The 72,089-nt window shown below is 45.8% G+C and overlaps 1 long non-coding RNA gene across 1 annotated transcript; it reads left to right on the plus strand.

Moving 5' to 3' along the window:
- The first annotated feature begins 6,430 nt into the window (after window positions 1-6,430).
- On the plus strand, window positions 6,431-31,112 carry LOC146861782 (uncharacterized). The gene is made up of 4 exons (XR_014978047.1): window positions 6,431-6,625; window positions 12,951-12,985; window positions 22,428-22,573; window positions 30,506-31,112. It is a non-coding gene; the product is annotated as an uncharacterized LOC146861782 (long non-coding RNA).
- The last annotated feature ends 40,977 nt before the right edge of the window (window positions 31,113-72,089 follow it).

Below are 72,089 nucleotides of genomic sequence, written 5' to 3' on the forward strand. Positions count from 1 at the left end.
TGTTATGCTTTGAAATCAATATAATATACATCAAAATGAGAACTGCATGTATTGTAATGAATATGACCTATGCTGAAATAGATACGACGCATGTAAAAATTATTATGACAGGTGTTAAGGTGATTATGACATCTATTGAAATGAATATGACATTCATTGAAAGGAATATGGTGCATGTTTAGATAAATATGAACCACTTTGAAATGAATATGACACCTGTTGAAATTAATATAGCCACATCAAAATTAATATGATATTCATTAAAATGAATATGGCACTTTTTTAAATGAATATGAAACTATGTGAGAAAAATGTAGCATGCTTTGAAATGAATAAAGCACATATCGAAATGAACACAAGCCATGTTTTAAATGAATATGACCCCTGTTTAAATTAATATTGCTTGCATCGAACATATGTTGATTTGCTTTAAAATTAATATTACATATTGAAATGAATATTACATATTCTGAAAGGATATGATATGGACTAAAATCAATTAACTAAAATAATATAACACACATTTAACAGAATATAAAACAAGGAACCAGGCTTTACCACGCATCCATTTGCAATGCAGGTAAGAATTTCTACATTTGTCACACAGTACTTTATCAAACAGGAAATAATTTTTGTAAATAAGATAATTGTTTATGTGCACGTAGAGATACAGGGAGGTAAGGATGATTTTAGTGTTTAAAGGTGGGTTGAGGTAAGAATTATTTTTGATTAGAGGTGGGTAGAGGTAAAGAGAGGTAAGGGTGATTTCAGGGTTTAGGAAGTGGGTAGAGGTAAAGGGAGGTAAGGAATAAAGAAAGGGTGTTCTCAATTACAAAATAAAAACTCACAAACATATATTTATATGTATATATATATATGTGTGTGTATGTAAGCACGTATGTATATATATATATTTATCGTTTCAGGATTAGAGTGTCATCTAAATTATGCGAAGAAGAAAGCAAGGAACTCTGGGTAGTTCCCAAGTTTACGTGGAGAGCAGCTCCCTTCTATGGAGCACTCTACAACACCACCAAATCTGCTCACCTTAAATGTCCATTTTTCTAGCAAAGTTTTTAAGCATAGGATTTGTACAGTTCCATCCACTCCAAGCTAGAGAGTGACTAAGGATCCGTTACGAATTTGGCATTTTGTAGTGGACCGCCATGCCAGTGCCCCCGTCCAAGATTGCCAAACCCGTAGTCTGGCCACCTGCCGTATTCCGATTGGAATACAGGTTGGGCGGTCCTGCGGCGGCTGGCCCACAGCAGTGCTTTTCAAAGGCTCTTAGAAAACCAGCGCTGTGGGACCGCCACAGCGTGTTCCAGCATGGCATGTACTGTGAAGTCCATGCGGTGCTGGAACAGGGGATGCATACAGACAGTGGAGGCACACTATGTGCCCCCCTGCATGTATCACCTGGCCCAGAGGCAACATGGGGCACTGTAGATCCTCCTCAATTTCCTCACCACCACACTTTTCACAGTGGGCTAGCTGCCATCAAAACTGTAGTGGTGAGGAAACTCGTAATATGCTTGGCGGTGCCTCAGTGGCACCAGCATATTGCAGGCCTCCTACTGCTGCAGGACCACCAGGGATCACGGACTCCTGGCAGTAGCAGCGGTCCTATGGTGATCCTATGCCAATATTGTAATACGGCAGTCGGACCGCCGGTAGCTGCACCGCCACCGCAGGTTTGGTGGTACATCCACTAGCCAAACTCATAATCAGGCCCTTAGTCTTTTGCCATTTTTACAGCAAAGTCTTTAGATATAGGATTAGCTAGTGCCATTTATGCAGTGCTAAAAAATAACAGAAGCGTTTTACCACTCCAGGCACTGCATCACAGCTTTGAATTGAGTAAAAGCAACCCTTGACACATATTTAGCTGTTATTAGAGCTCTCCAGAGAGGCATAACTGTCCAGACACAAGGAAGCACCCAGTACAGGTCTCTCTCACACTCTCTCTCTCACACACAAACTCACACACACACACATATATGCAAATATAAATAAATATATACATATATGAGTGTGTGCACACATATGTATATATCTTTATGTTTATATATATATATATATATATATATATATATATATATATATATATATATATATATACATACATACATACATACACACACACAGATATACATGCCACAAAAATGTGTGGTTGGGGCCATTATGTAATACCATGCCCTGCTTGTAAAGATCAGCACGTTGTATTATATTTGTGATAAAGACATGTGTTCTATTTGCATGGATTGTAATGTCTAACAACCATCAAATAAATGTTAGAAGGAATACAACACTCAATAATTCATCACTGTACCTATATGCACAGTGCGGGGATGAAATGTTAGGGAAGAGTAGTAAAAGATATATCAGTGAGGATAGAGATAAGAAATGAAGGGGTGAAGGATGGGGATAAGGACATGAACATAAGGCATGAAGAGTAAGTAGTTAGAGATGAGGAGTGTTTCATGAGGTATGAGGAGCAAGAGATGAGTAGTGAAAGATGGGAAGTGAGGGATGACTGATTAAGAGTGAAGGCTGAGAAATTAAGAATGAGGAGTAAACATGCAAAAGCAAGGAAGAAGGGTGAGGGAAGAGGAATGAGGAGTAAGGGGCGAGGGTTAAAGAGTAACAAATGGTGAGTGAGAGATTAAGACAGAGGTTTGAAAGGTTATTGAGGGACAAGGGGTAATGAGTGAGGATTAAAGAATGAAGAGTAAGACAGGAGAACTGTAGGACAAGCAGTGAGAGAAGAGGGGTAAAGAATGAGGTGGGAGGGTTGAGAGGTGAGGGATGATTACCAAGGGTTGAGGCCTGAGCAGTGAAAAATGTGAAGAGTGAGGGACAAGAAATCTGGCTCGAGAAGTAAGCAGTGAGGCTTGTACGATGAGGTATTAGGAAGGAAAGAAGTGAGCTGAAGGCTGCGGGATGAAGAATGAGAAGTTAAAAATGAGAAATGAGGGGTTAGGGACAGGAAGCAAGGAATGAAGAACAATGAGGGCAGAATGAGAAATGAGGAACGGGAAATGATGATTGAGGCGATGGGAAATCTGAACTAAGAGATAAACAATAATGAGGTGAAATGGAAAAGAATGTGGAGTGAGAGATGAGGAATGAGAGATAAAGAGTGAGGTATGAGGTGTGAAAGTAGAAGAGCGTGGGATAAATTATTAGGAGTGAGGAATTAGAATTGATAAATAAGAATTGAAGAGTGATAAGTGGAGAATAAGGGTTAAAGAGGGAGGTTTGATGAGTGAGGGGTGATCACTGAGTCACGAAGACAAAGTAAATTGGAGATTGGGATGAGTGATAAGGAATGAGGAATAAAAACGGAGGCATGAGGCCTGAGGTATTAGACTGCCCTAAAATGGACAGAGTGATGAATATTTTAGGACATAATCGTTTGTTAACTTCACTTTATCACGCAAAGCGTAAAGAAAATGTGAAATCCAAGGGATACAGAACAAGCGTTTAGGAGTAAAAGGTGAAGAAGAATGAATGGAGCGTGAGGGAAGAAGGATTAGGCTCCAGGGTTCCAGAGCTTTAGCAACCTTGGATTGTTGTTATGGGAACTTTGAGCCCCAAAGGGACATTCTCGAAAAAGATTCAGAAGTTTGAGAGCATTTGGAGCATTTTTGTAAAAAATGTCCATAACTTGACTGACCTTTAGTTGAGAGCCAACCCGGTGACGTCAAACCGCCACTTGCCCTTGTCATCGTTGTGTGCCCTACCACCTTGGATAGTTCCCCTGCCCTTCTCTAATGGAGAGCACAACCTGGGAGAACCTTTCCTGTCAGGGGATAGTCACTCCACCCCATTTAGGGCATCAAAATGATTCGAGTTGGGAACTGTAAAACCAACAGGCCTCCTCACATGCTCAATGGGAGTCCTTACAGGGCCAATGCGAAGACATGAGCTTTTTTTTTCAAAATGATCACATTCCCTAAAACAAGACGGTCTATATAAATACCCCAGTGGAAATAACTCAACCTTAGACTCTCTCCTTGGTTGGGGAAGTGGGCCAAATAATAACCTTTGCACTACCTGGGCGATCTGAAGTTTATAATTATACGATCACCACAACGATCCTTGGGCCTGACCCCAGTCATCCCACTCTCGGTGTGAACAAAATCTCATTAGTCATATAATTAGGGAACTTCCTCTGTTGGACCAGCTAATTTAAACATTTATTAGTCAGCTCGTCCTGGCCCTCCTTTTGATTCACATTCAACTCAGGGATTGCTACTAAAACAAGCATGTAGGGGCAAGATACTGGGGGGAGATCGATCGTTGGTTGCCTTTGTTTATTTAGCATAGGCCGAGGTGTCCCCGCAGATCCAGTGTTAAAGGACAATGAGGCCTCAAGAACTCCTAATGCTTTTGATGTGTGCAAAATACCCACAACCTCTGTCCCTTCACCATGGCTAATTACAGCATCTCTAGGTAGAGTGGTTGTTATACTATGTTGCAGGGAGCTAGAGTCCTTAACCAGTTTGTGTTGGCAGTTGAGGTCATAACCTGGGCACTATCCTCTGCTACCAGTATTGAACATACAACTTGCTTTTGCTGGGGATATAACGCAATCGAGACCCCTTTGGACGGCCTCCAACCCCAATGTCAATGAGGACAGTTCTTTATGCAGATAGTCTTTAATTTTTCCAAAATAGGACTCCATGAGGTCCACAGCCCAATGAGGTGTATGCATGGTCCCCGCAAGGCTGGAATTATAAGGGTAAGAAATGTTTGAGTCAGCACATAAGCTAGCAGGGGCTAGAGGGGACTGAGACGAGAGCCGCTGTTTATGCTGTTTGGCGGTGGAGAAGGTCAAGATGTAACTTTCAGGTGTGTCCCCATTAGATTAGGGACCAAATTTGCCTTCTCATCACTGGCTTGGTTGTTAGCCAGCCCCAAATGGTCCACTGCACTGTTTGTACCAGTTGGGCTGTATGATAAGGAGCCATCCAAGCCTGAATCATTTGGGACTCCCAGAAATAATCTCCTCTCAGTCAGGGCTATTTCTGTGGAAATTATCCACATAGCCCTCTGCAACATTTTGTCGATGCTGGTAGTCTTAGGGCGAGAAGGTCGTCTTGTTGAACCTCCTGGGGATTTGTGTTTGCCAATTGTAATTTGGCAGATTAGAAACCTTAAGATCACGAGAGTCAGTATCCACAGAATAGCAACCACAGAGTTATACCCAAACACGTTAACCCAGCCACGATATTATTCAGCTCTCCAGTACAAAAATAGAGAGCACTTACCCCAGGATCACGATGTCAGAGGGTGGGCCCAGGTTAAGTTTCCTCCGGGCTCTGACCGGTGGAGGACATGCCCAGCCACGGCCCACACATGTCCCGCTTTGCGGTAGTTGGAGGAATGCTTTAAGCACTAGCTAGGCTCCTTCCCCTGTCGTAGATGCAGGTGTGCACCTCCTGGCACGATGCCAGCTGGATGTGGAGTCCCCAGAAAGTGTCATAAGTTCAAAGAGTAACCTGCGCTGCCGGAGTTCAGGGAGCGCTTTAAGCGCTAAAAGGCTCCTCTCCCTGGCCGTAGATGCAGGTGCGTGCCTCCTGGCGCGATGGCATCTGGGACGTGGCGTCCCCAAACAGTAGTGTAAGTCCAAAGAATAGAATTAGGGGAAGGATGGAGGCTTGATGGGAATGTATATACACACTGATTCCTGTACAAACGGTCCAAATTTATTAGTACCCGAAGAGTCCTCTTGGCCCCATTTCAGCTTTGATGAATGCCACTATGCTTTGGAGGTTCCATACTGATGTGTGAAACAACAATTCTGAGAAAATAGGGATACTGCAGGACTGTTAATGTATTAAAAAATATGCTGCCTCGTGTGTTAAGGTGCTGTCATTTACTGCAGGTAACTATACTGTTTTGGATAGAGTTAATATAATACAAACGTTAATTTAAAAATTAATTAAAATAATGGCATTACAGAATCGTTTAAATATGAGAACCCTTGAAATTGATATAAATAAGTGAGGCAGATAACACTGTTCTTGAAATGAATATGGACATCACTGAAATTGGATATGAATCACATTGCGTTGCAAAGAATACTGAATGAACTGTATAACAATGTGAATGAATTGGATATGGTGAATTGTGTGTATAACATACTGAAAAGCACATGACATTGACAGCCAATCACAGTGGAGTTCAATGCAAGTTGCAGAGCTCACTTTGGACACTGAACAGGGCAGCTAAGGAAAAGGAGGGGTTGTGGAGAGGAGCACTTGTAAAACGTGCAGAAACAGGCAGCACAGAGTCCGATCACACCCCTCTCTGCTGTTCAGTTTGGTTTACAGGGCCGTCAATCTGGTAGAGCGCAAACGTCTACCAATGACAGCCCTGTAATTTGGCCTGCCCCCGCGGTCACGGGCACCACGTGCTTGCCTGCTGAAGTGCATCAAGCCATAAGGATTCGCTAATACCGGTGGGCAGTGGCTCTGGCATGGATTGACTGTCTGCCAGTGCCAAACAGCCACTTCAGTCAGCAAGCTGAGGTACAGCCTGACTCCTGATCCCTGCAGCGCCGTCTGACGCTGGGCTGGAACTACGGCGGAGAAAATTCCTGTCGGAACAGTGATAAGTAAGCCTGATACGGCGTGACTAAGATTCCGGTGTTCCGTCGTTTTCCACTCCCTGTCTGTATGCGCTCCCCCTTGCATGCCAACTATGGAATTTGTCATAGAATAGATATTTTAAGCTTCCCTTGTGTGCTGCCGATCTAGTGCGCATGCGTGTACTCAGCGTACTATGCAATTTGTCATTCATTTTGAAGCTCTCCGAGGCAACAGTACTTGCAGTACTTTTTCGACCTTTCCTTGGGGTCCTGGGAGAGCGTTAGTTAGGCGATCGAGTACTAGGAGTGTGCCACCGTAGGTCTCAGAAGGGCGAGACAAAGGCCGGCTTTAGGTCGGTGCGACCGGTGCCACCGCACCGGGTGCTGGCTTCCTGGGGGCGTCGTGTTTGAAAGTTAATTATGCTTTTGAAGCACCTGCTGCAGCGTTTCTTTCCCCAGCAATTACCAGGCCTCACATAAATGTCAAGATAACTCGTGTGACTAATGATCTTCCTGGCGAGAGATCAGCATTTTGTATAGTTGAGGTTTTGACTTCGGTGAAGTTAGTGCAGAGGGTTAATATGCCTGCTGCAAAGAACGTGTACCAAGTAGATTACAGAATGCGTATGATGTAAAAAGATCAGCAGGTTACTGCTTTCAAAGAGGCATCCTTTTTTTATTTTACTTGCAATTTATAATTTAAAGTCCTAATATAGAATAGTGAGCTATTACGTTTCATCTTGAGCTGCATACACTCTGCAAAGTATACATTATTAGAACATTGATTAATGTTGCAAAAAGGGTTAATTTGGCTAGAAATCAATTCTTATCATTAAAGAAAACTCCCAACTATGCTGTTTCTTTTTCGACTCTGAGTTTGTGCTTCTCCACACCAAGCACTCTTAAACTATACTGCCTACCAGTATAGATGACGTGACTCCTACACTTTTAGTCCTTTGGCTTATGTAACATTTCCTATACACTGATTTACACAGGTATGATTGATTGTCTCTGTGTAATATGTGTGTGATGCAAAGTGCTCGGACACCCTACACTGGTATGTGTGGCGCTATATAACTTATTCAATGCATCTGAGAGAGTGTGGTTATGGAGACTTGGTCACTGTTAAAGGGTGCTAGTGAGAGAATACGTGGTGGAGGTGGTCATTGGGGGGGGCGCCAACAAACATTGTTGCACAGGGCGCCACCAGCACTAAGGCCGGCCCTGGGCTAGAAGCTAGAGTACGGGTGAGGCTGGTGCAGGTACCGCCTGCGTGCATGAGTTTGCAAGACACCCTGTATCTGCCTTCACTAGCAGTCGCATAGCTGCCAAGGTTTCAGATAGCTGTGTGTGACATTTTTTATATTTGCTGTGTAATTATTTGAGACCTGGAAGTGGCCACATTACGGACAAATGACATGCCTTTAAAAGATCAACAACGGAGGCAACTATAAGGCGGAATTTATAGATGCTCCATGTAAGTAGCGGGCGAGTGGGGTCTCCTTCTTTTTGCATACATCCTGTACCCAGTAGTAACCCCTTTTTGTTCCCTGCAACACACTATTGGAACGTTCACTATCCTCCTCTGCTGACAAAGTAGTCGCCAGTGTTGACTGGAGAAGCAGTCTCTGCCTGCCCCAATAGTTATCATCAACATATCCAGCACCCGCCACCACCTACTGCAATTAACACGATTTACCTCTGCAACAGTGCACTTAGTCCTTGCTGCAGCAACTGCTGCCACTCCTTGCTCAATCAGTCCCAGCCCCACAGGCCTGCATTATTCAATGCCATCCCCTAGGGCGGTCGCTCCGTGCAGTAGCCCTGATCACCATCACCTTCCCGAGGCCCCCGCCTATGAAAGTGCTCCAGCGGCAGCAACCTTCCCTCTGCTCCAGCAGCTGTCGTGCCCACCATCTCTCATAAGTTATTGATAACAGCCCATTAGCCCCCTTAATAGGGTCAAAGCTCTTTCTAAATGTGCAATTATAGGAAAAAAAATATTTTGAATGATTTTTATGATAAATATGGTAATTGATGAATTATTGGTATTGCACTTGAAACAATATTGATTAGAAATTTAGAAGTGTGCTTATTAATGAAGTTTAGGTCTGCCACATTTTAGCAGATACATTATTTTATTAATATGGATGCTGTTTTGGTGTTCTGTTCATCTTGCTCCTGCACGTTATCTCTCCCAATCAATGCCCCCTCATGTCTTCTCTCCACACACGGCCTCTGACCTCCTAGACAGAGACCTGCTCTCTCCCCCAGCAGCTCCGCTGTTGTGCCACTTACCCCGCTTACCTCTGAGCTGGTAGGTGTTCGAGGCCCTCCTCCACGCGCAGGCTCCTGCCTGCACCTCATCCCTCGTGGTCCAGTGGGAGAGCCTTGCTTCTTTGCTGGTTCCGCTGCTGTCTGTGTTGTTGTGTGCCTGTTTTTCTGTCCTTTGTTATTGTGCCCGTTTTTTCTATCTTGCTGTCATTGTGCCTCTGTATTTTTACTTGTGATCTGTTATTTGTTCTTTTGTCATTCTCTGTTTTGTTTTGTTTGTTTCTGCCCTTTTCCCTTCCCGCCGCTGCTGCCCCAGTGACCCCTCACCCCTGCTGGTTCCCTCTCCCAACTTCCAGCTGCGCTTTCCTACACCCTTCCCTATTTAATGGTGGCTGAGCGCAGCGTGCGCACCAAAGGCAAGCCCATTTGCGAGCTGACCGTGACCAGCGCCAGGAACCCTGGATCCCCGACCACCCAACGCTACCACTCAGCTGCCCTCCTCTCACTCCACCCCGGAAGGAACAACAAAGTCCAACTGTCCACGCCGAATACCACCCACGGACAGTTTTCCAGCCGTCACTGCCGCCAAACCTTCACCACCCTCTGCACCACGCTGGACGCCAACACCACCGAAGCCCTGAGGTGCATCCTCCTCAACGTTCGATCCCTGCACAGGCACGCTGTAGAGATCTGGGACCACCTTGACACCCACTCGCCAGATGTCGCCTTCTTCACAAAAACTTGGACCAACTCCACCTCAGCCCCCGACATCACCACCGCCATCCCCGACGGATACAAGATCCAGAGGAAGGACCGCCCAAGAGGAGGGCTATCAATCGCACAAAAACGCTCCCTCCGACTCACGACCTCAGGCGATAGCCCGCCCGCCACCGGACACCTCCATTTCCAGATCCAGACCAGCCCCAGAATGACCCTAAGAGGCACCCTTGCCTACAGATCTCCCGGACCTGGAACTGTGTTCACCACTACATTCGCCGTCCTCATTGCGCCCCATGCCATAGCATCCATAGACTACATGCTCATCGGAGATCTCAACTTCCATATGGACAACCTCAGCAACCCCAACTCTGCCACCCTCCTGGACAACCTTGTCAACCTCGGACTGAAACAACTAGTCACCACCACCACCCAAAAGCCAGGACACACCCTCGACCCCCATCTTTGTGGGAAGTAACAACATGCACTTCAGCCAGACCACCCAACCCCCATGGACAGACCACTGCGTACACTTCCACATCAACAAACCCACGCCGCCCAAACCTGCACCCCGCCCTCATGGAAGAAACTGGAGCAAGGTCACTGAGGAGCAGCTCAACTCCACCCTCAACCGCGATGCCCCCACGACCTCGACTGACGCCAAACTCGCAGCTAAAGAACTCCAAATATGGATCACCAACTGCGCAGAGGAGCTTGCACCCCTGCGTAACCCCGACAGACAGCGCCTAAGAAATGCCACCTGGTTCACCACTGACCTCCAAGAAGCCAGATGCACCTGCAGACGTCTTGAGAAGAACTGGAGAAACAGCAAATCCTTAGAAGACCGCACCACCTACCGGAACGCCATGATGGAATACCACCAACACATCAGATCCACAAAAATGACCTTCATCCACAACAAGATCCTCACCAACTCCAAGGAACTTTTCAGCGTCCTCCAGGAATTCACCAAAACCCCCAGCGAAACCGCGGACATCACACCCTTCCAGGACCTCTGCAACAAGCTCAGCTCCTACTTCCATCTTAAAATCAAGGGCCTCTACAACAATTTAAACGACTAGACACCGGACTCCGAAACCCAGCAACGCCAGCCAGCCCAGCATCTCCTCCTGGACCCCAGTCCCCACCGAAGACACCGCATCGACCATGAAAGGTATTTACTCAGGAGCCCACACGGACCCCTGTCCCCTGCACATCTTCCACAGAGCTGCTGCCATCACTCAGGAACTACAACTCACCAGCAACACCACCTTCAAAACTGGCATCTTTCCCGATGACTTGAAACGTGCAGAAGTTAGACCCCTACTAAAGAAGCCCACAGCAGATCCCACCGACCTCAAGAACTACCAACTCATCTCCCTCCACCCCTTCCCGTCCAAAGTCACTGAGAAGATCTTCAACTTCCAACTAACAAAATTCATCGAAGAAAACGCCATCCTCGACCCCTTCCAATATGGATTCCGCAGCAACCACAGCACCGACACCATTCTACTTGCTGTCACACACGACATCCGCACGCACCCTCCTCGACCAAGGACACAACGCAGCCCTGATCCTACTCGACCTCTCTGCAGCCTTCGACACCGTCTCCCACCGAGCACTCACCGCCAGACTCCACAACGCCGGCATACAGGGAGGCGTCCTCGACTGTCTCCGCTCCTTCCTCACCGGCAGAACCGAAAAAATCAGACTGCCATCCTTCCTCTCCGAACCCAAAGAATCAGACTGCCATCCTTCCTCTCCGAACACACGGAAATCAACTGCGGAGTACCCCAAGGGTCGTCGCTCAGCCCAGCACTCTTCAACATCTATATGGCCTCCCTCACCACCATTGGCAGACAGCACAGACTCAGCATAGTATCCTATACCGACGGCAGCCAGCTCATCCTCTCCCTCACCAAGGACCCCCCATCACCACCAGACTCCACTTCCAGGAAGGAATGAAGGACGTCACATCCTGGATGAGCAGCAGCTGCCTGAAGCTCAACTCGGAGAAGACAGAGGTCCTCGTCCTCGGACCCTCGTCCTTTGCATGGGACAACACCTGGTGGCTCACCGCCCTCAGCAGCCCTCCCACCCCCACGGACCAAGCCAGAAATCTCAGAATGGTACTCGACTCCTCCATCTGCATGACTCGACAGGTCCACGCTGTTGCCTCCACCTGCTTCAACACCCTCCGGATGTTCCAAAAGACCTTCAAATGCACGCTCCCACCCTGAATCAAGGAAGACCGCCACCCATGCACTCATAACCAGCAGATTGGACTACGGAAACCCCCTCTACACCGGGATCAACAAGTCTGCATACTCCGGACCATACTGAACACCACAGCCAGATTCGTACTTGGCATCCCTCGACACGAACACATCACCCAACACCTGCGCAACTACCACTATCTCGCCATTGAGAAGAGAGTACATTTCAAGATACTCACCCATGCCTACAAATGCCTCCACAATAGCTCAACAATAGAATCTCCTTCCACATACCCAAGAGGAACCTCCGATCGGCCACCGTCGCTGAACCCCTGCGCATCTGCAGAGCAAGAACAGGTGGCAGAACCTTCTCCTACATTGCTGCCAAAACCTCCTGATCGACATCAGATGCACCCCCGCCCTGCACATCTTCAGGAAGACCCTGAAGACCTAGCTCGCCGACGGACCGGAGTTGCCCCCCCTACTGCTAGCGACTTGAGACCCTCATGGGTGAGTAGCACGCTTAAAGAATCCCTCATCGATTGATTATAGCGCCGCTCAGGGAGAAACGCAAGGCTGCACCATATCCTTGTAAATATGGTGCAGCCTTGCGTATCTGAAGTGGCGGAGTGAGGCGTTAAGCCATGATGGCTAACACCTCACTCCGCCACTTCTTTGTACATATGACCCCAGGTTTTCCCTCCTCCTCGTGTGGGTTTGTGTGGCAGGCAGAAGCCACAGTGAAGACGGTGAAATCTCTTCAAAATTTACATAACTGAATTTCTTTCACATGCATAATGTTTTCATTTTAGTACATTTTATTTTCTGTCGCCTGTTTTACATTGAGGGTTTCTACTTTGTGAAGCTTGAGTGTGTCTGGCAGAAGCCTCGTGAAGCAGATTGAAATGTCTTCAAAATTCACACAACCGTATTTCTTAAACATGCGTATTATTATGTATTTTGTTCATCAGATTTTTCTTCTCCTGTTTTATATTAAAGGTTGCTGCTTTGTGTCCACGTGGAGTTTGGCAAATAATTTAGTGTTTTTGATATTTCTCTCTGCATTTCTTTAACTTGTGATAGATTTTCACCTTATTACTTATGATTTCCCCCACCCATTATACATGGGGTTGCTCCTTTTTTAGGGTTGAGCATGACTGGCAGAATCCACATGAAACAGGTGAAGTATCTCTTCGCACAACTTCATTTTTTTAAACATGCGTATTTTCAACTTTGTACATTAGATTTTCTCTTGCCCATTATACAAGAGTTGATGATTTGTGTCTTGCCTGTTTTACTTTGTGTTGCTGCTTTGTAGTTCTTAGTGTATGAGATCTGAGCGTGACAAGCAGAAGCAGATGGTGGAGTGGCACCGTGCACCATGAGTAATATTGTATCAAATACTGTCTTCTGCTACCCAACCAGTGCATGGTGACCTATTTCTATTGCTTGCCTCAAGGCTTATGTTATTGCTTCATCCATGACCACCCCCCCGATATATATGACTCCGAATTCCATTTATTCCAAATAATGTCCACTCTTAAATCACTATCCCATTGTCGTCCTTCTCACCATTTTTTTTCTCTTGTGTGTCAAATCTGTTTAACTTTGGTTATTAGTGTTAGGATCCAAGGACGGTTGGGGGAGACACAGGTGATGTTTTATCTATGTAGGTGCAAAAACAGAATTTCAGAGTATGTTTTAAATGCCAGGTACCACGCAGTGAAATGGGTTTGCCTAGAAGGGTCTGGGCTGTTATCTGTTCAACATTTTGTGACTGACTCTTCGCCAGACTTGCGTCCTTTTTTTTTGAGCAGCATAATTATTGATGACAAAGCAATATAGTTTCCTGTTAAGCCTGACATGGACAGGGAAGAGACGAATACAAGATAGCTGCCGCCTTCCCACCAGTGACCGAAGCAGCGGCATAATGTCCGCTTCACCCTTTGATTCCCCTGGCGCTGCGTGAGGATAGACCCATGCCGGGAGTGACCTTGAGATTGAGGTGAGATACTGATTGGGGCACCTAGTTAAGCATCTGTTGTTTGGCATCTCCGTCACCGAGACCTGCTATGCGGGACCGCATGCATGGCTGTCGTGACCCGGGTAGAGTGGATGCCACATTTTTTTACACTTGGGGCGATCTGCCTGTGTGACGGTCTCCCAGCGCGGTGTCCTGTGTGGTGCAGGCGCCGGCACAGGCCTTGTGGTGTGATCAGCCCCCCCCCCCCCCCCCCCCCCCCCTTCATGCCCATTTTGAAGGGAGGCTGTCTGGCGGCCAGAGACCTCCTGCCTCCAATCGTCCATCACCAATAGCACTCTCCTTTGGGGATGGTTTTGGTGCCCCCCCCCCCCACTGCTGTTATTAGTGTGCCGCATTCTCTCGTGCCTGATTATTAGATCTCCTAGTGTGCCATGTTCTTCCTACTGCCCCTACAATAATACTGTTGTCGGCCCATTCATTCCGCCATGGTCCCTCCACTGCTTATTGTTAGACTGTGATTGTAAAAAATGTGGTACATCGTGTTCCCTCACTATTGCTTGTTCTCTCTCGCTCCCTCTTTCCTGTTTTGCCCTCTCATTTTCTTCCCGCCAATGCCCCTGTTTTTTCCTCTTCCCATCCAGCTCCCTTGTCAGGACCTACTCAAAGGAGGCTGCAGAGCGGCCCGCTACCGAAGGCAAGCCTGAACATCAGCCTCAACCAACTTGTCACCGACCCTACCCGCATCGCAGGACACTCGCTCTACCCCATTTTCACATCCACAGACCTAGTCCAGTATAACCACGTCTCACAGCTCACCTGGCCCAACCACTACAGCATCCACTTCACCATCTCAAGTCTTACCAACACTGGCACCATGCCACCAACACCATGTGCAGAAACTGGTAAAAGATATAAGAAGAACAGTAAAACAATGCTCTCAACTCTCACCTCTCAGACACAGAACAGACTATGAAGAACTTCTCCAAGTGGAGCATAGAATGCGCCGACACATTTGCCCCAGCCAAACCCGCCAAATCCAGATGACTTGCCAGAAGAGCCAGCTGGTTCATCACGGAGCTGAAATCCACCAAATGCAACTGCCTGCAAGTAGAAAGGAAGTCGCGCACCAGCAAAGAGACAGGCACCCATACCACCTTTAAGACAGCACAAACCAGTACCACTCCCTCCTGAAAGAAAGAAAGAAGAATGCTCTAGCAGATGGCATAGAAGCCAGCACAAACCACAGCAAGAAGCTCTTCGCCATTGTGGAGTCCCCCAACCCTGCAGCCACCGAGAACGACACCACCCCTTCCCTAGAACTGTGACACACCCTGACTATCTTTTTCTACGACAAGATCTGTCAACTACGAAAACTTCAAAACCCTAACCCCCTGCCACTTACAGCATCAGCCTGCTCACACCCACAAACGCAAACCCCCAACAGCTGCTCACCAATTGGGAGCCTCTCACAATTCAATCCACAATCTCCATTATGAACTCTGTGCACTCTGGTTCACCCATAGACCACTGTCCCCACCCCTTCTTCAATCTCGGGAGCAAGACGATTGGCTACGAGCTCAAGAAAGTCCTGAACACCATCATCTCGGCATACTTCCCTGAAAACTGGAAACATGGTGAAGTGGGGCCCCTACTGAAAAAACATCCGCTGACCCAGCAGAGCAGAACTGAAGATCTACCTGCCCATCTCCCTGCTCCCCTTTCCAGCAAAGATTCACGAGAAGGCATTCAGCCAGCAACTCGCCAGACACCTAGAACACAACAATCTCCTGGACTCCTATCAATCTGGTTGCCTAATCAACCACAGCACCGACACAGCCCTCATCGAAACCGCCGAAATCAGGACCCTCCCGGACCTTTGCAAAACGGCAGCCCTCATCCTTATGGACCTATCAGCCGCCTTCAACACAGTCTCCCATTACATATTGATCAACAGACTCCTCCACACCCGAATTCAGTGAGAGGATAGCAACCACCTTTAGAGTAAGATCAAACTTGTTCAGCTGTCACCGCTTAATCTCCATGCATGGACATGGATTTTGCAAATGCCTGGGCGGAGAGCCCAGCCCTTCTATTGTAATAGCATGTACTCACGAGGGCGTAGCTACTCAAGCCCAGGAAATCTGGATACCATACTCTCTGTGCCCAATCTTGATCCTCTTGGATAACTTTGCCCCAGTTGGTCCTAATATTCTTGAGAAAATGAGGCAGGAGTGGTATCGACAGGAAGACCTAGAGGATTCCCATATTCCACTTAAGGTGGACCGCGTTCCTGAGTGAGAGATGCCTTGGAAACACCAGTCTGCAGAAGTGCTTACATTGCTCCTTTTTGGTGGTGGCAAACAGATCGAGCCACGGATCTCCCTATTCGTGTAGGAGAAACTGCCCTGCCTCCAGGTATAATTGCCACTCGTGATCTGCTAGGCGCTGACTGCTGAGTTCATCCACCAAGCGGATGGCCCTCCACTCCAGAAGGTTGATGTGGGGTTGGGACTCCCCCTAGAGGTCACTGATCTCTGCCCCTCACAGATGGCCAACTCAGACACTACACATTTGTCACTGTCAGCTCAGGGAAGGTAAGAAGGCTCTGCCATGAATCATCCGTATTGAGACCCCCCTCAAATGGATCACCTCACACAGAAGAACTCAGATCCCTTCTCCCACCATTCACCTCCGAATCCGAGAAGATCTGCAGCATTCCACATGGATTGTCCCTCAGCCCCTCCCTCTTCAAGATGCACATAACCCCCTGGCCAACACCGTCTGATCGCATGGACTCAAAATCATCTCCTATGCCAACGAGACCCAGATCACCCTCTCGCTGTTAGAAGACCCCTCCATTACCAGAGCCAACTTCCACAGATGTATGATGAACTGGATGAAGGACAACTGACCCAAGCTCGGCATGGACAGGATAGAAGTCCTCATCTTTGGGAACAACACCTCACCATGGAACGACGCATGGTGGCCTGCTTAACTTGGCCCATCCCCGCCCTGACAGACCGACCACTCCCGCAACCTCTGCGTCATCTTGAACAGCAAATAATCTACGAAGAATCAGGTAAACACAGTCTCATTCGCTTGCTTCAATAACATACACATGCTCCGCAAGATCTTCACTTGGCTCCCAGTCAACACTAGAAGGATCGTCATGCAGGCCCTCGTCACCGGCAGGCTGGACGATGGGAGCACATTCTACATAGAAGTCACTGCACATCTGAAGAAACTACAGACAATACCAAACTCGGTGGCAAGGTACATCCTCGATCTCCCCAGACGGAACAACATCACACTCCACCTCAGGAAGCTGTATTGGCTCCTGATCCAGAAGAGATTCCAGTTCAAGATGCTGACCCACTCATACAAAGCCCTGCACAACGAAGGACCAGCATATATCAACAAAAGTATACCCTTCCACCAACTGTCAAAACACCTGTGATTTGCTTCCCCCATCCTCGCAGAACCCCCCCCCCCCCCCACCGCCCCCAGATCAGCTGAGTTGACGGCAGGGGATACTCCTTCTCAAACCTGGTGGCCAAAGCTTGGAACGACCTTCCTCTGCACCTCCCGACTGCCCCATTGCTCGGGCAATTCAAGAAAGGACTCAAGTCCTGGCTGGTTGAATGTACAGAGCACCATGAAGCAGTTAAGCAACTCCAGTGCCTTTAGACCCTCACAGGTGATATACTGCACTTGATATATCCTTAATTGATTAAGAGGTCGTAGACCGCCCCACTCAATTGCTCTGTGGCTCTGTGGTATCTGGATGAGTGTGGGGAACTGCGGAAGCCTGAATCTTGCACTTTACCTACTTGAGGCCTTGCGCCCCGGCAACAATTCTCTGTGATCCCTGGAGCAAGCGGACCTGTTGGAGTGTGCCTATACCCCCCCAAGGCGAATGTGGCTCGGTAGTTGGAGATGGGGCGTGACAAGCCCCCACAGCCAAAGCTGGCCCAAACCAAAATGGACCAGTACACCAAACCTACTGTAGATATCCAGTGGACCGCAGAGCAGCTCCCCCATCGATCACAATAAACAGACATGCCTATCATCCTCAAAGCAATTCAAAGAGCATTAGAGACAAAAGTGGATGAGGTCCGGGTGGATGTCTCCCTCCTGCGCCAAGATATTCGCAAAGTAGCAGACAGGGAGACTGAGGCTGAGGCCAGGGTCTCCACAGTTGAAGATGAAGTGACAACCCTTACACTCCAGGTCTCCCAAGTTGCTCTCCACAATGGCTACCCTGAAAGAATGAGCAGAGGGTGCTGTAAACAGTTTCCTGGGATACAATCTGTGCCCAGAGGGGGTTGAGGCCTCCGGGTTAGACTTCTTTCTGGAGGAATTGTCCCATTCTTTTGTCCCATCCGATAAGCTGTCTCAAGGGAGCAAGAACCCTGACCCTCTGGTCAGGCTATTGCTCTCCCGGCGTGCAGCTCCACCTCTGCCAACTGCATCCTCTACTGATCTAGCCTGCTTCTTCTGGCTTCTCTGCTGCCTTTTTTGCCCTCTCCGTTCCTGCCTGTTTTCCTTTTTACTTCCTTCATTTTTGACCTCCTCTATTTCCTTTTCCTTTTTTATCCCTTGCCTCCTTCCCACTGCTGCGGCCCCTCCCGAGAGTTCCCACTCCCGCCTCTTAGCTGACCCACCCTCCCCCGACACCTACTTAATGGAGGCCCCTGTGCGGCTGTGCAGCGGGCACGTCTCTTGCACGTCAAAGCCAAGCCTGACCGCAACCAGCGTCAGGAACCCTAGTCTTCCGACCCGCCAGTGCTACAGCTCCTTGGCTCTCTACGCACTCAACATCGCCAAGGACAACTACTGTAACTCTATTCACCTCTCGACACCCACGGACATTTCACCTGCCGCCACTGCTTCACCTTCGCCGAGACCCAGGACCCTGGACACTCCTCCACCCTCCAGCAACAATGCCATCACACCCCAAACCCTGCAATGCATCCTGCTCAACATCCGCTCCCTCCACAGACACGCAACGGAAATCTGGGACCTCCTCGACAGAACCACCACTGGCGTCGCCTTCCTCACCGAAACCTGGACGAACGGCGCCTTGGGACCGGGCATCGTGATCGCCATCCCCGAAGGCTACAAGATCACGTGGAAGGACCCCCCCGGTGGAGGCATCGCCATCACCCACAAGTCTAATCTTCGTCTGAGCACCTACACCGACGGGCCCACAGACCTGATGGAACACCTCCATTTCAAGGTACAGCCCAACCTGTCCACCACTCTCCGAGACACCCTCCTCTACAGACCCCCCCCCGGTCCCCGCACACCTCTCTCCGACTCAATCACCAACATCATCACCCCGCAAGCCATCACCTCCACAGACTACACCCTGCTGGGAGACCTAACTTCCACCTCAAGAACCTCCAAGACCCCAACTCCGCCTCCCTCCTGGACAACTTCCACAACAACACACTCGGATCATACCAGATGCATCGTATCCAGCAGGACACACCCTCAACCCCATCTTCACAGCAGGAAACTCCATCACCTTCACCCACACCTCAGAACTTCCATGGACAGGCCATTGCTGTGTCCAGTTCACCATCAAGACTAACATCACCCGCAAACGTCCTCTCCAGTGCAGCACCTGGAACAAGATCTCCGACAACCACCTCACCGCCTCCCTCAGCAGCTCCACTCCCACCACTACAGACGACGACCCTACCACTGCAGCTTGTGCTCTACACAAATGGATCACCGACTGCACCAACACTATCGCCCCCTCAAGAAAACTTCCAACCCTCATGCCAAGAAGGTCAGATTGTTCTCCACCAAACTGTGAGAATCTGAACAAACCTGCAGACGCCTCGAAAAGCTATGGAGGAACTCCAAAACTACAGCAGACTTTGACAGCTTCAAAACAGCTACAAACTCATCAGATACTCAATGAAGAAAAAACTCCAGGACAGAATCACCACCCATGCACACAACAGCAGGGAACTATTCAGCATCATGAAAGAGTTTGCCCCACCCAACAGTGAGACTACTGACATTCCAACCTCCCAGGACCTCTGCGACAGACTCTGCGCCTTCTTCTATCTCAAAATCAGGCCATCTATGACCACTTAGACAACAACCTCCACGCGGAACCCACACTCGCCATCCCCTACAACACGCAGCCGACACTTGACAGCTGGACCGGCCGCAGCATTGAAGACATCCTGAAGACTGTGAAGTCAACTCACTCCGGGGCCCGCCACGGACCCCCACCACATATACCACAGGGCTGCAGACATCATCGCCCCCGAGCTTCGAATCCTCAACCGCTCCCTCGAGACCTTGTTCCCCAATGACTGGAAACACGCCGAGATCAACCCTCTCCTGGCAAATCCCTTGGCGGACACCACTGACCTCACGAACTATAGAACCATCTCCTTACTCTCTTACCTGGCAAAAGTCATGGACAAAGCCGTCCACAGTCAACTTGCCTCCTTCATAGAAGAAAACAGCAGCCTCGACTCCTCCCAATCAAGCTTCAGAAAGAATCACAGCACTGAAACCACCCTTATAGCTGCGACAGACAACATCCGCTCCGTCTTCGACAGAGGAGAGACTGTGGCCCTCATTCTCATGGACCTCTCCACTGCTTTCGCCAGTCTCACACCACACCCTAGCCCGCAGACTCCAAGACGCAGGTATCTGGAACAAGGCTCTCGACTGGATTCACTCATTCCTCTCTGGCAGAACACAGCTGGTCAGACTCCCTCCTTTCCCCTTAGAACCCACAGCAACCACCTGCGGAGTCCCGCAAGGATCCTCCATCTGCCCTACCCTGTTCAACGTCTACATAGTCCAGCTCGCATTAATTGTCGGATCATATGGACTCAACATCATATCATACGCTGACGACAACCAACTCATCCTCTCCCTATCCAACGAACCCAACATCTCCAAACACAACTTTCAAGAAGGAATGGAAGCAGTTGCCAAGTGGATGAAGAACAGCTGCCTACAACTAAACACAGACAAAACCGAAGTACTCCTCATGTGCGCGCACCTTGACCTCTGGAACAACACCTGGTGGCCCCCCCCCCCCGCCCTCAGGAACCCACCAACGGACCACGCTTGCAACCACAGAATCATCCTGGGCTCCAAACTCAAAATGGACCACCAGATCAATGCTGCCACCTCTTCCTGCTACCACTCCCTCCACCTCCTCCGAAAGACCTCACCTACAAACTCCAGAACGCAGCCACCATACTAGTCCTCAACCTACTGTGCCACTGCCACATCAGCCAACACCTACGGACACTACACCGGCTCCCTGGCGAGAAGATAATCACCTTCAAGCTCCTCACCCACGGCCACAAAGCCCTTCAACACCGGACCAGCCTACATGAACTAGCGCCTCTCGTTCCACGCACCCCAAAGATCCCTCAGCTCAGCTTTCTCTTACAAAGGAACCCCACATCAAGAAGACCAGAACAGAAGGAAGATCCTTCTCTTTCCTTGCGCCCAAGCCATGGAACACCCTCCCTCTCCACCTCCGACAGACACCTTCCCTCGCCAAGTTCATGATGGTATTCAGGGCCTGGCTCTTCGACGAAGCACCGTAACATCCTGGAGCCGAGCATCCCCCCCCCTCCTCCCCCCCCCCCCCCCCACCCCAGCGCCTTGGGACCCTTTCTGTAGTTGTGCTTTACAAACCCTTGATTGATTGATCTGGTTTTCGTGCAGGAGAGGGTGCATCGGGCCCTTGCTAATTGACCACCCCCAGGGGTTTTCTCGCCTCATGATAGGCTGCATCTTCAACCACCAGGATAGGGATGTCATCTTCCAGGAGGCTCGTATCAGCAATATCTGCACTTCAACACCAAGCTCATGATCTTCTCAGACTACACCCGGGCGATCCAGCAGCGCAGATGCTTGTTTGAGGATGTTAAACAGAAAATCCGGGCCCTTCCGATCCAATATATGCTCCTTTTCAACTGCTCCACCTATTTCTTTGATGCTCCACAACAAGCATGGGTGTGGGCAATGGCGCAACAGGCACTCTGGCCCACCAGAGTTGGGGAGGCAGCAAACATGAGGCCCGTTAGCCCCCCTCTCAGGTACGCCGGAGAAAGAGAACCCCCTAAAGGATGGACTGACCAAACCAGCATAGGAGATAAGGGTTATTGAGCCCATCTTGTGCTAGGAGTGCACTGGGAGCTCTGGACCCAGATACATCGCTCTCTGGCACCCCCACTCTCTTCCAGACTCAAGACGGTGATCCTGAGCCACTCACTTGAACCCTGGTTGGCAGTGAGGTGCAGAATGACTCGGTCATGAATAGCCAACCATTGCTGCAGATGCTGTGAACTTCTCTATTGCTGTATTGCATATAATCTTTTTGGCTGTGGAGTGGGGTGAAGGGAGTGTTTTCCGGTATTATGTTCTTCGGTTTTATTTTGATAATCAGAAATTGCTGTCAGCTAGCGTCAACTTTTCATTGGGCAACCGGGAGCCTCAGACGGCTCCTGAGACAACCTTCTAGTTTCTTTATGTTTGAATGTTGGGCGAGAGATTCTTCAGGGTTGGAAGTATGGGGTGGGGGCTGTTGGGTGGTATGGGTTACTGTTTTGTTTTGCTTTATTGTTCTGACATTCTTTTGCAGGCACCTACAACAAACTTCATCCACTGCGTGCACTCACAAACATCATGCTCTACGGCTCCACTGAGTCTATCCCCTGTGGACCAGGAGGCTTCTCGTGGGGAGAGGATCCAGCCCACCATTTAACACTCCCGCTCCAACTGATTAAGGTAATTTCCTTGATTGTAAACTATCTCCTCAACCGATAAGAAATCGGTGGTACTTCTCTATATAAAGCGGTTTCGCCTGGATGTGGTCATGCTTCAAGAAACGCATCTTTTAGGCTCCCACTGTCCCTTCCTCGTCGGGTTTGGCTATGACACAGTTTTTCATGCTGGCTTCTTCAGAGGTTCACACGGAGCCGCTGTACTGCTGCTCAATGCCTTCCCAATGTCGGTGTCCTCCTCATACATTGACCCACAGGGGAGGTACATAGGGATGGAGGGCCCTCTAGAGACTAGACACCAGAACTTCATATTGGCCTATGTTCCCCAACCGATGTTGCACTCGACACTGCAGGTACTCCAGGACCTTGTGGTGACCCCCCACCCTCCCCAGGGACTACCTGATGGGGGGTGATTTTAACGCGGTCCCAGACCCCAGTCTGGATATTTCTAGTAGACAAAGACTGCATTGACGTTATAGAGGAGGAACCCCAGATCTTATTTAAGCTCAACTGTAATGCTGTATCCTCTGCTGGAACCCCTATGGGCGTCCAGTAAACACACCCTGAGGGGTCTGATCAAAGGATATGTAAGGGGAAAGGAAACACGCCAACTGGTACAGGTAATGGATTTAGAAGCCCAGAACCTCTCCCTGGAGTGGTGGAACTGTGGCTGGGCCTCTGCGACATTGAGAGCCAGCCACAGGCCCATCACTCCAGGAAGAGGATCTGGATTGCTGTGGCTAGTGAGGCCCACCCTGAAACCGATCTCCCTAGAGGATGCTAGACAGTGCTGGAGAGCATTGACCCAGCTGGTCTATGAACATAGAGACAAATCTTGCAAGCTCTTATATTGGTTGGCAGCTCATGCCACTGCGACTAGGACAGTACCGGCCATTCGCGATTCTCATGGAACCCTTCGTGAAAGTATGCCCGAGGTTGCTCAGGTCTTTGCGGCTTATCAAAACTTCTATGTGGCAACTCCCTGTACCCCTACAGGAGCGTGCATTCCCACTGCTAAAGGAGATTTCCCCTGCACTCGATCCCTGCCTTCTGTGGCCCGAGGACTTGACTAACCGATCACCACTGAGGAGATAAACTTGCCCATTTCAGATCTCAATTCAGGCAAGACCCCTGGCACAGATGGGTTCCCCATTGAATTCCTTAAAAGCTACCTGACCCATTTGCTCCCTCACCTACTGGCCTTCTACACTGAGCTGGCAGAGCGTGGATCGTCATCCCCGTCCTCCCCCCCAGACCTAGACACTGCCACTATTGTGTTTTCCAAGGCCCACAAGCCTGCAGAACATTGCGCCTCTTATATGCCTATGCCTCTCATAAACTTGTTTGCGAAGGTCCTAGTGAATACATTAAGTCACACACTGAGTTAACTAATCCATCCAGACCAAATGTTGGTTCATGCCTGTGAGGAGCAATTCACCCTGTCCCAGCAGTGCCAGTTGAGCGTCTCCCTGGCCTTACTTCCAATTGACTTTGAAAAGGCCTTTGACACTGTCGCATGAACCTTCTTGGAAGCTGTGCTGAAGCATGCAGGTTTTGGGACTTCCGCAGACCCATCAGCCTGCCATACAATGCCCTGCATCCCATGTCCAGGTAAACGGAGTCCTATGCCTGCCCTTCCCAGTTTTTAGAGGCTGGCACCAGGGCTGTCCCCTGTCCCCATTATTTGCCCTAGTGATCGAACTCTTGGCAAGTCTTATCAGATGTAAAGCCCAAATTCGGGGATGGCTTTAAGAGGAGGATCCTGAAGATCACATATCACTGTATGTGAATGACATCCTATTATTTCTGGATGACCCGCAGCATTCCGGCCCCAGATGCCTCTAAATACTACCCCTGTATGAAGAAGCCTCTGGTCTGCAGATAAACAAGTCGCTGTTGGTACCTGTTGAGGAAAATACTGGAGTACATTCTTGGTGCCCTACGATCCCGATATGCTGCCGCTCCTTCAGATATTTAGAAAGCTATATTCTCTACCTCCCAGATCTGGCCTGGACTCTTAATTTTCAGCCCATTATGAACACCTTGACTAGGGACCTCTGGAAAAGGGGCCCCCTGCCTCCTAAGCGCTATGGGGTGGGTAGCCTTAATTAATATGATGTGCCTCCTGCACTTGCATGTTATTGTAAACTTGCATCACTCAATCCCCTGAGGACAGCCCTGTTGTGCCTCTTGGAGGAGGTTGGGGGACTGAGACTGGAGAGAATATTTATCAGCATGGCCACATTGTTGGCCAACAAGATATCGTCCGTAACTGGAAGTCACTGGAATCGCCCCTCATTGGAGGGGTGGAGGAGGGGGTGGACTGGTGTTCCCGCTATGAGAATCTGATCTATGGGGCCCAGTCATGCCACCAAAAGAATGATAAGATATGGAGGGGATGGTGGATGCATCATGGGTCGAATGTGTAATGATATTGAAGATGATGTATTTACTATGGTTATATCTCCAATGCATTTTTATGGAGTCTTGTAGCATTGTTTGTGGGAAATGCCGAAATCTGAGAACTTGGGTATCAAAAAAGAATTTGATGCTTTAAAGTCCCACAGTTACCTGGATAAGGACAATGTTTCCTAGTGCCCATAGTGCTAATGTTAAAGCAGCTGTCACCCATGGGATGTGCACCACAAAGTTTGATCTTACCCACACCATGGGAAACCTAGCGGCAGCCCCAGAAACATTTGGTAGTTTGGCTTACAAATCTGCAGCGACTGATGGTGGCAAGGAATAGCTGCCTATTTGCAACCATCTCAGGAATTGGATCTTCACGCTGCTCCTCAGAGTTGACGGTAAGTTCCTTTGGGTTCTAATGCAGATTTTGGGTGCGTCAGTTTTTATAAAGTTGATGTAGCAGTTGCACTTACCGTGTGAGTCTGTATCCACGCTGGTGTTCAGGGCCTCCTCTTGCAAATCTGAGGTCGCTTTCACACACTCGATACGAGGTCCGAATTCTGGTCAGATTACTGCCTAGGGTGACAAACCTGTCTTCTCCAGCAACAGTGTACAAAGGCGATGGCCCTTGAATCCCCAGGGGCCTTTCCTGGTATACAGGGGTTGTTACTCGCCTAAGGAGACAACCCGCTTGGGGGGGTCTCAGTTACGGCCCTATTATTTCCACATTGTTGCACCAGCATGACTGTTCTTAAGTTCCTGTTGCTCAATATTGTTATGCAGTCGTTGCCTCTCTCATTTAAGGCAGCCCTATAGTCTCTGAAGCTTTGTTATAACGCGAAGGCCCTTACATTTCAGTGCCCCCCTTTTCTAATACAGGGGTCATATCTCTCACACGGACAGGTAGTACGATCGGTGCAGCGGTCCCGATGCACCCTAATCTTATACTCTGCCTCTCAGACTCTTGCATCTGGACTTCTAGACCTTGCTATCTCCTAGATCTCTTCTGAACGTCACAGAGTTCACTGGTCTTGGGTTAGGTAGAAGGCTGTGTTCCAGGTGAGAAGTCTTGATCCTCTTGGGTGATGTTTCCTCAGCAAGCATGGGAGACTGGGCGACCCTCTGGGTCACAATCCAAATTGCAACAGGCTGAACTCTTGTTGAGTTCTTACATGCTGACGATCAGCTTCATTTGACAAAATGTTTGTCTCAAGCCTCCTCTTTCATAAACATTTTCCAAACAAAGTGTTGGATTTTGTGTCTCTGCTTTTGATTCATGTAATGGGGGGCCTACTTGGAAATGCCCACATCTTATTACACTTACTGTAGTTGATAATCTATCACTGAAGGACAGTCTCCAAATTTGAGAGCCCCCAACACAGGCCACCTTGATGTTCTCATCAGTGACGTGTGGTTTAAATGGTTACCCGTGACATTGATCTTCTCAGTCCCATAGGGTTCCACAGATGTGCTCAAGCCTCCTTTGACCAGTGATTCCTTCCGAATAAAAGAGCTACCTTTTGAAATGAAGGACAGACCCTTACTCTCCCTTCACCCAGTGTTTTTCCTTCCAGTTTGAGAAAATGCAATTTACATTTATGTTTTTTGAAGATTTATTGATTGAAAACTGAACTTGGTGTTATTTATTGTTGATTATTAATACACATTTGTTTGACTGTAGTCTCAGTCACATGACCTCTTCCGACTTCATGGCAGAAGAAAAGTGCAGGAGTTGCTCTTCTTCTAGCGAGAAGCAGGGTGCCTTGATTTACTGCTGTACAGGGGCGCGGTCTCTGTGCCAGTTTGTCCGGCAAGGCATGTGTCAGGTGAGGTAGCCGCCGCAGTATTGGCGTGCTCTCCACCCCAAGGCAGAGCCAGTGAACATTATGAAGCCCAGGTAGGCAGCTGGGGCCACTTGTGGGTTCAGCGAGGGGCCCTGAAATCGGGGAGATGTCAGAGTGAGGTCAAGATGAGGCAGGATAAGCAGCATAACTGTCAATACATGTGTAGCGCAAAACACTTCCCCACTTGGACTTGCGGCCTGCAGGGGAACAGAGATAGCTAGCATAATGAAGAGCACGTGGGGGTGGGGCAAAATACATGGTGAGAAGGCCCAGGCGCCGAGGCTTCCTGCCCAAGGTAGTGAACAAAGAAAGACAGACAGAGTGGTGTGGCCGCAGAATAAAGCAGGCTGAGGTAATTCACCGGCAATACAGCACAAAACAAGGGTACAGTTTCTAATAGGCAGTGGGGGTTGATAAGGCTGTCAGACGGAACAGGCGGGTGTACCAGAAGGATTTGGGGGGATCCAAGTGATCGGATCTGAATGCCTTCACACACCCAGAAGGGTGTCATGCTTCATCATTGGGCTGCTCCTCATCGGGCCGATGCTGCAATGCGCGACTGGTCCCTCAGTGGGGGGCTCTATAGCGGAGATCTTTTGATCTTAGCCGTATTGATGAATGCAAGTGAGGGGGTGTAAGTGTAGGGTGGTGTCTAGGTGATCGAAAATAGCCTAAGTAGTACCGAGGAGACTTTTTATTAAAGTGGTCCCCATGACAATGTAAAAACAAGGGAGCTGTCACAGGTAATGCTATACCAAGATAGCTTCAAAAAGGGTTACGTGGGGGTCATCTGATGTAGGCCATAGCCCACAATATCTAGCTTGGGCTCTTTGAGATGTCTCTCCGAGCCTTCACTAGACCAAGTGGTCCCCTCAAAGGATGACCAAACAGAAGCTCAAAGGGACTAAATCCCATTAATTTCTGTGGCACTTCTCTGTAGGTGAAAATCAGGCATGGCAAAAGGACAACCCGTCTTCTGAGTTCTTCAGGGAGTCTCATGATCATACCTTTCATGGTTTTGTTGAATCGCTCAACTAGACCATTGGTTTGTGGGTGATATGGGGTGGTAAACTCAGCCAACATGGCTTTTAGTTAGCCAGGTGATGAAGTTACTATCTCTGTATGACACCACCTCATTAGGAAATTCCACTCCAGTAAAGATAATGATTGGGGCCCTGACACCAGCAGGAGGAGTAACAGCGCTAAGATGAATTGCTTCAGGATAGCTAGTGGTATTATCCACTACCAACAGTATACATTTGTTTCCTGATGTTTCACATTTTCATAGGGAACCCCCACCACTGGAAGTGGAATTAAGGGGGCTTTTGGTGGTGAGCTGTTTTGCCACTGACTTGATAGGTAACAGAGGAGTTGCAAACTCCTTCACTTTTTGGGACTTGCTTGGGCAGTAGAAGTAGGCAACTAGCCAAGTAGCCAAGTTCTTACCCTGGTACCCACCCTTGGATTGTGAAGTGCCTCTGGCCCCACCCTCCTGAACAGGTTTCTGTGGGATTTTAGAAGACTCTTTAACTTTTTTCCTTAGACTTTTCCAAATCTTTCCAGTGGGGGAGAATAGCAAACCCTTTCTTTTGCGCACCCCCACACTGAGATAATTGGGTCACCCTACTCTTGATCAAATGGTTAGCCTTTTCCCCCAAACTACGCAGGAGAGGCTAAACCTATGTCTACCAAGTATTGATGCCATTTTTCAGACGTACAGTCACCTACACCACCCTACACTTGTACCCCCCCAAACTTGCATTCATTAATATGCCTAAGATGAACAGATCTCTGCTAAAAAGCACTCACTGAAGAGCCTCATCGGGCATTGCAGCGCCCGCCCAACGAGGGGCAGCCCAATGATGAAGCATGACACCCTTCTGAGTGTGTGAGAGCATTCAGATCTGATCACTTGGGCCCCCAACTCCCCCCAAATACCTCTGTTCTACCAGCCAGTTCCTTCTGACATCCTTATCATCCATCCCCATGAGGAACTGCACTTTCCTTTTGTGCTGGATTGTCCATTTAGGAGCTTAGGTGCTGGACCTATTATATCTGCTCCCTTTTCCCCCTTTGATTTATAGTGATTCAGAAGCAAGCAGCAGTAGGGGAACTGGTGATCCTTGTTTTAGGCACCGGTTGTAGCGATGTCAGATGAGAGATGTGAGGTAGTGGAATGGCCTTCCGAAGAGTATTGGGATAACTGAAAAGGGAAAGTAGGAGGTGAAGAGCAGGGGTTGGAGGTTACATCTCTGAGGATGCAAGAATGGCTGGAAAGAGTGCTACAAGGTCTGCAAATACAATGGCCAGTGGAGGTGATTGAGGGCGGGGAGGGGAGATGCTGCGGGGAAAGGGAGCAGAGGGAGATCAAGGTGCCTGAAGCAAGACCTTGGCCCGGTGCCCATCTGCTGAGCCTATGCTGGGTGCAGAGGTGGCAAGGTTGAAGTGGAAAAAGGATGAAGGCCAGGAGGAAATGGAGCCTTAACCGTGGGCACCTACTAGTCTAGGGCAGCAGGAAGAGCAAAGTAAGGGACCCAAAAGGGTGTATTCTCACAGAGGTCAAGGGGGGCACAGGCGCAGCGAGGACAGGGCATGGGCGTAGCGAGGGTATAGGAGTTTAGTGGTTCAGCATTCATATTTTGCCTCTAGCGGGCTGGTAGGCATCTTGGGTGTGGCGTCTAGGGCTCTGAGGTGGGATAGCAGAAGGATGGAAGTCAGTGGAGACAGAATAGATGGGGAGGAATGTAGGGTAGCACGGGGTATACACTCCAGACCTATTCTCTTTCTTGCAGTTTTCGGGACAGCCGGATGGTGTTTTGGGACATGGTGTATTCTGACACAGGGCCCACTGAGGACTCTCATCATGTCAATCAGAGGACATGCGCAGAGCATCTTCAGGAGGAAGGACATACAGGTCAAAACAGCCCACAACTATAGAGGATTTGGGAGGGCTGATGACTGCCACCCTCAGGAGAAGGTCAACATTTAACCCGAGGTGGTGTATAATGTTCAATATCTGATGACAGTACCAACACGCACTGAGTGGGCGGGGCAGATGAATTGGTTGGTTCAATGGACTTAGACTATGAGGAGGATTGGCTGGAGGAGGGTGAGGTCTTGGGCAGTGATGTGATTGATAAGGCATAGCAGAGGTGGTGACAGCAAGGAGCACGAAGGTCTGTGGGTGATGGGGCTGGGTTTGTTAATCAGTGTCCACAGGCTTAAGACACAGTACCATCCAGATCCACTGACACCAGGTTGGCGGGCAGGAGGCTTCTACTGGCAAGGCAGCAGACTACGGAGTGGGCACTGACTTTAATGCCAGGTAAGGATGTAAGGATGTAAGGACCACCAGCTTCTTCATGGCAGGGCCTCGCCATGAAAATACTGGTGGTGCAAAAACTCAAAATATGCTGAGCGGGACTGCGCCAGTCCCTGCTCACCATATTGCGTTGTGGCACTCTTGTGTCACCGCCAAGAAATGACTGTTCCCCGGCACAGCAGGCGGTCCACTGCCGATATGACTGAGTTGTAATCGGCAATACTGTGGACCACCACCCCTGTGCCACCGCAAGACCGTCAGACTTGTAATCAGGCCCTAAGTTAGCAAAGCTAAACTATTGTTCTGCGTATTAAGCAAACTGATTAACATATTTTTTTTAATTTGTTCCCTTTTCCAACAGGTACTATGTCATGAATTTTTCAGATGGGTACATTTACAATGCATTCAAATAGAAGAGGCAGCCTTACTAGAGCAATACGGCTGTCAATGTAGTTATTAATAATCTTTTGAGTATTAAATGCAGAGGTGTAACCCCATTATACTCTCCGAGGACCGAATACGAATATTGTGATACGTAGGAGGTAGAATCTTAATGTGTTTACAATAATATAAATATTTGCGGTGCTCATTATTCTGGTTTCATTAGTACACATTTTATTTCATATTTATCTTCCAATTGTAGCACCCTTTTTGTACAACAGTGAACAGATTACAGTAAACATTTGTAAAGTGAATTATTGTGGTTTTCCTTTATACTGTCTTGGGTGTATCATAATGTATATGCAAGGCCAAGGTCCATTTCCTCGTCATCACTGAGAAAGAGAGCCTGACATTGCGTACCAACTGAAAAAGAACAGTTTCCACCATTGAAACTAATGTAAAGGCATGGGAAAGTACTTTCAAACATATTTTTTAGAAAATGTTTTTAATCGCAATAAAGTCTTGCTTTTTCGAAACAAATAAGTATATATATATATTATATATTTGCAAATTGTCAATTTTTCAACTTTTTGCAAATAAATTTTAAAATGAAAAAACATGGTGTTTGTTTCCTGTAGCTTACTCTAAAATAAAGTGCATCACTGGAACTATTATTTATTCATAATAATTGTTGTTTAAAATTGAAATGTCTACTAATATCTAACTATTGTATTTATTTTTCTATTTAAAATAAATTTCAGTTTGTTTGTTAAAATAGGGGCCTCATTATGATGGCGGTTGGACTTACGTCCGACAGACATCATACCGGAGACGGGACGGCTCGACTTGCTGGCAGAGGTCCCGCCAATGAAATTACAATGCGACTGCCTCCAGGGTGGTCGCAATGCCTATGTTTTGTATGGTGGCGGGTGCTGCGTGCTGCAGCACGCGCTGCAGTACAAAAATTAGAACGCATATCCCTGCACTACGTGGCAGGCACCTTGGGGTGCCTGCCATATGGTGCAGGGATATGTAAAACGCCCAAAACTAAGGGGGCCTGATATGGCCCCCAATGTCCCTTTCTGCCAGCCTTTTCTTGGCATGTAAAGCGCCATGAAACGGCTGGCGGGGAGGGACATCATAATAATCCTTGTAGGTATTTTGGCTGCCTTCAACCCATCGGATGCATGGCGGGCAGGCTTTCCGACTGCCAACCATACGCCCGCCATTGTAATATGGTGGGTGGTAAACATGCTTAGGATGGCAGTGATACCGCCAGTCATCGTAATCAGGCCCTAAGTATTACCTGGGTATTAATACACTACTACGCTCATTAACCCTATATCTCTTACATCCTGTCACTAAAGGTGAGAGTAGCAGTAGTTTTCAACATTATTTAAGTTGAATGATAACATTTAATTTATTTAAACACCAAGGGACCTATTACGATCTCCGTCGTAAAGCCTCCGACCTCAGGCTTTACGAACAAAATTGTCTGTTTCAATTACGACCGACTGATTACAATACAGCCGGTCGGAATTGGAACTGGCCTGTCATTCCAGCCTGCTTCCGATGGGCTCTAGTAGTCTGTCGGCCAGTAAGAGACTGGCCCGTAATCCCATGGGAAGGCGTTTCTGCCTTCAGGATTTACGATGCTCGGTTTCTCACAGGCCTTCCACGGCAGGCTTTCCGACATGGAAAGGCTGTCAGAAAGGAAGTTTGGGGGCCCCCTATTGGAGCTCCCTTGTCCTTGCAGTCTCCGTTTGGGAGTCGAGGGGGCACCTATGGTGCCCCCGTTAATGTCTGCACCTGAGGTGCCTACCACAGGGTGCAGGGATTAACACAATCTCCCATTTCTCTATGGGAGCTTGTGTTACAGCTTGTTTACGGCCTTAATATAAGCTCCCATGTAGAAATGGAGGAATGCGACAGCACATGGTGCGGTTGCATCGTAATAGCTGTCCCGAGACCTCGACGGTGTCGAGCGGGCTCAAGTCCACCCGACCTCGTACTTGAGCCCCTAGTAATTAGTACTCTGGTATTAAAAGTAACACCTGGGTATTAATACAATTCCACCTCATGTTACCCTTATATTCCTTGGACTCCGTCCCAAGAGATATTACAGTTGGGTTTAAAAAAATGTACTTTGAATTATTTAAAATGTAAAACTACAGTTCAAAGTCTATTAGTACACAGATGTTTATTAATACACAAGTATTAATTTTAATATCTTCCCTACCCCTATTCCCTTGTTTCCTGTCCCTAAAGGTGAGTGTTACATTAGTTCACAAATATATTTGTTTAAAGATAAAATTAAACTTAAATAAATTTCACCAAAATCAATTAAAAACAATGCTTCGGTACTAATGCACCAGGATCCATTACCCCTGTATCCCTTACATTCTGTCACTAAAGATGTGTAGCAGTTCTTTTAAAAATGATTTAAGTTTATTGATAATATTTATATTTAACACCTACTAAAAAATAATCAGGTGTTAAGATTCATTCTTGGGTATTACTACGCTACCCCACCCATCACCTCTATATGCTTTACATCACATCCCTGAAGGAGAAGTTTGTCGTAAGTTCAAACATATTTATATATAATGTTACATTTAAATATATTTTAATTGCAAAAATTAATACACAAGTATCAAAATTAATACCTGGGGATTACGGCACTTCCCCATCCATTACCGCATATGCCTTACATTCCATCCCTAAAGGTGAGTGTTAGAGCAGGTTAAAAATATTAATATATGTAATATTACAATTAAATATATTTTAATTACCAAAAATAAACAGTACTTAAAATATAATACCTGTGTATTAATACACTCCCCCACCCATTGCCCCCATTTCCCTTGCAGCCTGTCGTAAAGGTGAGTGTAGCAGATCTTTTAAAAATTATTTAAGTTCAATGATAAAAGTATATTTAAATATATTTCAACAGCTAGTAATCAATGCTTGGGTATTAAAATAAATATCCTTTGTATCAATGCACTGTACTGCCCATTACCGAGATATACCTTACATCCCATCAAGTGAGTGTTGGAATAGGTTTCAAGTATATCTACATTTATATATAATATTAGATTTAAATATATTTTATTTCCAAAAATGTATACACTGGAACTAAAATGAATACCTGGTTATTAATCCACTTCCCCATCCATTACCCCTCTATGCCTTGCATCCCGTCCCTAATGGTGAGTGTAGGAGTAGTTTTAAAATAATATTGTTAAAATTACATTTAAATCCTTGTTAACAGCTGATAATTGATTTGCTGGAATTACAATTAATACCTGAGTATTAATCCATCACACTGCCCATTACCTATATATACCTTTCATCAAATCCCTAATGGTGAGTGTTGGAGCCGGTTCAAAATATATTGTGTATATTTATATATATATATATTGTATTTAAATATATTTTAATTTCCAAAAATGATTGCGCAGGCATTGAGATGAATTCCCTGCCTAAATGTGAGTGCTACAGTTGGTTTTAAAAAAACGTAAGTTTAGAGATAAAATGAAATTTAAGTAAATGTTAACTCCTACTAATATGTTCTCTGGTATTAAAATGAATACCTTGGTATTAATACACTTTACTGTCCATTATTCCTATATACCTTACATCCCGTCCCAAAAGGTGAGTTTTGGCGCAGTTTCAAGCAATATTTATATATAATATTTAATTTAGATATATTTCAGAAATTAATACACCAATATTAAAATTAATGCCCGGGTATTAGTACACTACCCTACCCATTACCCCTGCATCCCTTGCATCAGGTACCTAAAGGTGAGTGTACAAGTACTTTTGTAAAATTATTTTTGAATGATAAAAGCTAATTAAATACACTTAAACACCTAGGGGCTTATTATGATGCCGGTAGAAAAGCCTCCTCCTGACAGTCAGAATCTCCTCGACCATGTCGGGGCCCTCCCGACCGACTCGTTCAGTTTACGTTCTAACTGTTATGCTGTCATTCCGAGTCGGTTCCGAGTGACTCGCGGAGAATTCCTGTTGGTCAGAACCACATCGTACACCCCTATGGACAGTGTTTCCGCCCTCTGGATTGGGATGTTGATTTCCAACTGCCTTTCTGCATCGCCCTGTCTGACACGAAAAGGCTGTTGGAAAGTGACTTTGGGGGCCCCTGGCAGAGCCCCCTAGGTCTCTGCAGCCTACTGTTGATGGCCGAGGAGGTACCTAAGGACCCACCTGTAAAACCCTGCACTGTGTGGCAGGCACCATGGGGTGCCTGCGAAGGGTGCAGGGTTTTCCGCAAGCACCCCCTTTCCCCATTGGAGCCTGTCTTCTGGCCGGTCGTCGGGCAGAGCACAAGCTTCCATAGGAAACAATGGGACTCTGGCGGTCGGAACCAGCGACCGCAAGTCGATCGGTCCCGATTCCAAGTCTGTGTCGGGCAGAGGCTTTCCACCCAACATCGTAATGAGCCCTGTAGTAATATTTATTCTCTGGTTTTTAAATTAATACCTTGGTGTTAATACACTGCTCCAAGCATTACCACATATGTTACTTGGATTTGGTCCCAAATGGTGAGTGTAAAACAAAATATTTAAATTTAAAAATACAGTTTAAAGCCTATTAATGCACAGGGAGTAAAAGTAATACCCAGGTATTAATAAAGTTCACCACTCATATTTCCTAGTACCCTTGAATCCCCTCCCTAAGCGTTAGTTTTGCAAGACGTAAAAAAAATATGTTTAAATATATAAAATAACATTATAATATATTTAACCCCCAGTAATTAATACCCAGGTATTTAAATTAAAACCTGGCTATTGATCCACTTCCCAACCCATTACCCCTATTTCCCTTGCATCCATCCCTAAAAATGTGTTGCAGTACTTTAAAAAAAGAAATGTAAGTTAAATTATAAAATTCAATAATATATAAAAACACCTATTAATTAATACACAGGTATCACAATTAAGGGCCTGATTACGATGCTGGTTGGAAACTAAACCTCCTGACTCCTTGTCGAATTCGGTTCCAACAGACTCGCGGTCAGAGGTTCCGACCGACCGATTATGATGCTTCTGAACGCCATTCGGAAAGTCTCAGATTGACTTCAATGGGAGCCTGTGTTCTGACTAACAGAGGCTCCCATTGAAGCAAGCATTGGCATAGCCAACAGGTCGCGCCTTTGGGACCTTATAAGTGTTTAGCTATGCAACAGTTGATGTTGTTGCACCAAGGATATTTTGCTGCATAACTAAATACTTTATAAGGTCCCAAAAGCGACACCTATTGACTAGGCCAATGCTTGTTTAAAGGAGGCCTCGAAACGGGACTCTATCGGGCTCTGTTTTGCGCCCTGGCACAGGCGGTCCGTTTTTTCCTAGACTGCAGTGACAGAAGGCACATCGATATGCACGTGCTCACACGTCTCATTAGTGGAAAAGTTACAGCATGACGTCATGCCAGGTGAGCCTTGTAGGGGAAGGGAAATCCTTTAAAGAGACTAATTTTTTCTCTGGATATCCTTCTGTTTTTGAAACTCGGGAGCAGCGACATTGTCGTGGTGTCATCCGGACTTTAAGTGGAAGCATTTTCAATATCATATACAACAAGCCATTGTTGCCGCTTATTTATCTTATGCAACTAACAACCATTGACAAAGCCAATAGTCCTAACTTGTTGTAGGAATGATGTTACTTGTTGTATCATATATCTGGATGCAATGACAGAAACAGCAAAATACAAGATGGGCAGTACACTATGCTAAGCACAGATTTATAGCTTACAAGTTTTTAAGCCATGCCCTTAATTATATCGGCCACACCCCTTTGAGAGACCCCCCCAATTTCTCACCCGACTTAAAGGCCTAATGAGTGTGATATATCCCAAGCAGCTTTACCTCTCGAATCCGACTTTTACAGGTCCTAAAGGGGAATAACTTGTCATCTCCTTGTTGCTAGTTGTCTCCTACAGCGAGCACGTGGACAAGTGGTTATAGCTAAACTGCACCTTCAAGCGGGAAAAGTAGGTTAAAGGTTTAATCTACAAAAGACGAGCTAAAATGTTAATTCCCATTGGAGTTAGTTTAAACAGTTGCATCATTCTTACTGTTGCATGTACTTTACTTTTACATTGTGACTGTCCAGCGTTGTAATCTTGCTGATGTGCCACTACTTCTGAGTGCCTCAACTATTCCAGAGACCCTCCAAGGTGTGTGTGGTGTTAAATATTGCAGACTGCTTGAAGAAGAGGAAAATCACGCGACGGTGAGAACAGAATAGGGTCACATTTAAATCTGCAGGTGGATAAATGACGCAAAGCATCCTGGCTCAAAAAATGAGCAAGGTATGTTGGGCGAGTTTATGTATCCGATTAAGTCTGGCAAAAAAACACATGGTCTATATTGCGCAAAGTGTATAAGTGCCCATTTTAGGCACAATATTTGTGTGCGTTATGAGCTCCTCTGTCAGACTAAAGCCGGTGGTAAATGTGTGCGTAGGTTGTGCTCAGTTATTCACATTGGTAGAGTGAAACGGGTACAGATTTCATTGGTCACTGTTTTCACCCTGCCTGCCACCAGGGGCTGTCACTGCAACAACGGTGCCCTTTTGTGTAAAGAGGAAGCCGCAATTAGCATTTTCAACTCCTCTTGCAACTGTGAGAACACTTACATACCACAGCAGCGGGAAGTGAACTATTCTTAGGCACTACACATTGGATAGAAGGTGAGCTACTCCTAGAACCAAGTGTATGTGAGCGCTCAAAATAAAAAATAACAAGATCTCTTCAAGGTGCTTTGCATTTGAAGAGCGAGAAGTAAAAAAAAAAAAAAGACAGCAAAATTTAAAGCAGGGGTGCGCACGCGAGTGCGCACCGGCAACACCCACTTACTAAATATCTTGCAACGCATGCACTGGCTCAGGCGAGACCTAAAAAGGGATGGTTGCAGAAAACCTTGCACCCTGTGGCGGCACCCCAGGGTGCCTGTCACACTGGGCTTGATTACACAGAGGGTTCCGTTGGGTACCACCATGGCCCTATCCGGGGGCCTCAGGATGAAGTGGGGCCTGCTAAGGGCACCCCCATAGTCAGTTTCCGACAGCCTTTTCGTGTCAGACGGTCCATGTTGGAAAGGCTGTCTGAATCCAATATTGTAATACGTCGGTCGGAAACGCGGTCTGTAGAGCTGCACGTTTCAGCTTCTACCAACTGAGTTTCCGAATGCCATTCGGAGCCTTTCCAACCGATATCGTAATCAGGCCCTAAAGGTGAATGTAGCAGTACTTTAAAAAATGTTTGTTTAATGATAATTTTATATTAAAATACATTTTAAAGCCAATTAATTTATGCACAGGTATTACAATTAATACCAGTGCATTAATACATTACCCCACCCGTTACACCTATATCCCTTGCATCCTGTCCCTAAAGGTGGGTGTAACAGTACTTTTAAAATGTTATTTAAGTGTAATGATAAAAGTAATTTTCAATATTTTTCAATGCCCAGTAACTAAAACCCGAGTATTTATATACAACCCTACTTACACTTTTGTCTACACCAAGACACGCAGCCTGCAATGGCAGACTTGCATTTGCTAGGTGAAGTGTTTCTTAGGGTGGCACAATGCGTGCTGAAGCCCTCTTTAGTACCTCAGGCCCTAGGTACCCCCGGTACCCCTTACTAGGGACTTACAGAGGGTGCTAAAGGTTTTGCCAATTGGGAAGACAATTGTACATTTTTAGGGAAAGGACACTGGTACTGGGAACCTAGTTAGCAGGAAAACTGTACACTTCAGTCAACGTTCCATCAAATACCAGGCAAAGGGAGTTGGAGGGACTGCTACTGCATCAAAAACCCAGTTTCCAACAGTTTTTCATTGTTGCAACAGCAACTAGTTGACAGTAAGTTGACTGACCTCAGAAAGCTTGCAGAGGAGGCAGGCCTTCTGAGCTACCACCAGAGTGTCCAAGAAAGTATATGGGGGTGACAGCCACATAGGTGCTCAGGGTTTCCAACAAAAAAAAGAGGTAGGAGAAACACCTAAATGTTATGATTACTCAAAAGGCCCCACAAATAATTCCCATGGGAGTAGTGGTAACCACTCCCAGGCAGAGCCTAAAAATGGGTTCCTTAACCATAGACAGGGATGGTTCCACCCCAATGTACAGAGTGCTGCAAATGTGTGCACAACAAGGGCAAACGCAAATGTCCCTTAAGGACACACCCCTTTACCTGTGGGCAGACACCTGGGTTGTCGAATGTAGTGCTCGGGAAGTAGGTAGTCCCAGTTACTTTTGTGGGACAGGCAGAGGTGACCCAAGTTTCCCTGGCTGATAGAGAAATAGCGCCAAAAGCCCACATGCCTTCCAATGCTTCCAGATACAGACTGTGGGCCACCATTAATGGGCAACGGGTGGAGGCTCTGTGAGACACAGAAGCCAGCATGGAAACTGACAAGTGTCAGCTGTTGTCTGCTGAGCAGTTTCTAACACACACATTCCAACAAGTCCTAATTGCCGGCAGCCGCAAGAACCAGCTACCAGTGTCTCTGGTTCCCTTTCAGTGGGGGGAGCATCTTAGGTTCGCAGGTCAATGTTGTCAACCTACAGTTCCACGGTATGAGCAAAGTCGTGCAATAGTGCATGTAGGGGTGACACTTACGGCGGATGGGGGACATTTGCTTGCTATTGAAGCTAAGCATAGATGAAAAGTTATTAAAAAGCTGAAATACTCCAAGATTTGCTGGGTTGAAGCAGGTGAACTCCAAGCGAGTAAGATAGCGGATCAGACGGTGCCAAACCTGATGAAATTTAGTTTCTGTGTGAGGTAAGTTGTGGGAAAGTTGTTGCATCACCATCACATCCCACGGGCGAGAGAAACATAAGGAAATTGGGGGGCAGTTGTCTTTTTCCACTACATTATTGTGCAGCATTCAGTATGTGGCTGATAAGCTTCCAGTCAGCGTGAGTCATTGCTACCAGGGCCGGACTGGGACCAGAAACCGGACCTGGCAAACTGCTCAGCCTGCCCCCCTGAGGAGGGAGGGGGGGTGCGGCCGAGCTGTTTGCAGGGGCTGGTTTTGGCCGATTTTGTTACAGGGGGCCGATATTGCTGGCCACCGGTAACGAAAATGGCCCTCCAGGGGCCCAAAATCATCACCCACCCTGGCGGCCCACCGGAAAAACGCCCGGTGCCCGCTATGGCTAGTCCGGCCCTGATTGCTTCCAAGGCAAGGAGTTGCACACCTAGTATAACTGTGAGTTAAGACGCAGGGAGTGATTTCCCTATGATGACCTTGTTCCAGGATCGCTTTTCAATATGTGATAAGTATATCCCACTACTAGTACACACTGATGGCAGAGGGAAGATTTGGAGGGATATATGCTGGACAAGTAAGCTGGTGTAGAATACCATTGAACCATGATTTTATAAGTCATTTACCTGTGGTATAAGCTGCGGTAAGTTTTCGGAGCGTCTCACCAAAGGGTTTCCCATTGCTTAGACGAAATACCCGATGTGATAATAATGTGAAATAAATGTTTAGTCATTAGTAAAAAATGTACAACTTCTAAAACTTGCATTAAATACTAAACATACAAAATACACTATTCCCACTCCAAATATAAATGAATTCAGGGAAAGTCTTTAACACTAAACATAATAAATGTATAGATCCCACTCCAATGTGGCTTTATTCCAGGAAGGTGCTGTACAGTAAACAAAAAAAAATAATTGATACTGCTCTAAACATAAATTAATTCAGAGAAAGTGCTGGACATTAAACAAACATAATTTACTATTCCCACTCCAATATAACTAAAATCATGAAGGGTGCCGCATAGTAAAATAAAAAAAAACTATTCTCACGCCAATTAATTTAAGGAAAGCGCTGGACCCTATGGGGGTCATTACGATGTTGGGCGGAATCACTTCAGCTCGACACCGCATCATCATGGGACCGACTGATACCCGGTCGGCAGTCCCGACTGCCTCATTAGGATGCAACAGAACACTGTTCGGTCCCATTCCTACATTTTACTGGGAGCATGCATTCTGGCCGTAATCTGGCTGTAATGCATGCTCCCATAGTAAAATGGGAGGTGCAGTTCATCCCTGCACCCGTGACAGCCTCAAGGTGCCTGCCACACGGTGCAGGGATCAACAGGGGGGCACCTTTGCCTCTAACCGGAGGCCATGCACCCAAGGGGGCCCTGCTGGGGGATCCCAAAGATGCTTTCCGACATGGTTTTCATGTCGTACAAGCCAGTATGGAAACCATGTTGAAAACCGTCATCGTGTTCTCAAGGGCAGAAAGGCCTGCCCTTGAGATTACAACACTACTTCCGACTGACAGACAGGCTTTCCGTAGCCGTCGGAAGCCAGCCGGGCTAGGAGAGCCAGCCGGTAGGACTGGTCAGTTTCCTTTCCAACCACCTTAATTGTAATGAGGCGGTCAGAAAGGAAACCGAGCGGCTGATTACGATGTGGCTGTAAAGGCTCTGATCATGGGTCTGAGTCTTTACGAGCCACATCGTATTCGGCCCCTAAAAATACGAAATTAACTTTTCCCACTCCAATATAACCTAAATCAGCAAAGATGCTGGACACAAAAAAAAAATTACTATCGCCACTAAATGAATGAATTCTGGGAAGGTGCTGGACAGTAAACAAAGAAATAAATAGTTCCACTCCAACCATAAAATATTTTTAAAATGTGGTGAACAGTAAACACGTTCATACTAATGACAGCGTTTTAAAGGCAGGCGTTCAAAACGCATGCATAATTCCGACATACAATTCCAAATCAGGCCTCAAAGAAGTCAATGGGAGCAAAATATTCTCCTGATTATTTTTTTTAAACTTCCCACTTTCCTCTTCCAAAATAATGGTATGTATGTATGCGAGTGCTTTGATAGTATGCACTCCACATTGCTTGTTCACCTTATCCGCTGGAATCTCTCAGCACAGGATTATGCTAGTGTGGCCACCATGACTCCTGTCTTTGGATACGGGCCAAATCTTTTTCACTGCTGGCCGGAGAGTTGGCACATATCTGCCACCTACACTCTCTCTGCAAAGCTGTTTACTAGCCCTCTCTAACCTTGCTATAATTTTCTGGCCTCCAAGCATCAGGCGTTTATCCTTTGGAGGCACACTGGATGTACGAGTACCACTCAGACTGCTGCCTGGCACCACTGGAGTGTCACAGGCCTTTGCAAGTGAATGCCATTGTTTCCACTAAGTTGCTCCTGAAGGAAAATATCTCTAGAGGACCCTGAATGAATGTGCACTACTTTCTGCAGCACTGTCTTTTAATTATATGCACCCAGCAGCGGGTTTTTCTTTTAGGTTGTGCCATATTATGTTAAATAGGGTGCAATCCTGCCCTTTCACACAGCAAGGTGGCTTGCTGCACTGTTCTGTATGAAATAATGATAAATCTGCCCCTCAGGGTGACTGGCAGAGGGAAACAGCAAAGTCCAGTCCAGGTCCAGTTGCCACTGGTCAACTGGCATTTTTCACAGGAATGTCCTCTTCAGCTTTTTTAGGTTCCTAGAGCAACCTAGGGGATCAGCCTCATGATCTTTGGAGAACTTTCTGTCCTTGAGTTTCAAGAAGGAGGGGGTCAATACTCCTCGGGTCCTTCTTGCTGGTCACAAGTCCAGCATTTTTCTGAGAAAGGCTGGATGAGGGTCCAGACTTGTAAGCTTCACCAGCCTGTGGGGGAGCGACATCCTATGACATTACTAGTTCCTCTATTACCAATGGAGTAAAGGCTCCCAGGCCGTGAACGACCTATCTTTGCAGCAGTTCCTATTTGCCTTACTGTTAACAGGCCAAAAATGCAATGTGTCAGAGCAAATACATGATGGCAAAGGTCTTTGGCCACACTTAACTTGGACGCTGGGGGTGTGAATGGGGAGTGTAACATGGTAATCCTAGTGCCGTGCCACATCTAAACCTAAAATGCAGTTTGAAGCACTCACTGTACCCACAACAAACCCAGAGACAGGTGCCGTGTAGGTCACAAGCACGGTCTTTCAGTAAAAGGCATTATATACACAAGAATTGTCTTGGCATCCTGTTCTCTCCCTGTCAATTGTTAGATGTGGGTCAGCAGACCTGTTAAGCGGGATTGGACATTACAGTGTCAAGAGGATGCCCACAGCCACCCCTCTGAATATTCTGTAGAATTCTGAGGGGTCATCTCTGCCCATTCAGGTCAGCCTATTGTTTGCTCCTGGGATGCAGTTCACACATTTTGCACACCTTTTACCAGGCTTGAGTACAGGCTGGGAGTTGGCAAAAGCTAATACCATTTAGACTAGATTAATGGTAGTTTTCTATTTATTATTTCTATTTAATAAAAATAGAAAAACACTCTGGTTTTATATAGGACAGCAAGACCTGCCAAACCGAAAATAACTTTTAGGGACTTATTGCTTTATGGACGTTATCATATTAATTTTCAACATTTGACACTTTTAAATACCATCTACCCAAGCTTGTTGGCTACAACCCTTACATAGGGGTGAATTACTAATATTTAAAAGGGAGGTTTTTAGCTATTACAATTTTTTATTTTAACAGTTCACTGGGCAAACTTTACACTGCAGCTGTCAGGCTACAATGGTAGCCCTGATGTCATGTTTCCTTTGTTATACTGAGTGGAGTGTACAATAAGTGCTGTGGTTCTTGTTTCATTTTTTCATTACCATGCCTTGGGTGTAGTTTCTACATCATACACTATGGACTTAGCATGCCACTCAATTATTAGTCAATGTCTAAAGGTTTTAGGGTTCAGAGCACATACACTGGGCACTAACAACATTGCCATAGTGTGCAGTCTAAAACAGCAATAAATTCCGCAAACAAAAGAGGTTGAGCATGTAAAAAGGAGCAATTCCTCATGCCCACTTTATTATTTTAAACAAGAGTTTGTCTTGCAGCAAAATGAGGATTTCATCATGTTTCAGATTTATTTCAAAACATGCCACATTCATTACAATGGATACCACTTCAGCTGAAAGCTTCTCATATTCACTTAAACGTTGACTATATTAATTTTAAATGCAAAAACAAAAATTGATGGACAGAATGCAGAACAATGTCATACATTCACCCCAGTACAGCTATCTGGGCCTAAATCCATCGTTTTTTTCCTCACCATGCCATTTTAGTTTGAACCCAGCCATACGCAAATCAGTCTTGACTCTGTGCCCAATGGGAACAGTCCAGCCCGAACTGCCAGGCCAGGTCCTCCTTGGACTGGAAACAAGCATCCTAGGACCGGTTTGGGGGGTTCACCCCTCATCAGCCACGATAGCTTGACTCCAGTGGCATGGAGAGCACGGGACCCACGTCTGGGCATACCCGTCCCACTCGGGGTGACAAATGCAAAAACAACAATTGATGGACAGAATGCAGAACAATGTCATACATTCACCCCAGTATAGAGTTCTGCACCTAAATCCAGTATTCCGTCCATCAAATGTCACCCTAAGTGGGAAGGGTACGCCAAGATGTGGGTCCTGTGCTCACTGCACCACTGGATTCAAGCTAGCCTGGCTGATGAAGGGTGACATACTCTGCAACCGGTCCCAGGATGCTGGTTTCTGGTCCAGGGAGGACCTGGTTTGGCAGTTCGGGCTGGACTGTTCCCACAAGGAACAGGGTCAAGATTGATTTGCATATGGCTGGGTCCAAGCTAGGGTGGTGTGGTGAGCAAAAGAATGATGTATTTAACCCATATCCTTGTGACTGGGGTGAATGTTTGCATTCAATTGTTTCTTTTGCATGTTCATTTTAAGGCATAAAAATTAATTTCAACTGCTGTCATATTCATATCAACATATGTTTATTTATTTATTTATTTTGAGAGTTTTATATAGCGCTGGCTAGACCCGGAGGTATCAGAGCGCTTTACATAAGGTTCCACAGAAATTACAAAATTACATCAGTTACACGTTACGTCAGTTACTAGAAGTTACTAGAAGCGCTGGCTATACCCGTGGGTATCAGAGCGCTTTACATTAGGAATCACATTATTACACAGTTAAAAACAGTTACAGGTTACATCGGTTGTACGAAACACATTTAAATAGTATGGAGGAAAGATAAATAGGGTGGATAGGGGGAAGGGGGAAGGGTGTAGGTGGAAGGGGGGAGATAATGGCAGGAGAGATGAAGGCAATGTCCGGCTGGGTAGGTGATGGCCAAGGAGGGAATTCACAGCCCATCTCCCCTATAGCTATCAGGGTAGCTCCACCTGGCAACGGTCAAGTAGCAAGGTCTCAGCGGTCGAGGGAAAGTTCACAGTGTAAATGTCATGAAGGGTGTGCAGGATCCAGGTCGGATAGGGGTAAGAGGGAAGGGTGTAGGGTCTAGAGGGAAGGGGGAAGATAATGGCAGGTGAGACGAAGGAAGGTCTGCCCAATGTTCGGCTGGGTAGGTGACGGCCTAGGAGGGAATTCACAGTCCATCTCCCCTATAGCTATCGGGGTCGCTCCACCGGGCATCGGTCAGGTAGCAAGGTCTCAGCGGTCGAGGGAAAGTTCACAGTGTAAATGAACGAAGGGTGTGCAGGATCCAGGTCGGTTGAGGGCTAAGATCAAGGTCTGGTCGATGATCTCCCACCCTTCTCTCCAACCAACCAACCATAAATGCAGGTAGCTACAACTTTTTATGAATATAAAATATGTTAGATTAAGTTCAATGTAGGCCATTATCATTTTAACACTAGTTAGATTAATTTCAGTGCATGCCATACTTATTCAATTGTGTATTACATTCATTTAACATACGGCAAGATGTGCAATATTCATTTCAATGGATGTTGTATTTAATTCAAAGCTTCTTATATGAATGTAAGAGTGGGCCATATTCATTTTAAGGCATGGCAAATTAATTTCAACTGTAATCATCTTCATATGAACGTATGTCATATTTAGTTCAGTGTAGGTTATGTTCATTTTGACACTAGTCATATTTATTTCAACTTATCTTACATGTGTTTGAACATGTGCCATATTCATTTGAACATGGCTTGTAGTCATTGCTGATTATCTGGCATTCATTTCATGTGGACCACTGTCCTATGAAAAAGTGTTGCACTCAATTTAATATGTATCATATTGATTCCAATGGATGTTGTATTCAGTTCAAAGCTTTTCATATTCATTTAAGTGTGGGCCATATTCATCATAATGCACATCAAATCAATTTACCTGCAATCATATTCATGTGAACATGTTTCATATTCAGTTCAGTGTTAGTCATATTCATTTTGACACTAGTCATATTTATTTCAACATACCTTATATTCATTTAAACATGTTTCATATTCATTTGAACATGGCTTGTATTCATTGAGGTATGTCTGACATTTACTTCATGTGTGTCACAGTCATTTTAAAGAGTGTCAAATTCAATTCAATATGTGCTATATTCGTTCCAATGAGGGTCATATTAATTTCAGCACCAGTCTATATAATTTCAATAAGGGTTTTATTCACTTGCATTTTCGTTGTATTCTTTTCAGCAACAGCCATATTCCTTTCAACGCAGTTGCTATACATCTCGGTATATCTTTTATCCAATTCAGAGTGTGTTTTATTTCAATTGTCCACTAGGTAGTATATTCATTTTGCCATGTTTCTTATTTGTTTTGGCACATGTTACATTCATCCTGGTGTGTGTCAATTTCATTTAGCAGCACTCCATGCATTTCACGAGATGTGTTATATGGGGATCTGTAATTTTGACATGAACGGCTTCCCATAAGATTCGTAATGGTGGTAATGTGTGACAAGAATATTTGTGTGGGGGCATTTTGTTGTGGTAGTGATGAGTGATATTGTTTGTGCTGTTGTGTTTCTGTGCTGCTTCATTGTATTTTCCTGATTTTTTTTGTTGTGTCACGTTCTATATTCATTGATTTGTTGTCATGTGCACTGTTATGTTGTTAATTTGCTTTGTATCATGTTATTGTAATATATTCGCTAGTGTTCAATAGATACCTCAGTGATGCCATCAAATGCAGCTTCATTTTTAGCTAAAAGCAGCGCATTCCTTGAAAAGTTCTAGTGGTAAATAACCATGTACCGCTGCCTAATGTGATAAACTGCTCCAGCTCTTAAACTCACAAGATACCAGTCAGCCCAAAACTGTGGCAGGGAACATCCCTGTAACTTAAAAAAAAAACACTGGTCTCTACAGTAGCAGTAATATTTACAGACAGCATGGCTGTATCACTAAAAGTCGACTCTGCAAATGCTAATTTAATACATGTTGCTTACCTCAGTTTTTGACTTACTTGTGTTTCAAATATTGAAGAGATGCAGTAGGATTATTTTAAGTCCTTAAACAATGGTGTTGGAAATGGGGTTCTCGTTGGCTGAGGTATACACCCAGGCCAGACAGGAACAACCACTCTAGTCACAGTAAGCTAGATACACTCTAAAAGATAGCCTGTGCTCACCCTCTGGTAGCTTGGCACAGAGCAATCCGGTCTACATAAAGAGGCAATGTGTAAAGTTTTTGTGCAACGCACCCACAGTAATAATGAAAACACCCAAAAAGACTCCACAACTGTTTGGAAGAATAGATTATTATACTATTAAGAAAACAAGACCAAAACAGCAAAAATCCAATGTATAGAAGTTGAGATATTGAATTTTAAATGAATAGATGGAGTAAAGCGTTTAGAAGTAAGTAGTGCAAAAACAGTTACTATAGGTCACAGTGGCCCAGGGCAAAGTCAATGTTCGGGCCATTCGCAATGGAGCACCGTCCGGCTACAGGATCCATGCAGGCCCTAGTGAACAAAGTGCATTTCCTGGTTGCAAGCAGTGAGTTGAGTCGATGTTGAGGCCTGCAGGTACAGAATGTGTCAATCTTCTCCACACAGTGAAGGCGATGTGTCAGTTTGGAAGACTAGTGCCGGAGTCAAAAGGCATTGAGCGATGCACCTGATTCTGCCATGCAACCGAGGAGATGATTTGATCTCACCAAGCTGAAGCAGCGGTGATATTGTGTCCGATGCAACGTTCTCTGGTGGTAAAGCGCTGGTTCTGATGCACCGATTTCACTCCAGCAACCAGGTTGATGCACCAGTTCTCCTACATGCTTACAGGGGATGCATTGAAATCCATGTTTCCATGTTGCAAGTATCTGAACAACTTCAAGTGAACCAGGCACAGGACCAGGAGTAGAGACGTTGATATCTCTCAGTCTCAAGCAACAGGAGGCAAGCCAACAAGCTTTTGGAGATCACTTGGAGTGAAGGCAGAGTGCAGCTATCCTTCAGCAGAATCAAAGAGCAGCAGGGCAACAAACAGAAAAGCAGGCCTTCCAGAGAATCAGTCCAGTTGAGTCTTTTAACCAGCAAAGCAGTTCTTATGGCAGAACTTCTGTTACAAGTCCAGTAGCGCTTGACGTTAGGGCGTCAAAGACTCAGTACTTCTACCCAAAAGTACCTTTCAAAAGCGGGGGTGACGTTAAAGAAGCTCTCTGAAGTGGATAAGTATCCCTTTCAACCCAGTCCTTTCTCTCAGGACACTGTCTATTCAAGTAAAGTGTTAACCCCTCCCTTTGATCCTGCCCAGACAAGTCTATAAGAATGCAGATGTACATAGATGGCTACTCATCTATCTTTTCTATGTTGTGGCTGTCTAGAGGGAATACAGAACATGTAGCTGTCACCCACCCCAGACGTGTATTGGAGATGGGCTGTCAGGCACCCAGAGCAGTAAGTGAAGAGAAATGTCCACTTTCTAAAAGTGGCATTTATAAAACAGTAATGTGATATCCAGCTTCACTAGTATGCAGGATTTATCATTACCATTCCAAAGATATGACGCATGAAAAAGCTACTACTGTATGATCAGGAATTACAGCTTAGAAGTGTGTTAGGGGATTCCCAATACTATCCTATCAGAGGGGTAGGTCTTATAGTAGTGAAAAACAAATTTGGGTGTTTGTCACTACCAGGACATGTAAAGATTAAACACACATGCCCTACCTTTTACTTACATGGTACCCTGCCCTTAGGGGTATTTAGAGCCTGCCTTAGAGGTAACCTATATGTAATTAAAGGGCAGTTTGAGGTTTGGCAAGTAGTTTTAAATGCCAAGTCAAAGTGGTTGCAAACTGCACACACAGGCAACACAATGGCAGGTCTGAGACAGGTTTAAAACGCTTCTTATGTGGGTGGTACAATCAGCGCTGCAGGCCCCCTACTAGCATTTGACTTAGAGGCCCTGGGTTTATGTTATACCATATTACATGAGGTTACTAGGAAAACAAATATGTCAATCAGGTATACACCAATGTCACCATGTTTCTGGGAGAAGCACATGCATTTTAGCTCTGGTTGGAAGTGGTAAAGTGCTGAGACTCCTAAGGCCAACAAAAAGAATCAGCAAAGCAGGAGTCAAAAGGAAAAAAGTCTAGGGGAACACCACCCAAAGGAGAACAGGTCTAACACGTGTCCGCCAGCTGAAAGTGGCAAGATCTACTCAACCTCTAGGGAGTTCTCATCACTAAGGCAGAAAAACTTAGATAGACCATCAGCATTGGTAAGGTCTACCACAGGTCTGTGTTCCACCCTAATTCCATTCCATGTAGGGATATGGACCTCCTAAGCACTTTTGGGTTATCACCCCTCATTTGCATGAGCCACCTGAGGGGCCTGTGATCAGTCTGAATAAGGAAGTGAGTGCCAACCCGGTATAGCCACACCTTCTTCAGTGCCTAGACCACAGCAGAAAGCTTCTCTCTCAATAGCACTCCGCCTCTGTTCGCTAGGAAGTAACCTCCTGGCGATGAAGCCTACAGGTTGGTCTAGGCCCTCCTCATTAAGTTGGGATAGTACTGCCCCTATGCCATGCTGTGAGACATCTGTATGAACAATAAATGCATTGGAGAAGTCAGGGGCCCTAAGCACAGGAGCTGTGCACATGACTTGCTCAACCTCTTCAATGCCTTGTACATAATGGTTACGTCCTCTGCCATGGCACTCCTGTGGAAAGGATGTAACCCTTACATCCAGACACCTACCCACAGGGGAAGAGCTGGAGCTCCCCCCATGGGGCACCCACTCACATGCCCCCACCAGGGATGACAGCAGAAGCGCCTCAATTGCCACCCGACCCCTCCTGGCAATCTGATGATGTCAGCACTCTCACGGCACACCAACATCATCATAGGTTTTCGGGGACACACTGGAAGCCATTTGCTTCTAGCACGTCTCGAGAGAGGATGCAGATCAAATAAGCCTGTCTCTGGGGGACGGAAGGGAACAGACACAGGGGGGAAAGGAAAGAGTTCTTCCTTTACCCTGTGCCTGTTTTGAATGTATTTCTGCTCCACAATTGTGGGTGAGGCCTGCGATCATGGAGTAGAAATCCATCCACTGGACAACCAGGTATTTTTCTCTTTGTTGTTCGTGGAGTGACCCATTAGGCAAGGGTCACTCCCCTGGGGGCATGTTTAGCCGTGTTTCAGTGCCACCTGGTGTCTGATTCTGCCATCTTTTCGGCTGATCAGCCCCCCAGGGGTGCTGAAACCTACTAGGCATTTTGGGAGCGACCCTCTGGGCAAGGGTCGCTACCCAGGGGTCGATATGTCTTTTTGAGTGTACCTACCCTGAGCCTGTTTAGCCGTAATTTGGCCGATCTAGCCCCTGGGTGGTCGAAACCCACTAGAATCCAGGCATTTATTGTGTATAATTTTTACGAGAAGCGATTCCTTGGCAAGAGTTGCTCCCCTTTTGGAAATGAATGTTTTGGCCATATTTGTCTTATATTTTTAGGCCCATCCGCCCCAAAGGGGGCAGAAGCCACTAGATCACAAGGAATTTTATTGACTATGGTGTAAAATGTTTTGGGGAGTGGCCCCCTGGACAAGGATTGCTCCACTTTTGGTGTAAATATTTTGGCTTTTTCTGCCCTATTTGGGGCCGATCGGGCCTGTATTTTTAGTCCCATCTGCCCCCACAGGAGCCACTAGACCACCAGGGAAAGTTTGTGTGTGAAATCTAGTTCGGCTGATGAGCTGCATATTTTGCCATCATTTGTGATCGTAATTATTTTTGTTTCTTTTCATTTTAGTGCAAAGCTTTTGTTTTACTTTTGTGTAACTTGTGATTGTGGTTTTGGCAGTGTTAGATCTGCAGTTTTAGTTGAAGTGTTGTTGGGTATTGTTGACTTGTTTGTCAAGTTACTTTTCTAACTAAGGATTAGTGCTAACCACTGGATGACCTCTCAGCAGGTTGTTGGTATGCTTTTCGACTCTTCTTCTGACCATGATGATGAGACTGACTCTGCATCTGAGGCAGAGGAGGAAGGCCAGGATTTTGGAAGTGAATTGTTTGTCCGAGAGGAATCATCGGATGATGGAGCCACTCTCAGTACAAATGAAGTTCCACTTTTAGAGGAAGACACTGGTGTGCCTATAGTAAAGCAAGAGGCATATGGATTGCAGCCTGGGGCTGCAAGGCTTCCCATTGGAAGTGCTGGACTCTGGGTTGACCCAAAAATGGTGCAGCCGGTGTTGCCTGCCTTTAGTGGTGTTGCAGATTGTAGAGTGAATTGTGATTTATTTTTCCTATTACTTTTTTTGAGTTGTTCATGGACGATGTATCTTTGGAAGAGATTATTGAGCAGAATGATTTGTATGCTGAAAAGTATTTGAGAGACAACAGTGCCAGACTTAAGCCCCCATCTAGAGCTATCTGTTGGACTCCCACAAATCTGGATGAATTGAAGAAGTTCTTGGGTTTAACTTTTGTGGTGGGACTGATAAGGAAGCTGTTGTTCTCTTCATATTGGTCTACTAATCCCTTGATGACAACAGCTATATTTCTTGCAACCATGAATCATAATCAGTATTTGCTTCTTCTTCGGATGTTGCATTTTGTTGATAATGATTTAGTGTTACCACAAAATCACCCTGATTGTGACAGTCTTTTTAAAGGTTTGGCCTGTCCTTGATCAATTGGTAGATCGATTTTCAGAGATCTATGTGCCAGGGAAATAAATAGCTGTGGGTGAGTCTTTGGTCCTGTTCAAGGGCCGATTGGTTCTTAGGTAATACATTCCTAACAAGAAGGCACATTATGGATTTATAATGTATATGCTGTCTGAGAGTAGTACTGGATACGTCTATAATTTCAGCGTGTACACCGGTAGAGATTCTAGTATTGACCCCCCTGGTTGTCCGTCCATATTTGATGTTACAGAGAAAATTGTGTGGGAACTTGGTAGAGGACTTTTTAACAAAAGTCACCATTTGTATGTAGCTAACTTTTACACTAGTGTGCCATTGTTCAGGGACTTCTTCAAAGTGGACACTGTTGCTTGTGGCACAATCCGCTCAAACCGTAAAGGTTACCCAAAAGAGCTTGTTTGTAAACAAACTTGAGAAGGGACAGTGCAGTGTCTTGCATAGTGATGAACTTCTACCTATGGTTCTGACAGGAGAGATGTCTATACGCTGACTACCTTCCATGATGAAAGTAATTCACCTATGCCTGTTGGGGGTCAGATTGCTGAAGTGCACAAATCTATGTGCATTTTAGACTACAATAAGCACATGGGTGGTGTGGATCAAGTAGATCAGAGGTTTGAGCCTTACACTGCTGTTCGTTAGGTGTATATTTGGTATAAGAAGTTGTCTATCCATTTATTCCATTTAGCAACCTTCAGTGCTTTTGTTGTATTTAAGAATTGTTCTCCAGAGTCAAAGATGACATTTGTTCAGTTTCAGCAGTCTCTGATAGGCAGCCTTGTAGTAGCTGAACAGGCAAGAATTCCTAAAGAAGCAGTGGCGGAGGATGTGTAAGTAAGTAAGTCATCTTGATTGTATATGGTTAACTAAAATTGTTACAATATACATTGTAGATAAAACACAGCTCAATTTTAAAAATCAGTCAAAATGCTACAAAAAAATTAAAGAAAATGATCAAATTCACAGATATCTAGATGCTCTGACAGACCTTTTACACTTGCCTTTAGCTTGAAAAGGCCGAGGCCAGTTTGATTTTTGTTACCAATGGCATATAAAGAGAGTTAAGGATGAGGTAGAAAATGCGAAGTGTTAAAAGTGGCAGACCTCAGCAGCACCAGACTTGATCTGGTTCATTTTTGTCCGTCTGCCCCGAACCAATTCTGGAAGGCCCCATCTGGAGGAGGAAGTGATTTTTGGATTTAGGAGATGCAGTTGCTTTTGGCCGAGGCACAGGGTGTTATGGAGGCTCTGTCTGTTCAGCTATTTGCATTTCGTTTTCTGCCAGTGTCAGACATTTTACTGGCTTTGCAGTTTGACTGTGAGTCCTCTGATTTGAAGTACGCTATCACAGCCTATCTCCACATGTGAATTCCAGGGAGGTTAAACTGATTTAAGCAAGCGAGATCTCTCTTCCTTCAAGTTGATGCACATGCAGATCAGATGTGCCATGTCCTCAGCCCTGTTGCTAAACAGGCAGCAGTTTGTTGAGGTTTGCACCCTCAGCCATGTAGGAGATCCAAGATAGCTGGACGGTTTCTCAGCCGGTGATTTAGAAATGTTTCTTTTTTTTTAGGATATTCCAGGCTGAAGTATGGCTGGGAGGCAAGCGATTTGCAGCCATTAATTGTTATCCAGGCATGACTTCTTCCAGAAAAAGCAGTTTTGTTTTTTACTAGGTAGAGATTCCTTATTGCCTTTCACACCGCTTTTTTGAAAACTGTGTGGGTGGTTTGAGCATCCCTGAGCTCGGAGAGACTGGTGTTTATCAGGGAATCCTTTAAGAAATTTCTGGCCAGCGATGTCGTTCTGTGCTGGAGCTCTTGGCAAAGTAGATTGTTTAGGGTGTTGAAGAGGGATTCCTGATTTTGGGGCCAGCAGGTTATATAGGCCCCTGCCTGCTAGGTGTTGTTTGGTGACACCGGACTCCAACCAGATCTGTGCTGCAGAGGTGTAGGTCAGTATGCTAAACATAATTCTGTAGGCCCTAACTACTGTGCTATCAAGAATTTTGTAGTCTCTTCCTCTCAGAGATTCACTTCCATATGTGATGCTAGGTAGTTAGTCAGCTTGTTCTACGTAGAGGACCACAATCCAAAATCCTACCCACCATCACATATGAAAGTGAAGCCCTGAAAGGGAGAGACTCCAAAACTGGTGGAGAATGTGGCTGGATTGAAAGATCACTACTTTCCTGATCACATTTCTCCCACGGTCAAAAATACTTTCTAGCTTAGAAATGTAGAGTCTCTACCCAGAGAGGTATCAGGATGGAGAGTCATATGTACTTCCCAATTGTCCTACTAATCCTAGGCTGTGTATGCCCATATGTTTTAGATTGTACCACACAGTGCAGAGTTTTTGGTGGCAACTGTGATCATAAAAGTAAACTGACTGGTCTGTCTCATTTTATATTTTGGTTGGCATTAGTGTGAGGTATTTAGTTGGAGCTGTTATGTTTGTAGTTATAGTTTTGTAAATAATGTCAATCGGTTTTTGTTTTCTTTTTTTGTATAAAAAATGTGAGGGTGGTGTGTGTGGATTGGCACTTGGCTGGCATTGTGCGTTGACTTGCGCTTGACTGGAGGTTTGCATGGACTTGTGTTTGGCTGTGGTGTGCGTGGACTGGTGCTTGACTGGTGGTGTGCGTGAAATGGCGCTTGGCAGGAAGTGAGCGTGGTCTGGCGCTTGACTGACGGTGTGCATGGGCTGGCGCTTGGCTGGTGATGTGCGTGCACTGGTGCTTGGCTGGCAGTGTGTGTACACACCACTAACCAAACGCCAGGGCACACACTCTGTCAATCAGCAGCGGGTGTGAATGATGTGTATTGATGTGGCGTATGAAAGTGATGGGCCCTTGAATAGCATTGTCTGTTGATGTGAGTGTTGTAATGTGCTGGGATCGTGGCTGGCGGTGTGAATGGTCTTGTGTCTGTCACGTATGAAAGGTGTGTGAATGGCCTGTAAAGAGGGTGGTGCCTTGCTGTGGCTTTACAACTCACAGGCTGTGAGTAATTTTTTTAGTTTTTCAACTTTTCATTTATTAACAGTGCACTTCATGTTGTGTGAAATCTCTTGTTAATAAAGTTGTACGCTCTGAACCTTCACTCACCCTCATGCCAAATCCAACTAGAATGTGTTTGTACTTGAGGAATAGATGAGTGTGAAATAATATTTGTCTTTTCTGTCTTTCTCTACCAGGGTGTACATTGTCTCTACATTGTCTGTTACTGTGAGTGTTGTAATGTGCTGTTCCGGTGGCTGGTGGTGTGAATGGTCTTGTGTGTGTCATTTATGAAAGCTGTGTAAATTGCCTGTAAAGCGGTGGGTGCCTTGACTGGTTCAATTTTTAGAATTTTCAGTTAGTAACTGAAATCTCTTGTTAAAAAAAATACATTTTGAACCTTTCACTCACTCTTGTGCCAAATCTAACCAGTATGTGTGTGTACTTGAAAAATAGATGTATGGGAATTAGTATTTGTCTTTTTTGTGTTTCTCTGCCAAGGTGTACATTGTCTCTAGGGAAAATGTACCAATTCTAGTTATTTTTGTACACTAAAAACTCAGAGGAGTATAGAGTGGTGTGCCTCTTTTGGATCCCTACAAGTTTGCTTACCCACAATGCCCTGCAAAACTCAAAATGTGACTAAAGTCACACATTTTACTAGCATTACTATGCCATATTATTCCAAAATCAGAAAGAACCCACAAATGTCCTACCACCCAGTGTTTCCTCCGGTCTTCTGATAAAAATGCTACCACACTTGTGTGGGTGGGCCAAGAGCCCGTTCCAGGGAAGGGCCTAAAACATTTTGTGGAGGCATCAAAAGTTATTGCTCCCAAAACGACCTGGTTTTGCAAGGGAGCCCCCTACATTATTGGTTCTGGCCTCGGCCGCCATGTAGGGAAACCTACCAATCACAGAGATTTCTGAAAACTAGACACCTGGTGGAGTCTAGGGAGGTGTGGCATGTGTGAATTCCCCAATGTGTTCCCACCCAGACACCCCTGCAAATCTCAAATTAGGTACAAATATCACATTGTCCTTACATGGGATCCCCACGACTGCACAAATGTTTTTTGTTTTCAAAGTGTGAGGTTTGCACGGGATTGTGGGTAACCGCACCTGGTGAGAATCACACAAGTCACCCCATCCTGGAATCCCCTGGGTGTCTAGTTTTCAAAAAGGTACAGGTTTCCCAAGTTTCGCTAGATGCTGGGTGAGCTAGGGCCCGAAATCCACAGCTAAGCACATTGCACAAAAAGGGTCCGTTTTCACTGGAAAAATGTGATATGTCCATTTTTCGCTTTGGGTCATTTCCTGTTGTGGGTACTAGGCCTACCCACAAAAGTGAGGTGCCATTTTTATTGGGCGACTTTGGAAAATGCTGGGTGGGTGGAAGTTTGTGGATCCATGCAGATTTCATAACTTTACGAATAGCGAGGAAAATTCATTTTATTTTTACAAAGTTTGCAGTTTGCAAGGGATTCTGGGTAACAGAACCGATCCTGGATTCCCCTGGGTTTCTAGCTTTCAAAAATGTATAGATTTGCTAGGTTTCTCTAGGTGCCGGCTGAGCTAGGGATCAATGTCCACAGCTAGGAACATTTAAAAAACAGGGTCAGTTTTCTGTGGAAAAATGTGAGGTGTCCACATTGCGTTTTGGGCCGTTTCCTGTCACGGGCACTAGGCCTACCCACAAAAGTGAGGTACCATTTCAATGGGAAACTTAGGAGAATGCTGGGTGGGTGGGAGTTGTGGCTCCCCACAGATTCCAACACTTTCCATTAAAGAAATATGAGGAATTGTAGGTTTTTGGCAAATGTTGAGGTTTGCAAGTGATTCTGGGTAACTAACCCAGTGAGAGCAGCATGAGTCCCCTCATCCTGGATTTACCTGTGTATCTAGTTTTTTAAAGCGTAAAGGCTTGCTACGTTTCCCTAGGTGTCGGCTGAGCTAGAGCCTAAGGCACATTCCAAACAAAGGGTCAGTTTTCACTGGAAAAATGTGTGTTTTGGGCCATTTCTTCTTGTGGACACTAGGCCTACCCACACAAGTGAGGTACCTATATTTATTGGGATACTTGAGGGGATTCTGGGTGGAAGTACATTTGTGGCTCCCCACAGATTCCAAAACATTCCAAAACAGAAATGTGAGGAATTGTGTTTTCTTTGTAAATCTTGAGGTTTGCAAGGTATGCTGGGTAACATAACTTGGTGAGAGCCACACAAGTCACCCCATCCGGGATTTCCCTAGGTGTCTAGTTTTAAAAAATATATGGGTTTGCTAAGCTTCTGTAGGTGTCAGCTGAGCTAGGGCTCAAAATCCACAGCTAGGAACATTGCTAAAAAGGGTCAGTTTTCAGTGGAAAAATGTGATGTGTCCATGTTTCGTTTTGGGTCATTTCCTGTCGTGGGCACTAGGACTACCCACAAAAGTGAGGTGCCATTTTTATTGGGCGACTCACTCAATTGAGGTACCTCTTTTATGAGGAGAGTTAGGGGAACACAGAATTGTAGAACAAGTGTTATTACCAGTTGTCTTTCTAGGTATTTCTGCCTTACCAATGTAAGACAGTGTTTAAAAAAGAAGCCATTTTGAAAAATGCCCTCTAATTCACATGCTAGCTAGGGGTTCCTCTGCTGGCTGCACAAACAAAACCCGTGTTGGTGTGCTCCCTACCTGTGGCGCTCTTTGGGGGACCGGGGGAGTCTTGGCTGCTGTGCTCTCCCTCCCTGCCTGCAGCGCTTCTCCTCGCAGGACTACAGCACCCAGGCTCCTGTGCTGTTACTTCCGGTGGCGGAGGCGGACACTCTGCATTTTCGCGCCAGAAGGCGCTTTAAAAAGATCACCGCCCTCGGCAGAGCGGGTTCCTCTGCTGGCTGCACAAACAAAACCCGTGTTGGTGTGCTCCCTACCTGTGGCGCTCTTTGGGGGACCGGGGGAGTCTTGGCTGCTGTGCTCTCCCTCCCTGCCTGCAGCGCTTCTCCTCGCAGGACTACAGCACCCAGGCTCCTGTGCTGTTACTTCCGGTGGCGGAGGCGGACACTCTGCATTTTCGCGCCAGAAGGCGCTTTAAAAAGATCACCGCCCTCGGCAGAGCGGGTTCCTCTGCTGGCTGCACAAACAAAACCCGTGTTGGTGTGCTCCCTACCTGTGGCGCTCTTTGGGGGACCGGGGGAGTCTTGGCTGCTGTGCTCTCCCTCCCTGCCTGCAGCGCTTCTCCTCGCAGGACTACAGCACCCAGGCTCCTGTGCTGTTACTTCCGGTGGCGGAGGCGGACACTCTGCATTTTCGCGCCAGAAGGCGCTTTAAAAAGATCACCGCCCTCGGCAGAGCGGGTTCCTCTGCTGGCTGCACAAACAAAACCCGTGTTGGTGTGCTCCCTACCTGTGGCGCTCTTTGGGGGACCGGGGGAGTCTTGGCTGCTGTGCTCTCCCTCCCTGCCTGCAGCGCTTCTCCTCGCAGGACTACAGCACCCAGGCTCCTGTGCTGTTACTTCCGGTGGCGGAGGCGGACACTCTGCATTTTCGCGCCAGAAGGCGCTTTAAAAAGATCACCGCCCCCGCGTCGCGGGACCGCGCGCGGGCTAAGCCCGGGCAAAGGGCGGGCCCTCTGTGGCCCTCAGAGGCCGGAGGAGACCGGACTGGACCCGTCCCCTTGGTCAAATCGTGCACGATACGAACTTAACGCACAGTAAGTCGTATGATTATATTATTGTTAAGGTATCGGGTTTTCAAGTGCATAACATGTCCTTGCCAGTGCAGAGCCCAACAACATCAGTGGCTAACAGAGTAGGGCCTTTATTGAATGGAACCCTGGATAATTATATTGTCAGAACATCAACCGGAGGCACGACAGAACGTATGCTTGTAGAGCGCAGGGCTGAACGTCGACGCTCCATTGAAAAAATTAAGAATAGGGTATTGCCGGAGTCTAACCCTGCAGCTATTGTTATTAATGAGACGGCTTCAGATGTTATAAATGATACCCTATCTACAGAAGGTGTACCCTTCTTGTTGAGAGACTGTGAAGTGCCCCATACCAGTTCCATTGGAACAGACATTCCAACTTCACTAACTTCACCACATAATACTCTTTGCATTTCTAACACTGCTGAAGTTTTGATTTCTGTGTCACCCACTCCTTTGAAGATAGCACGACAAAGGCCTAAGAAACCTACACAATCTACAAAGCATGGCCCACCCCCTACCAAAAGGAGACGTAAAAGGATGGAGCCTAATAAACAGAAGTTGAGTTCCACTGACTTTGGGAAAAAGATTACCCCCTCTGGCATCAATGTTACAACTGCTGTAGCTCTCACGGAAGTAATTGGAACAGCAAATGCTTCTAATTCAATGTTGACTTCTGCATACCCAGTGGGGGAGCATGGTACTCAATCTAGCCTGGAGGACATTGGGCTTAAACCTATATTTAACAGTAGCCTCTTGGATAGTATTGAGATCATTATGCGAACCTACACCTTAGCTATAGTGGAAAGATTGGAAAGTATGGAGAACAGGCTGGGGAAAATAGAAGTAGAACTGGGTAGGAAGAGTAAACAAACAAGTCAAAGTAATAACCCAGACCTTAAACTGGCTTCAGCCTCTTCCTTAGAGGATAATCCTGATAATAATTCCCGGTCATTGTCTATCGAACCTGTATTAACATCAAATACAATTCCAAATAATTTCACCCCAGATGTCCCATCTTCCAGTAGACATCCTTTGAACGGGATAGCTCTTCCCCCTAAACGTGCTCATAATAATTTTACCATCAATATGCTTAATGCTCCGGTGAGCACCGCAATAGAAAAACCTGTTTGCTATCCAACAATCTCTGATAATAAATCTCTCAGAGATCAGGGTAATTGTCTGAATAAAATAATGAGAACAGAGGAGGGAGCCCTTAGGCAGACCCGGGGGGAACAGATTAGGCGACCACTACCGGATCTTCCCCCAGAGGCTATACCATACGTAGTGATCCTCACAGGGGTGCCTGAGCTTTCAATGAACAAGAGAGAGAGTATTTCCCAATTAAAGAATAAAATAACTCACTGGCTGACATTACATAGACCAATTGCCAGTAACATAGATGGCAAAATTATACATGTACGCCGTCTTCAGTGGTTGGGTGGAAGACCTAAAGACATTGGGGGGGATGTGGTTATAGTCAATTTCAGAGATCAGAACGTAGTACGATATATCCTGAATTGGCCCCAGACAAATTCTAATAGTAGTATTTTTCCTCGCCCTTTGACTTACTTTTACCCAAGATCTGCAGTATTCCCACATCAACCTGCCCATGATTATTCATTCCCCATCATAAACTTCCCCTTCATGCCGAAAAATATGAACCCAGCCCACGTCCATTATGCAGCCCCGGTCGCAGAGACGCCGGGCTGGAATTTAGTACCTACTAGGCCAGGTGCAACTGTACATATGAGCTCGGATTACCCAGTGCCATTCACTCCGCTGGAGATGACAAATAGGTTTGACACCTTCAGCGGTCTGGATGCCTGTGATTGAAGCTTACAGTTAGGAGGGGTGGAGACAGTGGGTGTACACTTTCCGAATAAGGGCGGCTTGGATGAGGTTTTGGATAGGAACGTACCCACTGCGCCAAGTATATCTGTGGGAGTTATACATGCTGATCAACCAAATCAGGTACAAGAACCCACTACCACTGAGGTAGTAATTGATAAAGTGATCGGTGATGCTTGTAATGTGAGTTTAGTCTCTTGGAACATAGCAGGCCTGGCTGACAAATTATGTGATTCCGCCTGGCTCGCATTTGCTAAAAAACATGCAATTATATGCCTCCAAGAGACATGGATGGAAGGAAATAATGCCTTCATTGAAGGATACCAAAGCTTCCTTAGCCCAGCAACCCCCTCAGTTAGTGGTAGAGCGAAAGGGGGTCTTGCCATCTTTATTAATTTGGCTCTTTCTTGTAACATAATCAGCCAACAAAATGTAAATTGTAACATTCAAATGATTGTACTGAAGAGAGGCAAATATGCTTTAACTTTAGTTAACTTTTATAACGCTATATCCAGCGAAGGGGAGTGTAATATATTATCACTGAATGCAATGCTGAATGATGGACCAGGCATATTGCCACGTAACGTATTGATTGCAGGAGACTTTAATGTACATCCCTGCGGTAACCCCCGTGATACCCCTATGGGATCCCTGGGGTGTAACCGTATGGATGGTTTCCACTTTGATCATACTAGGCGTGGATTACATTTAAATGATTTGCTAAATGAAAATAATCTGGTTGTAGCTATGTCATTGGTTCCCGAGACCAAAATCCACGAAGTCCCAACATTTAAAGGCTCAGCCCTTGGATCATTTATAGACCATATATTATTATCTGCCGATTTCGTTAACCAGGCATCTAGTTTTACCATCCAAACTAGCATCTACAGCGATCATAACCCCCTTACTATCAAATTGAATGGGGGCGTTTTCGAACAGCGAAAACACCGTAAAGATGCAGGAATTTTAAAATGTGTAAATGACAAACGACGTCTGAAATGGCAGTTAGTAAATCAAGAAAATCTCTATAACGAAATAAATAAGACATGTGGCAGAGATTTAGCGGACTGTGTATCAACACTTACGTCCTCAGAGCAAACCCTAGTTATTTTTGAAGGTGTAGTTACAACAGTAGGGTCAATGTTATCAGTTTCAGTGAAGGGACAAGTCAAAACCAGTCCCAAATGGTTTGATCATACATGCTCCTTGGCAAGTAGAAACTTAAGAAATGCGCTAAAAACTAAACCCAGAGACCCATGTCTAATTAAAAATCTCCGACTGATATATAAAAAAACCCTTAACAAACGGAAAAATGAAATAAAAGCCCACACCTGGGAGTCTTTACTTGACCCCTCGGTTTTGGGTAATAGCAGTAAATTCTGGGAAATTGTCAACAAACCCTTGTTTGACAACCCGAATGACTCTGCTTTAGGTACTAATATCTCAGAGGCAGATTGGGTCACTCATTTTAGTATAATTTTTAAAAGTGATGAACAACAGTCAGCATCTGATTTTTTATTACCAATGGTGAACTTTCCATTTTTTTCAGTCAATGAAGTAGAAAAGGCTATTCAAGGGCTAACTGGAAATAAGGCACCAGGCCCGGATGGTCTGCCTCCAGATCTTTTTAAATCTCGTACCTCACTATGGGCTCCTGTTCTCACAAAGGTGATAAACGCAGCTGCTATCTCCGGCTGCCCAAAATCCTGGGGACAATCAACCATAGTTCCCGTGTTTAAAAAGGGTGACCGGAGCAGTCCGCTATGCTACAGGCCAATATCCTTAATTAACTCGGTAGCAAAAGTGGTAGGGGGAGTAATTCTAAACAGGTTAATAACATGGGCGAATGAGAATAACGCTATATCCCCAATACAATATGGCTTCAGACCTGGCCACTCAACAATAACCCAATGTCTGAACCTATATTTGATTTTAGGCAAATATACCTTGGCCCGACAGGGAACCATTCATATGGCTTTTATGGACCTATCGTCTGCTTTCGATTGCGTGGATAGAGGTAAACTTTGGGACATCATGCTAAGGCTGGGCGTCGAGCAGTACTTAATTCATTTCTTGGCTGACTTGCACTCAGATACAAGAGCTAATGTCCGTTACACTCAAGACCTGAAAGTGACAGGTGACATTAGAATTAATCGGGGAGTCCGCCAGGGGTGTATATTAGCACCATTTTTGTTCAACTTGTATATTAATGAGCTGGAGGATTTCCTGATAAGAACAGGTGCTGATTATCCGTATGTCGCCAGAAAGGGCGTCCCAGTTCTGCTCTACGCGGACGATGCTGTCCTTATTTCAAGGACAGCAATTGGTCTTCAGTTACTTCTTAACTCAGTCTATGATTTTATGAAGTCCCGAGGCTTAAGCATCAACAACTCAAAGTCTTATGTTATGAAAATAGGCCATGGATCGCGAAAACCTAATTCTTTCACCATCAATGGGGAAAACATTCCAAACTCTAAAACCTTCTCATATCTTGGGGTCCTCCTCGATGACCAATTATCCTGGGCCCCGGCTGTCGCCAAAAAGAAGGGCGTGGTAACACGCATCAACTCAGCCATACTTGGCTTTGCTAGAAAAATGGGCAACAGTCCGGTGGCTGCTCTGCTTAAATTATATCAAGCTAAGAGCGTTGCCACTGCCTGTTATGGTAGTGAGCTCTGGGGTTATAGCCAGACGCACGACCTGGAGGTCGCAGAAAATGATTTTTTGAAGAAGGTCTTGAGGCTGCCAAGGGGAACTGGAAACTTTTCGGTACACGAGGAACTAGGTGTACCTTTTCTCAGTGATAGAATAGCAGCAAATCCCCTTTTATGTTGGCTGAATTCCTGGCTAAACAACAATATACCTCTTACTCATAATATATTAAAAGAAGCCTTAACTTGGGATGGCAGGTTTAAGGTTCCGTGGCTAAGATATATTAATGACCGTCTCACTGAAATGGGACGGCCAGATCTGTTCTCATCCCCTAACTCCATAACTAAAGCTGACGTTATCTTTGTGAAAAAAACATTCATGTCCTCTAGGTATCTTGCCAGGGAGAAGAGAGAACTGATGAAAGTCAGTGTTAGGAACCATGCCCTACTTAGAACAGGTTTATGTATGGAACCATACCTATCCTGGCCCATGTCCGGTTATGACCGTTATTTATTGACACGGTTCCGTTTTGACCTATTTCACCTCCTGTTGGCAATACCGAGAGGGGCCCATCGAGGTCAAGTGCTACCTGCTTGCGGCTGCGACGGGAAGTCTCCGCAAGACTTGGTGCACTTTTTATTTATTTGCCCTTATTATACAGTACCGCGGAAGTTATTTTTAAAACCTTGTTTAAAAAATCTAAACTTCACACAGACTAAACCAGCTGTTTACTACCTTCAACTCCTGACTGGTGACTGCACTTTGTTTATATGCAATTTTCTGAAATTAGCTATCACCTTCAGGAATAGTATGGAGGGCTAACTATGCTGCCACCATCATTGTACTTTTTAATCATTTTATCTTGAATATTTATACATTTCTTTTAAATCTTGTTTATGCTGTCTGCTGCTCTAGTTTCACAATGATTTTGTAACTTATTTTGTCTCTCAAACATGCTGTCTTATAAAGGTTTTGGATGATTTGTTTTTAACTGTTCACATATGAAAAATGTTTATATTTTTATGTTTGTGAAATGAACTTTTATGATTGTAAAGAACACAATCGAATAAAGATTTTGACTTGACTTGACACATGCTAGCATGGGTACCCTCAAATTCATGGATGTGAAAGTTACCACTGTTTCAAATCTCAATATCTTGTTCTCATTTAAAAAATACATAGGTTTCCTTGATACCTATTTTTAAATCTTTAGATTTTACCAAATGTTTTGCTGTATTCCTGGTACGCAATGAAAAACCATTGCAAGGTGCTGGTTACCTACTGTGTAGAAATTGTTGGTTTTCTCACAAACATCTGCCTGTTACTGAAAGCTTGGTGATTTTAGCACCACAAACCCTTCATCGATACCATTTGTGGAGAAAAACAGATGCTTGCTTCTGCAGCACTTGCTTCCCATTTCTCTCCCCAAAAACAAAATATAGCTGTATTTTGGCTCATGTCTTGGTCCTCTCCAGGGGAATCCACAAGCCTTGGGTACCTTTCCAATCCTCAGGATGTTGAAAAAAAGGACTCACATTTGGCGTGGATACATTATGTGGACAAAATGTTATTGGGGGCCTAAGCGGGAACTACCCCAAATTGCCAAAAAAAGGCATGGTACAGGGAGACCTGGCAGTGAAGGGAGTCAATTGCAGTTTGTTATGCCTCTGTTGAAACCACATTTCTGGGCTGCTGCTTTGAAGTCAGCTCTGTCAATGGGGCAACAATAAAGTCATATCCCTCGACAAATCTTCTATCGTACCCAGTGAGGCCTAAGAATGCTCTGACCTCAGTCTGGGTTTTGGAGGGCAGCCATGCCATGATGATTTCTATCTTGGCCTGAAGGGGTTGCACCTTCCCCCGCCCACCAAGTGTCCCAACTACACCACAAGCCCCTGCCCTATCTGGCATTTATTTGCCTTGATAGTCAGGCCTGCCTGTTGGGGAGCCTAAAGCACTTCCTGGAGGGGAAGAAGGTGGTCCTTTCAGCTGCTACTGAAGACAACTATTAACTAGATAGGCAGCACAGAAGGCCTTCATCCAAGCAAGGACCTGGTTCACCAGCCTTTGGAAGGTGACAAGGGAAAGGTTAGTCTGAGGCCCAGAGGCAAGCCGTTGGAATGAACATATCCTATATTGGGGAAGGTTCATCGACGACTGCCTCATGGTCTGGACAGGAACAGAATCATTATTGCATGAGTTTTATGATTATCTTAACAATAATGATATGAACATTAGATTCACCACCAACCACAACTCCGTAAAAATAATATTTTTAGATGTGGAGCTATATGTAAAGGACGGTTGTATTCATAGTAAAATGTATCAAAAGCCTACTTCATGCAATGCAATTTTACATGCAAAAAGTGCTCACCCACGACATCAGGTGAAATCAATTCCGTTTGGTGAAATGATTAGGGCAAGAAGAAACTGCAGTGAGGATCCATTGTTTGAGGAATGTATCAATGATATGGAGAAAAGATTTCTCCAAAGAGGGTATTGCAAACGAGATATATACATGGCAAAAGATAGGGCTTTGAAAACCAAACGCATATCTACTCTGAAACCAGTAAAGAACAATGTACAAACTGAGCAACCTATTAGGATTATTACTGATTATACACCAATTGGAAATATCATACTTACAAGTATGAGAAAGCATTGGCACATGTTAAAAATGGACAAAACTTTAGAGAGCCATATTGGAGAGCAACCTCAAATTACATTTCGTAGAGGTAGAACCTTAGGCACAATACTAAGCCCTAGTTACCCACAAAAGCAGAAACCGGAATTTTGGTTGGATCAATACTCAAAGTTTTTTTTTAAATGTGGGCATTGTGGTGTATGTAGATGTGCCAAGGATAAAACTAAGCAATTTCAGAGTAACAGTGGACAAGTATATGACATACTAACTAACATAACATGCAGTACCAAATATGTTATTTATGTGATTGAGTGTGAATGTACTAAAATCTATGTAGGCAGCACAATACGAATGTTAAAGGAACGTATTAGTGAACATGTAAGAGCAATCAAACAAAATTACATAAGTTATCCTATTGCAGAACATGTATATAATTGCGTAGCTCAGCAATCTAGTAAGAGTTTTAAATTCTTTGGAATTGAACATATCAAGAAAGACCAACGAGGAGGAAACAGAGAATTGATGCTGCGAAGACATGAGGCAAAGTGGATTATGCGTTCGAGGGCCGTAGAGGACGGCTTGAATTTTGATCATGAGCTACAGTATTTCTTAGGTGATTGAATTAAAAACGGGGATAAGAGAAGGTAGAAATACCTAGCAAACCACCCTCGAACAAGGTATAATTTATGAGAGGTGACAAAACAAAACAGAAGAAAATTGACCATCACCTTTTGGGAATTTTGAAGAGAGGAATAGAATATGAGGCTATTTGAGGTTTGAGGCATGATTCATGCAATTAATGTACTTTATTTTGTATGTTAATAGCAGTAAATAAAATGTTAAGTCATATAGAATAAATAGTGATGATGCTGTATTTAAAAGTAGCTTTGTTAGCGATTAATATAGAAGTACAAAAGAACGCTATTATAAATGGTTATTTTGGTTTAAAAATGCCTCGTTTTGATTATTTAGCCAATATAATTATTGGTAAAATGGGATATATAATTGATATCTCAATCCAAAATGGTGTTGCATTATGAGGACTAGGGGAGTCCCCTTTTGATTCTGGGCACTTATGACTGAATGCACCATTCAAAGATGGCGCTAGAAAATATATGGAGATCAAGTTTAGTCCGTTCTTAGTTTCTAACAGCACACTACATTGCCCCGAACCCGGAAGCAAGTGGGTTGCCTGCACTCGGGTTGAGAAGATTAGGAAGTCCAAGGTATGGGAAGCTTATATGCTTATAGTTTAAATTTACACGCGAGTTCCTATTGAAGGGATATGGAAGAAGATAATTTATGGTTGGTCCTTATTCTTCCCATTAGGATTTGGGAAGAAGCATAACTTTATGGTGGCGGGTGATGACCGAAGAAAACGTACGAAAACGCTGAATACGGAAATCCGGTAGGATTATTTACCGCGTTGATTTAACGATGGTGATCATTGTTGGCAAACCTATGACGGTGGTAGAACCAATAGGTTCATACATGGATTTATTTTGCAGGAGATGGAAAAATAGATATTGAAGATTGGCGGTCTAAATATCTACATAGCAGCTTTAAGTACAATAATTGAATCGACCACGCTTCTAAAGGTAAGGGAGAGCGGCCTGTGACTTAATTAAAGGAAACAACATAAAATAACGAAGAGTTGTAATAAATACAAAGCAAACCTTTTGATAAGGTATAATTAATGGAACATTATATAATTAATTTAGATTTGGGACTCAGAAAAGCGACGGATAATCATTACGAATCTCAAACGAATAAAAAGAATAAACAGAAAAGAAGTTCTTATGGACAAATACCTATAATAAGGTAGGCGTCATTGAAAAAAAGTAAAATACTGTGACCAATGAACAAACATAATGCATAGCAGGGCTCTTGCCTCATGAGCCTTCATTTATATTTTCTTTTGTTTGGTTTAACAGAAACCCTTTTGAACTACTGCAAGGTATTTACGTCAAAAGACGTGACTTTATGTTATATAATCTTTACACGGGTGATGTGGATGTATAACAATTTTTGGGCATCAACCAAGAAACTGAATGCGAACTGGATGCTTAAAATAATAATAATAATCAATATATATGTTCTCTTTACAAATTTAAGACAATGCACAGTTCAGAAAGAATTTGCGCTGTTGATTAGCATGTGTTAAAATATTTTCACACGGTGTAAGCACAAATAGTTTGTATGCACAAGGTTGTCAAAAAGTAGTGGGCTCTAATGGCACTATTGTGATGTGCTTAAGAATAGTATGACAAATGTGCGTTTTATATTATTTCCAGCCCTGATGAAGCCGTAGGTTATCCCTACCACGGCGAAACGCGTTGGCAAAAGGGATTGGATGACCTGACGATATTAAAAGGAAGAGAATAACAAGAGCCCAACTGATTACTGCTTTTTCTTTGTAATTTATAATTTGTAAAGATTGAATGTAGAAGTGTCTGTGTGCTCCAAGAACGTTGTTAAATACCTGGTGCTGCTCGCTCCGGTCCCAGAGCACTGCCCTTGACTCAATGCACACGTCTACCGCCTCTCGTCTTCACCGAACAGGCGCTGTAGGCGAGTCGACGCGCAGCTGTCGGGAATTCTTTCCCCAAACGGACCGTGGAAGGGTGCACTCCTCACAGGAACTGGTCCAGGGTCCAACGGTACTGCTCCGAGTACCTTGAAACGGGATTCAGAAATGACGGACTCGTCAAGTTGGAATTACACACAGCGTCCTGTGTGCGTCACGTCTTTTTTATGCTCGCGGCTCCGCCCACTCTATCCCCGGGGATTCTGGGGGTCGAAGGCGATGTAGGCACGCGATGCCCGCATCATGACAGTAGGTCCCCGTCCCGGCGACTCCTAGAACCGGGTTTGTCCGGGTGTCGCCGGTAGAACGCCCTAACCTTGGCCGAACGTGCACATTACCACTTGGAACCCATGAATCCTCTTCCGAGGCATACCCCTTCCAGGAAATCAAGAACCAGAAGTTACTCCCTCGATATTTGGAATCCAATATGCGCCGCACCTCGTACTCCAGTCCCTCTTAGGTGGACACGGCCGGTGGTGGCTTCCCCACCCCCCTCTTGGCAGGTTTCAAAAGGCTACAGTGGAAGACAGGGTGGATCCTAAGAGAGCCTGGAAGTCGTAGTTTGTAGGCCACTGGATTAATCCTCTTCACCACTTGATAGGGGCCTATATATCGAGGGTGGAACACGCTACGCAACTTGAAGTGAATGTTTTTTGTGGACAGCCATACTTTGTCCCCCTTCTTGTATTGGGGACCCTCTACTCGGTGCCTATCTGCCCAGCGTTTGTATGTCTGTTTTGCCTTGGCCAGATGCTTCCTCACCTTTGCGTGTCCTTGACGTAGCGCTCACATGTGAGCCTGTACTGTTGGCTGAGTGTTTATTCTTCTTGGTAGGATGATAGGCAAAATTTGGACATTGTAGCCATAGTTGGCTGAAAAGGGAGAGACACCTATGGAGCTGTGTGTCGCGTTGTTGTATGCCACTTCAGCCATCCATAGCATGGCCACCCAGGAGTCATGAGCCTCTTCTGCGTTACACCTCAGGTATTTCTTTACCGTTTGATTTAATCGTCCTGTTTGTCCATCAGTCTGAGGGTGGAAACTGGACGACACCGCTGACTCAATGTGCATGGAACTACACCATCCTTTCCAGAAGCGAGCTATAAATTGGGGGCCCCTATCCGACACTATGACATGCGGGATACCGTGTATCCGCACCACATGTTGTAGCAACAGTTGAGCTGTTTGTCCCGCCGTAGGTAGTGTCTTACAAGGAATGAAATGCCCCATTTTCGTTAGGCTGTCTATTACCACCGGGATGGCAGAACATCCCTGATCCATCGGGAGTCCGGTGATGAAATCCAGGCTGATGGTCTGCCACGGAGCCTGGAGTGTGGGCAACTGAAGGAGCTTGCCTCTTTTTATTGAAGTATCCGTCTTTCCCCTGGCACACTCCTCACATCTAGATACCCAGTTCTTTATGTCCGGGACCAGGGAGACCCACCAGAAATGTCTTTGCACCAAAAGGTTTTTTGTATGCCCGGATGCCCTGCTAATGGTGATTCATGACACCAAGTGTAAGCCTTTTTTCTAAGGGCTGGAGTAGGCAGAAATATTCTCTGTCTCCAAAACGGCAGTCCATGCCTCATTAGTCTCTCCGGTTCTCTTTCTGCCCACCTGCTCCAGGCTTGGACACTCTTGTGTTTCTGGATGCTATTCAGATAGTCTTCGGCCTGTAAAGCACAAATAACCTTGGAGGAAGGTATAATCGCCTCTTCTACTACGTCGGCGTTCGTCTCAGAGGTCAGTACCCGGGTCAGCGAATCCACTTTGCGGTTGTCTGCTCCTGGCCTGAATGTGATGACGAAGTTGTACTCCTCGAAGAAGAGCATCCATCCCATTTGCCTGGGGCAAAGACATCGGGCCGTTCGTAGATACTGCAGGTTCCGATGGTCAGAGTAAACAGTGACTGGGAATCTAGCTCCCCACAAGTAAGGACGCCACTCCTGAAAAGCCTTTTTGATCGACAGCAACTCTTTTTCAGCGATGTGATAGATTTGTTCCGCCGGGAGAAGCTTCCTGGACAGATACGCCACGGGGTGGAGCTGCCCGGTGTCTTTATCCCGCTGTGACAATATGGCCCGATAGCCTCGTTAGAGGCGTCTGCCTCTACTATGAAAGGTGTGTCTATCTGAGGGTGTCGCAACACCGGTGCTGTGGTAAAAGCCCTTTTTAGATATCCAAAAGCCATGTCCGCTTCTGGTGTCCATTCAAAACACACACCTTTTCTGAGAAGCCTGGTGATCGGTAGGGCCTTTTGCGAGAAACCTTGGATGAAGCGCCGGTAATAATTGGCGAAACCCAGGAAGCATTGTACTTCCCTGACGTTGTGGGGGATCGGCAACTCCTGCACCGCCTGTATCTTTCGCTCTGCCATACACAAACCCTCAGGACGGAGGATCACCCCCAAAAACTCCACTTTAGTCACCCCGAATTCACACTTGCTCAATTTACAGAACAAGCGATGCTTCTGCAATGCCCTTAATACCTGTAACACATGTTCTGTGTGGCTACTCACAGAATCTGAATAGATCAAAATATCGTCTACACGACCACTGTTCTATCGATATACTCTTTTAGCACGTCATTCAGGAAATACTGGAACGCCGCTGGGGCGTTGCACAACCCAAACAGCATGACCAGATAAACAGACCATAGCGGGTCTTGAATGCGTATTTCCACTCGTCCCCTTTGCGGATGCGCACCAGGTGGTACGCCCCCCTAAGATCTAACCTCGTATAAACCTTAGCCCCACACATTTGGTCCAACAAGACTGGAATAAGGGGCAAGGGATACCGGTTGCGTACGGTATTTTTGTTCAACATGCGGTAATCACAGCAGGCTCTTAACTCCCCATTGGCCTTCGCTATAAAAAAACAAAGGGGACGCCGCAGGTGATCTTGAAGGATGGATAAACCCGATATCTAAGAAGTGGTCCAGATATTCCCGGAGGTGTTTGGTCTCGGGCTCAGAGAGCGCGTAGACCCTACATATAGGGATGGTCGCACCTTCCACCAGATCTATCTGGCCGTCGTAGGACCGGTGAGGAGGAAGCGACAAGGCCTGGGATTTGCTGAAAACATCAGCAAAAGAGGAGTACTGCTTGGGTAAGCATATCTCCTTTTCCGCTGCAGTAGCGGCAACGAACGAGCAGGCCAAAGCCGCCACACAAGACCTCCCTCCAAGAACAAGATGCTCCTGGCATGTCTCTGACAGGAACTGTACCTTTTTGTTCCTCCAATCGATGGTGGGATTGTGGAGGCTAAACCATGGCATCCCCAGGATAACCTCGTACTGGGGGGCTTCTATGATATTCAACACCAATGTTTCTATGTGACGCATGCCTCCTGTTCTAGTCTCTAACCTGAGTGCCTCTGTTTGTTCAATGAGAAGCCCTGATGTTAGTGGTTTGCCGTCAACCGTCAACACCTCTTCTGGGATCTCACGCGACACAGTCCGTATGGCTAATTTTTTCACCAATCCACGGTGTATGAAGTTCCCCGTGGCCCCAGAATCCAACATGGCTCTGATCTTATAAGAGCGTGTACCATTCTCTATCCATATAACCAACTCGATATGTTTTTCTGTGTCTTTCTGTTGAGTAGTAGCCAATGAAGGGATCCTCCAGGATTGAGTCTTATCTTCCACAGAACTACCCAAACAGACGGGTTCTAATTCAGTGCTGGCCACGGTGGCTATGGCCTTTCTGCTCCTTTTAGGTCGACCTGGGCATTCACTGACATAGTGTCCCTTGTTCCCACAATACATACACAGCCCCTGTATTCTCCTGCTCTCCCTTTCCGCACTTGACAGAGGAGCACGAACAGCTCCCACTTCCATAGGCTCGGGCGCTACTTCGACACTGGTCGTTTCCTTCCTGGCCCTCTCTCCTCGGAACCTGTCACATCCCCCTGTCGGCGAGTCGCCCATCCAGCTATGACATCTTTTAACTCGTCACATAGGCCTTGGTAAAACAGAGACATTCTCTTCTCTTCTGGCCATGCAGCCTCCGCGACCAAGCGATTAAAAGAGGTCAAGTAAGTGACCAACTCATTTCTTCCTTGTTTTAACTCTAGAAGCTCTCTATCCGCGCTGAACGTGGTAGTTCATCTGTCGAATACCCCTTCTAAAGCTGC

This window comes from Triturus cristatus, chromosome 2_2, assembly GCF_964204655.1.
Source record: "Triturus cristatus chromosome 2_2, aTriCri1.1, whole genome shotgun sequence".
Taxonomy (NCBI): Eukaryota; Metazoa; Chordata; class Amphibia; order Caudata; family Salamandridae; genus Triturus; species Triturus cristatus.